General features: G+C 37.2%; 3 protein-coding genes, 1 long non-coding RNA gene and 1 other non-coding gene across 8 annotated transcripts; 4 read left to right on the plus strand and 1 right to left on the minus strand.

The window, feature by feature from the left end:
• Positions 1–19,455: 19,455 nt before the first annotated feature.
• LOC107832703 (uncharacterized) lies at positions 19,456–21,680 on the minus strand. Its single transcript, XR_012695118.1, has 3 exons — positions 21,391–21,680; positions 21,200–21,288; positions 19,456–20,230 (listed from the first exon to the last, which is right to left on the minus strand). It is a non-coding gene; the product is annotated as an uncharacterized LOC107832703 (long non-coding RNA).
• A 4,673-nt stretch (positions 21,681–26,353) lies between these two features.
• Positions 26,354–26,806, plus strand: LOC107832702 (uncharacterized). The gene has a single exon (XM_016660568.2). The coding sequence runs from the start codon at positions 26,354–26,356 to the stop codon at positions 26,804–26,806; it is 453 nt and encodes a 150-aa protein (XP_016516054.1).
• Positions 26,807–27,519: 713 nt separating this feature from the next.
• Positions 27,520–43,299, plus strand: LOC107814067 (uncharacterized). The gene is made up of 9 exons (XM_075221365.1): positions 27,520–27,827; positions 36,853–36,977; positions 37,107–37,144; positions 37,793–37,903; positions 38,010–38,089; positions 38,803–38,839; positions 39,683–39,724; positions 42,768–42,907; positions 43,048–43,299. The coding sequence occupies exons 1-8, from the start codon at positions 27,579–27,581 to the stop codon at positions 42,836–42,838; spliced, it is 753 nt and encodes a 250-aa protein (XP_075077466.1). The 5' UTR covers positions 27,520–27,578; the 3' UTR covers positions 42,839–42,907; positions 43,048–43,299.
• On the plus strand, positions 33,936–34,042 carry LOC142164456 (small nucleolar RNA R71). The gene has a single exon (XR_012695225.1). It is a non-coding gene; the product is annotated as a small nucleolar RNA R71 (small nucleolar RNA).
• Positions 43,300–49,530: 6,231 nt separating the features above from the next.
• Positions 49,531–61,101, plus strand: LOC107814084 (uncharacterized). 4 transcript variants are annotated; one of them, XM_016639422.2, is made up of 14 exons: positions 49,531–49,711; positions 50,433–50,466; positions 50,588–50,803; positions 50,917–51,053; positions 51,193–51,342; positions 52,960–53,061; positions 53,702–53,866; positions 53,954–54,064; positions 55,823–55,920; positions 56,094–56,217; positions 56,388–56,477; positions 57,504–57,548; positions 58,505–58,825; positions 60,727–61,101. In XM_016639422.2, exons 1-14 carry the CDS (start codon positions 49,676–49,678, stop codon positions 60,751–60,753), a joined length of 1,656 nt encoding a protein of 551 aa, XP_016494908.1. In that variant the 5' UTR covers positions 49,531–49,675; the 3' UTR covers positions 60,754–61,101. The 4 variants fall into 4 exon arrangements, with proteins under 4 accessions (XP_016494908.1, XP_016494901.1, XP_075077468.1 ...); XM_016639415.2 differs by having other exon boundaries at positions 49,560–49,711; positions 50,570–50,803; XM_075221367.1 differs by having other exon boundaries at positions 49,591–49,711; positions 50,353–50,466; positions 50,570–50,803.
• The last annotated feature ends 10,988 nt before the right edge of the window (positions 61,102–72,089 follow it).

The following is a 72,089-nucleotide window of genomic DNA, read 5'->3' on the forward strand; positions in this document are numbered from 1 at the left end:
CAGATTTGGTGTGGTCGCATCGTTACCTTGTCTTTTTCTCTCAACCCCACCCTTAATTATTGTTAAATATATTTTATCATTTATCCTATCTTTTTATATAGTAATTTTATCCTATATCATAATTTTTCTTTATAATATTGCAAGTTTATTCTTCATATTGCTGGTGCGTGATATTAGGGAAACGACGGCAAACGATAATCTATCCAAATTTTGTATTAATCAAATGATACAGTACACAATATAATACAATACAATACGATACATTATCAAAAAATACGTAACAACCATCCAAACAAGCTGTTAGCAAAATTGTAGGATTTTTTTTGGGGTCTATTTTGACTACTCTTTATCTTTGGCTAACATAGTTGCTCTGACATTTTATTTTTATGAAATTATAAATCGTTTTAAAAACATATTTTGTTTGTGATCATAACATAATTATAGTATAATTCGCGTTCTGATGAACAACGGTAATTATACATTTTTTATTCTAAATTAAATAAGAGCAACAACATAGCAATAGTGTTTAAGGAGCAATTTGTATCTGATAAGAACTACAAAAATAATATAGTTGAAACGTAACATTTTAGATGTAATCAGCCAAAAACTTGATATTTAAGTAGAGAAATATAGGTCCATTAGGCATTAGCCATCGAGTTTTGAACAGTACGTCATGACCATTAAAAAAATTCCGATTATAAGAAATTAAAAACACTCAGATAAATCAGCCACAATCCTATTTTTGCACTCAAATTTTCCGATTTTTTGGGAACCAGTAGTGAAGTGGTAAGTATTCCTTCATCCTTAATTAGAGATCTCAGGCTTGAGCCCTGAATATGAAGTGATCTTTGTTAGGGGACACTTTACCTCTAATATTGGACTTTCCTTCACGATACGAATTTAGTCGAATCCAATATGAATATCAAACACCACATGAGAAGCCCAAAAAAAAGACCTTTTTGCTGGTGCACTCCTCCTTTCCGCTCAATTTTATTTGATTTTGCTACAGTTCTTAAAAAAATAAAGTTTAATGGTCAGTCTCTTCCAATTTTCTATTTAAATGTTGTTAACATGGAAATGGGATACATAATTAGCTTGAGCTTGTGAGTTATTTGCGAGTCATACACATTTTCTTTAGCTACTTGTGGGAAACTAAAAAAACGTAACGAATCTTTGAGTTCGACAGAATCAATTTTAATTTTAAAACACATGAGAAGACATACGGTATTTCTCGATAAATAAGTAAGAAGGTTTAACTTTTTATATATATATATATATATATATATATATATATATATATATATATATATATATATATATTCCTCCAATCAACAAAGGAGGACCGTTTTCTTAATAATTCAAATAGATAGTATGCTCACATCAATGGAGGTTCTTCATTAACTAAGTAGCTCATTGATTCTTCTTTGACTCTAGTCTCTCGTTTAGCTCGCCACTTCGGCAACTTCAAGTGCGACATCTAGAGTTTTAAACCTTAAATCTGTATTTCGAAGCCTTCAATAGCTTCTTAAGCCTTCCTTGATTTGTGTGCGCAGTTCGGGTATTTTTTTCGAAAGGCTTTTATGTTAAAAATTGATAAAATATGAAATTTTGCCTTAAAAATCCATTTGAGTTGACTTTGGTCAGCGTTTTGAACAAACGGATCCGGATTCATATTTTGACGGTCCCGGTGGGTCCGTATTGTGATTTAGGACTTGAGCATATGCCCATAATCGTATTTGGAGGTCCCTAGCTCGAGTTATCGTATATTGTTGAAAAATTGAAGTTTAAAGGCTTAATGAATCTAAAAGTTTGATCAGTGTTTGACTTTATTGATATCGGGTCCGTATTTGGGTTTCGGAATCTGGTATAGGTCCATTACTATATTTATGAGTTGTCTGTTGAATTTGGTGAAAAACAAAGTTAGTTTGACGTGATTCGAATGCCCGGTTGTTAAGATAGAAGTTCATAAGTTTTCTTGAAAATTTAATTTGATTTGGTTTACCATTTGTAGTTCTAGATGTTATTTCGACAATTTAATCGCGAGAGCAAGTTCATATGATGTTTTTGGTCTTGTGTGCATGTTTGGTTTGGAGCCCCAAGGGTTCGGGTGAATTTCGGAGAGGCTACGGAGCGAGTTTGGACTTAGGAAAAATGTTGGTGTGCTTCAGTTCTGGTGCAGGTCTCTGACCTCGCAATTACGAGGTCAGCGTTCGCAATTGCGAGGAACCCAAGTTCCTGTCTTGGTCGCAATTGCGAAGAAAATCTTCGCAATTGCGAAGATGGCTGGCTCAGCAAGAGATCGCAATTTGCGGGGGACCAGAGCTCGCATTTGCGAACATTTCATTGCAAATGCGATGAAAGCAGAGGTGCGAAGGCTTCGCAATTGCGAGGTATTTTTTGCATTTGCGGGGGTTCGCAAATTGCGACATCTGCAACTGGTCAAAAGCTAAGTTAAAAGGGATTTTGGTTGATTCTTTCAAATTTTCAAACCTACAAACCCTAGAGGCGATTTTTCCAAGAACCTTTCTTTCCCAATTCATTGGTAAGTGATTCTAACCTATTTTCTTTCAATCTTCCATTACATTTCATAAGATTTCAACCTAAAGTCTAGAATTTTGATGGTAGAAATTAGAGGTTTGGGTAGAATTAGGGAGTTTTGTAAAATTGGAATATAGACCTAATATTGAGGTTAAATTTCGAAACAGATTATATAACGGGGCTCAGGAGTGAATGGGTAATCGAGTTTTGGTCCGAATTTCGGGTTTGAACCAAGTGGGCCAGGGAATTGACTTTTGTTGACTTTTTAATAATAACCTAAATTAAATCTTTTACAAGTGTGGGTAGTTCCTAAGGCTTATTTTGAATCGTGTAGTTGATAGTTTGCTAGATTTGGTCGGTTCTGAGGCTTGTTTGAAAGACGCAAAACTATGGTTGAGCTTTGAGTTGATTTTGGAGCGAGGTAAGTGTCTGGTTAATCATGACTTAAGGGATTAGGAATTCTTTGCCTATTTGCTACATGTTTAGATGTTGGGTATAAAGTATATGTGAGGTGACGAGTACTTATGCGTTGTTGTTGGGTTAAAGCATGCAGGTGAGACTTGTTTTCTTGTAATTTATGGCTTTCTTTGATCATGATATCCATGCTTAGACTAGTTTAATTACTAAATTTATCGTTCTTTATGCATTTATAGACTATCTATGATAATTGAGTATTGTTTATGAAGTTGAGGTTGGTTTTGTGGAACCATTGTTGATGTAAAGTTTGTCCTTGTTTAATGCATCTCCCTATTGTTATATGTTCATTGTTATTTAAGGGAGAAAGTTAATGCACGAAGGGTGATGTCGTGTCATATTTGAGAGTTAATACATGAATGGTGATGTCGTGCCATATTTGAGAGTTAATGTACGAAGGGTGATGTCGTGTCGTTTCTATTGATTTATGATGAAAGTGAGAGTAAAAGCACGAATGGTGATGTCGTGCCGTTATTACTATTTCATAGTGAGGTTGAGAGTAAAATCACGAAGAGTGATGCCGTACAGTTTTGTTTATTATGTTTATTCGTGTTACTGGTTGAAGGCTTATTGACTGTTATTGTTATCATTCCCTGATGAAGTTATCGTAGTTTGTACCCTTTTCGCATGTCCCCTCCCAATAGTACATGTTTAGCTTTTATTTGTTGTTAAGTTGTGCAAATATTGATATTTGCATAGGTTTAATTACGTGGGTATCTTGTCATAGCCTCGTCACTACCTCGTCAAGGTTAGACTCGACACTTACAGAGTACATTGGGTCAGTTGTACTCATACTACACTCTGCACTTCTTGTGCAGATTTTGGTATTGGTCCCAGTTGTCCGTGAGGCGTATCAGCTCGGATTTGTTTTTAGAGACTCGAGGTAGATCTGCTGGCATCCGCAGACCTTGAAGTCCCCTTCCACTATTTACTGTTCTTATCATTCGAGACAGTTGTACTTATTTCAAACTCTGTATGTAGAAACTCTAGAAGCTCGTGAACTTGTGACTCCAGATCCGGATTATACTTAGATATAATTGGTTTTTATGTTATTCCGCACTTAGTTTTAGTTTCATTTCGGCTTAATTGATTTTACTTATTGAAATTGATTAAAATTGGCTTAAATATCCTCTAACATTGGCTTGCCTAATAAGTGATACGTTAGCCGCCATTACGGTCCCGACGATAGGAATTCTGGATCATGATAAGTTGGTATCAAAGTACTAGGTTGCCTAGGTCTTACAAGTCATGAGCAGGCTTAGTAGAGTCTGGAGGATTGGTATGGAAACATTTGTGCTTATCTTCCAGAGGCTATGAAGTTTAGGAACAAATTTCCCTTCTATTCTTCTCTGTCATGCGATTTTATTCTCTTATTGATAATTGAACTCTTCTAATCTTGTTCTCTCGTAGATGACGTGAACATGTACTGCATCTTCAGCTGGACAGCAGTTGGAGCCTCCAGTGGTAGCTCCTACTAGGGGTAGAGGTTGAGCCCGAGGTCACGCTAGAGGCCGAGGCAGAAGTAGAGCTTAGCCTAGAGCTCGAGCAGCAGCACCAGCAGTGGAGCCTCAGGTGGATTTTGATGAGGATGTTCCAGCTCAAACTGTACCTATTGGACCAGCTCAGGTCCCAGATGGGTTCATCACCACCCTAGTGCTTCAGGACGCTCTCGTCTGTTTGGCGGGCCTTATAGAGTGTGGCCCAGAACTGTATATTTACAATGGCACCACCCGTCTCTCAAGATGGAGGAGGAGCACAGACTCCTGTTACTCACACCTCGGAGTAGGTGGCTCCCCAGTATTAGACTCCAGCAGCCCCGCCAGTTGGGGTAGTTCAGCCGGTTGTTGCGGCACATGCCGGTGATGAACCCACCTTGTTTTCTGAGGGCTTATTAAGATTGGACAAGTTTACAAAGCTCTTTCCAGTTCACTTCAGTGGTGCACCTTCTGAGGACCCACGGGATTATCTTGATCGTTGCTATGAGGTGCTGCAGAATATGGGTATAGTTGAGACCAATGTGGTCGATTTTGCTGTGTTTTAGATGATGGGATTCCATCAAGAGATGGTGGAAGGATTTTACATCGACCAGACCAGCTGGGTCACCTACATTTACTTGGGACCAGTTCTCTCATCTATTAGAAGTTCCTCTCTATCACGTTGAGAGAGGACTACCGCAGGCAGTTTGAGCATCTCCAGTAGGGCAGTATGACTATTACTCAGTATGAGACCCGTTTTGCGGATCTAGCCCGTGATATTATTCTTCTGGTTCCTACCAAGAGAGAGACGGTGAGGAGGTTTATTGCGGGACTCGCTCATCCTATCAATCTACAAATGGCCAAGGAGACGGGGGTGAGATATCTTTTCAAACAACTGCTAATGTCTCCAGGCAGATCGAGATGGTTCTTGCACAAGAGAGAGAGAGAGAGCAGGGGTCTGATAAGAGGCCTCGTCATTCCGGTGGGTTCAGTGGTGCCTCATTTGGAGGCAGGGGTACTTTTGGTGGAGGCTATATTCCCAGGCAGTTTCATTCAGCGCTCCAGGCATCCCACGTGCTTTAGGTGGTCACGGCCCTCATATGCCTCATTCTAACCAGCTAGCCTACGGTGCACCACCAGCTTCTATCAGTGTACCTCCGCTCCAGAGTTTTCATGGTGGTTACTCAGGTCAACAGGGTCAGTTTCATGGTTAGCAGTCACAACAGCCGAGGTCCTGTTATACTTATGGTGATCCGAGGCATATTGCTAGATTTTTTCCTCAAGCACCGGGCATCTCAAAACATCAGGGTTCTCATGCCATGGTCTCGGCACTGGGTGCTTCATCCCCCCACTCAGCCAGCTAGAGGTAAGGGTTAGAAAGCTAGAGGTAGAGGTCAGGCCATTAGATGTGGAGGTCAAACTGCTAGAGTTAGAGGCTAGCAAGTTAGGGCCCGTCCTAGAGATATAGTTTAGAGTGGTGGGGCCCAGCCCGGATGTTATACTTTCCCAGCCAGGCCTGAGGCTGAGTCATCTGACGCTGTTATCATAAGTATTGTTCCAGTTTGCCATAGTGATGCTTCAGCTCTATTTGATCCGGGCTCTACTTATTCCTACGTGTCATCCTATTTTGCTTCATATGTGGTTATGCTTTGTGATTCTTTGAGTGATCATGTGTATGTGTCCACACCTGTGAGAGATTCTATTGTTGTAGATCATGTTTATCGTTCATGTGTTGTTACCATTGGGAGTCTTGACACTAGCGTAGATCTTCTACTTCTCAATATGGTAGATTTTGATGTTATATTGGATATGGATTGGCTGTCACCTTATCATGCTATATTGGATTGTTACGCCAAGATGGTGACCTTAGACTTACTGGGGTTGCCTCGATTACAATGGAGGGGGACTCTTGGCCATTCTACCGGTAGGGTTATCACTTATGTGAAGGCTCGCCATATGGACGATAAGGGGTGTCTAGCTTATTTGGCTTATGTCTGCGATTCTAGTGCGGAGGTTCCTTCCATGGATTCAATACCAGTTGTTCGTGAGTTTCCAGAGGTGTTTCCTGCAGACCTTCCAGGCATGCTACCTGACATGGATATTGACTTCTGTATTGATTTGGCTCTGGGCACTCAGCCTATTTCTATTCCGTTATACCGAATGAACCCGCCACAATTGAAAGCATTGAATGAGCAGTTGTAAGATTTGCTTGATAAGGACTTCATTAGACCTAGTGTCTCGCCCTGGGATGTACATGTATTGTTCGTGAAGAAGAAGGATGGATCGATGAGGATATGCATAGATTACCGGCAATTGAACAAAGTCACCATCAAGAACAAATTCCATTGCCAAGGACTGATGACTTGTTTGATCAGTTTCAAGGTGCCAAGGTGTTTTCAAAGATTGATTTGAGGTCTAGCTACCATAAGTTGAGAATTAGGGCATCTGATGTCTCTAAGACAGCTTTTCGGACTCGGTATGGGCAATATAAGTTTCTAGTGATGTCATTTGGGCTGACAAATGCCCCAGCAACATTTATGGATTTGATGAACCGGGTGTTCAAGCCTTATTTAGATTCCTTTATGATTGTGTTTATTGATGATATTTTGATCTACTCTCGTAGTTGAGAGGAGCATGAGCAACATCTTCGGATTGTACTACAGACTCTGAGAGACAACCAGTTATATGTTAAGTTTTCAAAGTGCAAGTTTTGGTTGGACTAGATCACTTTCTCGGGGCACGTAGTATCGGTAGAGGGAATTCAGGTGGATCCTAAGAAGATTGAGGCAGTTCAGAACTGCCTAGACCCACTTCAGCTATGGAGATCCGGAGTTTCTTGGGTTTGGCGGGATATTACCGTCGGTTCGTGGAGGGGATTTCGTATATAGAAGCCCCATTGACCAGGTTAACCTAGAAGGGTGCCCCGTTCAGATGGTCAGACGAGTGTGAGGCGAGCTTTCAGAAGCTAAAGACTGCTTTGACTACGACGCCAGTGTTGCTGTTTCCCACAGTTTCAGGATCTTATACGATTTATTGTGATGCATCTTGTATTGGGCTTGGTGCAGTATTGATACAGGATGACAGGGTGATTGCATATGCATCATGGCAGTTCAAGGTTCATGAGAAGAATTACATTGTCATGACATAGAGTTGGCAGCCATTATTCATGCGCTGAAGATTTGGAGGCACTATCTTTATGATGTGTAGTGCGAGGTATTCACAGATCTTCGGAGCTTGGATTATTTGTTCAAACATAAGGATCTCAATTTGAGGTAGATGAGGTGGTTTGAGCTATTGAAAGACTATGATATCACCATCTTGTATCATCTCGGGAAGGCCAATATGGTGGCTGATGCCTTAAGTAGAAAGGCAGTGAGTATGGGCAACCTTGCGTACATTCTAGTCGGTGAGAGACCGCTTGCATCAGATGTTCAGGCTTTGGCCAATCAGTTCGTGAGGTTGGATTTTTCAGAGCCTGGTCATGTTTTAGCTTGTACAGTCACTCGGTCCTCCTTGTTTGTGCGCATCAGGGAGCGGCAGTTTGATGACTCTCATATACTTATCCTTACGGACACAGTGTGGCACGGTGGTGCCAAGCAGGTTACTATTGGAGATGATGGAGTTTTGAGGATGCATGGTCGTATTTATGTGCCTAATATAGATGGACTTCGGGAGTTGATTCTTAAGGAGGCCCACATTTCCCAGTATTCTATTCATCCGGGTGCCGCTAAGATGTATCAGAACTTGTGGCAGCATTATTGGTGGAGGAGGATGAAGAAAGATATAGTTGCATATCTAGCTCGGTGTCTAAACTGTCAGCAAGAAAAGTATGAGCATCAGAGACCTGGTGGTTTGCTTTAAAAGTTAGAGATTTCTGAGTGGAAGTGGGAGCGTATTACTATGGATTTTATTGTTGGACTCCTACAGACCCAGAGGAAGTTCAATGCTGTATTGGGAAAAAACTGAGTTTATATTAAAGATGACGTGGCATGACACGTGGTTTGGTTAAATGGTCAAAGCGCAACAATTGACTAAGAAGCACGGATGGAGACAACCACGGGTAGAGGAATTTAAATAGGCACGAGACAAAGTGCAGATACGAGTCTCGTACCAATTCAAGTCATTTACAGCCAACGGATTAGAAGGTATTAAAGACAAAGATCTGATGACAGAAAGGAGTCCAAATTCATTATTAAATACCTGATACGTTAGAAAATTGGTATTTAATAGGAATGATTGTATAACGGCTTATTTAATATCATTTATTACTCATAATTATATCATTAAAGCTGAGGCTTCATTCCTTTACCTAGAATTACCTATAAAAGGAAGAAGTATCATCATTTTTAAGGACACGGAATACTATTGGGAACTCATTGAAATACAAAACTATTTGCTGTTTTACCATCATTCTCAAAAGTATTTTATTTTCGTCTCCTGATTATCAGTAACCCGAATTTCTTTTTAGCTTTGACCAAAGATTCAGATTTTTGGTTAAACAAATTGGTTCCGTTACCGGAAATCTGATAATCTTTTCTTTTAAGCTATATCTTGTCCATTATCGTCACCATGTCAAACAATAACACCGACAATAACAGTAATAACACATTGGGAAACCATGAGAATCAAATACATCAAAATCAAGATTACGTGGTTCCCTCTCCTCCAGATTCACCACGTCAATCTCGTGAAGGCACACCTGTTACTGAATCCCGTGCTGATCAACAAGAACAATCTGAACACTTTGAAGGAGTTGCAACCGAAGCTTTACAAAAGCTAATTGATGCACAGGTTGGCAAAGCTCTTCAGGCACTTGTTAGTCGATTGCCTGCTGCACCACCCACACCAACTCCTAATAATAACACATTGGAGAATCACCGTTCTGGTCTTGATAATTCTGGAAACTGAGCAACCCCCAGTGAACCACAGGAAGGGGGACCAGGTAATTCAAATAATTCATATTTGCAAAATTTAGTACTAACCTTGCAGAGATTAAGGAACAAAATGAGCGTATTGAACAAATCCCTGGAGTTCCGCCTGTAATAAAAGGAGTAGACATGGACAAATACTCACAACAACCATGGAAGCCAAGTGCTGCTCCCCTTCCAATTCCGAAAAAATTCAAAATGCCTGACATCCCGAAATATGATGGTACTACAGACCCATGTGACCACGTGACTGCATTTACAACAGGCGTGAAAGGCAACGACTTGACCAAACAAGAAATTGAATCAGTACTAGTCAAGAAATTTGGAGAAACACTCACCAAGGGTGCATTAACCTGGTATTCTCTTTTATCTGAAAATTCTATTAATTCTTTTGCTGAGCTTGCAGATTCTTTTATTAAAGCACATTCGGGAGCACAAAAGGTTGAGAAAAGAATGGAAGATATTTTAAAAATCAAACAAGGGGATTCGGAGTTGCTTAGAAACTTTGTTGATAGATTCCAGCGTGAAAGAATGACTCTACCTCGTGTGCCTGACAATTGGGCTACAATAGCCTTTACAAGTAATTTAAATGACAAAAGTTCTGAAGCCACGAGACGACTCAAAGAAAGCCTTCGAGAATTTCCTGCAACCACGTGGAATGATGTTTACAACAGGTATAGTACGAAGCTGCGAATTGAAGAAGATACCGTACCTAAATTTCATCATGAAGAAAGGGGTGGTCCCCGAAGATCAGAAACCGAAAAAAGATCAGGTAAAAACAGGTACGATCCATATATGGGACCTGCAGGAAAAGACCCACGGTCGAAACAAGATAGCCAGCAATATGATCAAAAATCGAGGAACAAGGACTCTGGCTCTTCTTCAAAGTTCAGGAATGATCGGAACAGACAAGAATCACGAGATGATGACAGAAGTTTAAAGGCACGATTCGGCGGATATAATTTTAATGTCTCTACCTCCGAGCTCGTAGTTGTTTTAAGAAGCATGGGAGATAAGGTACGGTGGCCAAAAGAGATGCGGTCAAATCCAAATAGACGCAATCCAGATCATTGGTGCGAATTCCACAATGATCACGGGCACAAAACTTCATAATGTAGATTCTTGCAGAGTGAAGTGGATCATCTATTGAAGCAAGGATACCTCACTGAGTTATTTAGCGAGAAAGGAAAACAAGCTTATATGAAAAACAGGCAAGAGCCACCACAACCTCCTTCACCCAAGAGGACAGTGAATGTCATAAGCGGGGGAGAAGATATTCACGGCATAACCTACACAGCCTCCAACAAGGTTTCTAAGGTAACAATTACACACGGGAAACGGGTGCGGCAGGTCCTAGAAAATGAAAGTATTTCGTTCGATGACGCAGATACCGAAGGAGTGACAACTCCACATAATGACGCACTGGTAATATCTTTACTTGTACATGATACTAATGTAAAACGAGTTTTGATTGATCCAGGGAGTTCTGTAAATATTATATTACTAAGGGTATTACGAGAAATGCAAGCTGAAGACAAAATGATACCCAAGGCACACACCTTGTCAGGCTTCGACAATTTAAGTGTAGTAACAAAAGGAGAGGTAATTCTAACAACTTTTGCTACGGGTGTTGTTAAAGAAACTAAATTTCAGGTAGTTGATATGGAAATGGCCTATAATATGATCATGGGAAGACCATGGATACACGATATGGATGTTGTCCTATCAACTCTACATTAGGTTATTAAATTCCCATCACCATGGGGAATTTGCCAAATTCGTGGGGATCAGCAGATGGCTAGAAGTGTCAACGTTGTAACAAGTACGAGCACCATAAATAAAGAAAAATAGCAATTACAGGAAACAGCTGAAGGTAAAAAAGATCAAACTTCAGCTGAACAAGAAAAGACAGATTTGGACTCAAGGCCTGACACAATTCAGGAACCTGAAGAAAATGAAAGCATCAAAACGACAATTGAAGAGCTTGAGGCAGTGATGTTATTTGAGCAATGCCCTGAACGGAAGGTTTATGTCGGGGCCAATTTAAGCTTAAACATGCGAGGTATGATAATCGAATTTTTAAAAGCTAACTTAGACTGCTTTGCTTGGTCCCACACTAATATGATAGGGATACCACCGGATGTGATGACTCACAAACTCAATGAGGACCCTTCTTTCACACCAATAAAGCAAAAGAAAAGAAAGCAAGGTGCTTTCAAGAACCAGGTGATTCAGGATGAGGTCCAAAAATTATTAAAAATCGGATCGATCCATGAGGTAAAGTATCCTAATTGGTTAGCTAACACGGTGGTCGTACCCAAGAAAAATGGTAAGTGGCGTGTTTGTGTGGATTATACCGATTTAAATAAAGCATGTCCAAAAGATTCCTTTCCCTTACCGCATATAGACCAACTAATTGATGCAACCGCAGGTCATGAACTTTTAAGTTTTTTAGATGCATACTCGGGATATAATCAAATTAAAATGGATCCTGGTGATGAAGAAAAAACTTCTTTCATCACAGACAGGGGGACTTACTGTTATAAAGTAATGCCCTTTGGTCTCAAAAATGCTGGGGCAACCTATCAAAGGTTGGTCACCAAAATGTTCCAAGAACATTTAGGGAAAACAATGGAGGTATATATAGACGATATGCTCGTCAAAACCCAGCGATCTCATGATCATATTTCTCATCTATCTGTTACATTTGAAATTTTGCGAAAATTTAATATGAAACTCAACCCAGAAAAATGTGCATTTGGAGTTGCATCAGGTAAGTTTTTGGGTTTTCTTGTTTCTAACCGTGGTATTGAAGTGAATCCTTCTCAGATCAAAGCAATAGAAGAAATCCTTGATATCCTTACTAATAAAAAGGAAGTACAAAGATTAACGGGAAGAATTGCAGCTTTGGGGAGATTTATTTCCAAATCCTCAGAAAGGTGTTTTAAGTTTTTCTCTGCACTCAAAAAGAAAGATCATTTTGAATGGAATGAAGATTGTCAACAAGCCCTTAGAAATTTGAAAGCTTATTTGTCAAAACCACCGTTGTTGGCAAAACCAAAGGTGGGGGAAAAACTTCTCATCTATCTGGCCGTATCTGAAGTCGCGGTGAGTGCTGTTTTAGTCCGCGAGGACCAAGGTAAACAATCTCCTATTTATTATGTAAGTAAGTCCTTATTGGAAGCTGAGACACGATACCCACAGCTAGAAAAATTAGCATTAGCTTTGATCATGGCATCCAGAAAATTAAGACCTTATTTTCAATATCATCCCATTAATGTAGTTACTGCTTTTCCGCTTCGAAATATTTTGCATAAACACGAACTTTCAGGAAGATTAGCAAAATGGGCTATAGAACTAAGTGAATATAAAGTTGTTTATCAACCCAGGACCGCTATAAAGTCTCAAGTACTAGCTGATTTCGTGACTGATTTTAGCCAGGGGATGCATTTAGAAGCAGAAAAAGAATTACTAGTTTTTAATGGTGCAAACCCGGGGACTTGGGTTTTATTCACTGATGGTTCATCTAATGTAAAAGGGGCAGGCCTGGGGATAGTCCTCGTACCACCTGCGGGTGAGACTATTAGACAGGCTATAAAATGTCATTCTATAACTAACAATGAAGCAGAGTATGAGGCTGTAATTGCAGGTTTAGAATTGGCACGAGAACTCGGCATAACACAGATTATAATCAAGAGTGATTCTCAACTCGTGGTTAATCAAATGCTGGGGACTTATACAGCCAGAGAGACACGAATGCAAGAATACCTCGCAAAGGTACGAGAGTTAATAAAGCAATTCCAAACTTGGAAAGTAGTGCAGATCCCAAGAGATGAGAATGTAGAGGCAGATGCTTTAGCAAATCTCGCATCTGCAGCAGACGTAGCAAATGATATAAATGCTTCAGTCATACATTTATTTCATTCCGTTCTCGAATCTGATAAAAACGAGGTAAATTTTAATCATTTAACATGGGATTGGAGAAACGAAATTATTGCCTTTTTACAGCACGGTACCGTGCCTAATGACAAAGGAAAGGCTCACGCGCTTTGCAAAAAAGCTGCTCGATATTGTTTATATCAAGGAAATCTTTATCAAAAGATGTTCGGTGGACCACTAGCAAGTTGTCTCAGACCCTCTCAAACAGAATATGTGATGAGAGAAGTGCACGAAGGACCTTGTGGGAATCACGCATGGGGACGGTCACTGGTAAGAACATTAATTCGCACAGGATATTATTGGCCTAAGATGGAAGAAGAAGCAACCAGTTTCGTGTCCAAATGTGATAAATGTCAAAGGTACGACAACAATATGCACAGACCAGCTGAGTTACTACATCCTGTTATAGCCCCGTGGCCCTTTATGAAATGGGGAATGGATATCGTAGGTCCACTTTCACAAGCAAAAGGTCAGGTAAAGTTTCTACTTGTACTTACAGATTATTTCACTAAATGGGTAGAAGCAGGGGCATTTAAACAGGTACGAGAGAAGGAAGTTAAAGACTTCATATGGCGAAATATAATATGCCGCTTTGGAGCACCAAAGGAGATCGTGTGTGACAATGGACCACAATTCATTGGAGCTCAAATCACAGAATTTCTTCAAAGTTGGCAAATCAAAAGGATAACGTCTACGCCATACCATCCAGTAGGTAATGGACAAGCAGAATCTACTAACAAAGTCATTATCAACAACTTGAAGAAGAGGTTACAGGATTCAAAAGGTAATTGGCCTGAGGTGTTACCTGGAGTATTATGGGCTTATCGTACAACGACCAAAACAGGCACTGGAGAAACACCATTTTCAATGGTTTATGGTGCGGAAGCCTTAATTCCAGTTGAAATAGGTGAGCCAAGCACACGGTACGATCAGGCAACGGAGGAATCTAATGATGAAGAGATGCGGGTCAACCTTGATTTACTTGAAGGAAGAAGAGAAGCTGCATTGATAAGGATGGCAGCACAAAAGCAAGTAATTGAACGATATTACAATAGGAAAGCACGCCTCAGATTTTTCAAAATTGGGGACTTCGTGCTTAAAAAGGTGTTCCAATCTGCAAAGGCTGCTAACTCAGGAAAGCTAAGTCCAACATGGGAAGGACCGTACAAAATCCGTGACATTGCGGGAAAAGGAGCATACCAGTTGGAGACAATGGACGGTAAAATTTTACCCTTACATTGGAATGTCGTCCACTTAAAAAGATATTACTTTTGAGAAAGTACTTACGGTCAGGTATCACCATGTTAAAATTTCTCTCTTGGATTATTAATATTTTACTAACGATTTTAGATGCTAGGCAAAATACCCTAACTCGTGCCAAATGATGAGTCACAACCTGTAAGGAAAAATGGAGTATTCTTAAATTTCTAGCCCAGGGTTACAATTAATCTGATGGAAATACACACGAGTTAGGCAGTCTTCATCTACAATCGCACCTTCGAGTCCCGTATATCTTTCTGTTTCAGGAAAAGGGCCAAAGTAAAAGAAATAAACAAGTGCTCGAGGCTTCATACTTCACCGCTCAAACACTTAGGGGATTACAATATTGTACACAGATACGTGTAGAAATGCAGATACGAATATCGAACAAAAGTCGGCCACAAAGAGACAAGTGTTGAGTAAAAGTAACGAAGTCTTCAGCATTCATGAGAATAACAGAGTCATCTCTCAAAACTCATAAACAAAGTCACCTCTCAAACCCTTCTTAATATATAAAGATAGGGTCATGACTATGTACTGAAACAGGTTATGAAGAAAAACCTTGTTTATTCTATGTTATGTACAAATCTGTTACAAGAAAAACAGTTACGAGAAAGTTGTAGATGTATTGTAATACATGTAATAGTCAAACACTTGTTAAAGTTTATGAATAAAAACTTGCCAAAGTTGTTTCATACAAAACGTGTGTATTCCTATTTCTTTCATCGTATTATAACACCATTATGAAGTTGAGACGTCTTCTTCATTAAGTGTCGATAAAATAAAAGGGCCCTCTTTTATAAGCCTCATGTTGATAATCTATGAGAAGAATCATAAAGCATTTTAAAAGGATAAAAATGCTAAGTTATTCCATAAGTCCTAGATAAATAGGCAAGAATAGAATATACAGAAGTACCAATAAAACTTCTTAATATAAAAAAAAAACTAAGTACAAACTTAGTCAACAAAATATTTTTTTTTACAAATGCCCCATTATGATAACTGGGGACTTCATCAAAAGATCCCTTACAATAATTTCATTTTCAGCTAGTCATTGAAGGGTTTGGAACATCAGAAGTTTCACCCTCGGGAGCAGGAATTGCAACCCCAATTGTTGCAGTAGCAACTTCTTCATTTAAAAGCTCTTCCGTTCCAGGAGCTTCAAGTACAGGAGAAGGAGTATCAGTAGATTGTTGACTTTTCTCGATGGTATCTATGACTTTGGCCAGTTCAGACTGCAAGTCAAAGCCTTCCTGAGCAGCTTCCATCAAAGCATCACAGCGAGATTTTAGGAAAGCCCAACTCACCTCTATGTTGAAGTTCTCCTCCAGAAGTCCATATTCATTTTCCCACATAGCAAGATCGTTTTTCAAGATTTGGTGCTCAACTAAATGGGAATCAAGAGAAGCTTCAAGAGAGGCATGAGAACTCTTCAAAGCATGAATCTCGTCAGAGGAGGTCTGTAAGTCAGCTTGAGCTTGAGTCAAGCTTTGCACTAACTCTCCTGCATACTCTTCTTTCTTAGCCAAAAGTGTTTTAAGCTCCCTAACTTCTTCACTAGCCTTTGATAATTGTTCTGACAAAGAGCATTCCAAAAGCTCTTTATCTCTTTTAAATTTGCTTGAAGAAGCCTTGGCAGTTGCCAGTTCAGAAGTCAAACCACGGTTTTGCTGCTCCAGGAGGTTTTTATTTTCTTGCAACTCCTCTATGGTCTCTTGAGCATTCTCAAACTGTTCTTTCCAATTGGCTGCTTCAAGCTGGGCTCCCCTGGCTATTTCTTCGGCCTCGTGGACAGTTTTTTCAGACTCACGGGCTTTTCTTTCCAGAAGAGAAATTCTTCCCATTAATTCCGTACCAATGAGATTAGCCTACAGAGACAACTCATAGAAATGAGGGATTGAAGATAAAAAAAAACTTGTTGGTAAGAAGAGGAAAAATACCTTCAAAGTAGAATGAACTATGTCATTCATCAGAGTCAAGCAGCTATGGCTCTCCATCTTCTTCTTCTCAATATCTCCAATTAGGGGCTCGAGCCAAACATCGGCTCTACCAGTCTTTCTCAAGAGGCTATGGTTGGCAGGAACTTCAAGAGTAACACTTCTCATAGTCATACTTCCACTGCTAGAACCTGTCTCTATATGATGAACAAAGGGAAGAGGAGCAATGGAAGGAATGGAAGGAGAAGATGTAGAAACAGGAATGGAAGGAGAAGATGTAGAAACCAACGCAGGAACGGAAGCAGGTGTAGTAGAAACTGCCAAGGGAACGGACATAGGAGCGGTAGAAACTAGCAAAAGAACGGAAGTCGTCAAAACTGGTAAAGAAATACTTACGGTTGGCAGTGGAATGGAGGAAATAGGAACGAATGAGGAAAGAGGAGCTTCATCAAAAACAGGGCCGAGCTCGCCACTCTCGAAACCACTATCAAAAAGATGCTGAATTGACTCATTATTATCTCTTGGTTCGGTGTCCTCGTCAGAATGAATCAAAACAGGCTCGGTGGTTGAGGTTCGAGTAGGAGTGTCTTCAATTTCATCATCAATGATTATTCGCCTCCTGACCCTTGGCCTGGTAATTAGGGAGATACCCTCCTCTTCTTCAGAACTTTCTTTTATAGCTTTCCTTTTTGGCAGCAAGGCTCGAGCCTTATCCAAATCAAGAGCAGCATTAGCAGACATGTGAATGGCCATAGCTACTTCAGCCGTCATTCCTCTAACTCCAAATCCTGATTAAAGGAAGGATATACATGATCAAAATTGAGGAAACAATGCTTAACATGTAAAAAAACACATAAAAAGGGGCATACCATGTGTTTTCACCTTCCAGTCATATAAGGAAGAAATCGATTTCCAAGTTCTTTGCTCCCTAGAAGCAATCTTCAAAAGTGAGTCTACCCAACCACGGAAGTTGGGAATAGGTTCCACATCTCCCATGGTTGCTACAAAAAATCAAGAAGAGACGAGGTTAAACAAATTTCTTTTGAACTTCTCAAAAGTAGGTACGGTAAGTAAAAGGAAACCTACGTTCAAAATTCCACTTCTCAGGGAAGGGAGTATTTGTTTTGCCAATCAAGTCCACTGTACGAACAGCAATGTAACGGATATATCATCCACGATCTTTGTCATCTTCAGGATTTACCAGAACTTTTTTGCTCCTTGCAGTTAAGGTAAAAACCCCATGGCGTATTAAGTTAGGGTGGTATAAATGAATGAGGTGAGAGAAGGTGAAATTGACATTGGCTTTGGAGGATAAGTATCTCAAACAAGCCACTATTCTCCACACTAGGGGACCGATTTGGGCCAAACAAATTGTAAAGAAACGACAAAAATCAAGAATAACTGGGTCAATCGAAGGATTAAAACCTAAAGTGAAGGGGTAAGTATAAACAAAAGAATACCCACTTCTAAAGGAGGAAATTCTCTGATTTGGGGAAGGAATTGACATTCGAAGACTATCCTTCCAGTTACAATCTTTTCTTATGGTGGGGATTGTAAGCTCGGTTACTATTGTAGGGTAAGCATCGGCTTTTTCCAAATTTGCAATTTGCTTTTGAAGAGACGTTTTGTCACTTTCAAAAGACAAATCGATGGGAACTATCTCATCAACTAAGGGTTCTTGAGAAGAATCAAGAATTTCTCTACTTCTAGAAGAGGGGGCCATTGGGATAGAACTCCTTGAAGAAGAACCAGAGGAGCCGCCTCGAGTAGATTCTAACCATGTTCGAAGCCTACCTCCTCCGCCTCTTCTGTGTCTAACAGGGGCGTTGGGGAATTGGTGTAGAATCGGAACTTTTTACGGTTAGGGTTTGAAGATGACATTGTTAGGAAGTATAAGTCGAAAGAAAGTAGAAATAAAGAAGAAAATGTTTGCTGAAGATTTGTGAAGAAGACAAAGGAAGAAAAAGTTATGAATATAATGGGAACCGTCAAACTTAGAAGTGTAATGATGGAAAGCCTATAATAAAGGCAACTATCACTTCGTGAATAGTGAGAATGAAGAAATCTTGAAAAAGGGTGTAAATAGCATAATCAATCAGAAAATGACACATGGGCAGAACATTAAATGGAAAAGACTACTGAGGCGTTAATACTGTCATAAGCATTAATTGTGGCAAAAATTCCTTTTTTATGAAGATCCACTTCCCAATTATTTAATTGATAAATAAATAGAAAGTGGGGGGACTATCTGTATTGGGAAAAAACTGAGTTTATATTAAAGATGACGTGGCATGACACGTGGTTTGGTTAAATGGTCAAAGCGCAACAATTGACTAAGAGGCACGGATGGAGACAGCCACGGGAAGAGGAATTTAAATAGTCACGAGACGAAGTGCAGATACGAGTCTCGTACCAATTCAAGTCATTTACAGCCAACGGATTAGAAGGCATTAAAGACAAAGATCTGATGACAGAAAGGAGTCCAAATTCATTATTAAATACCTGATACGTTAGAAAATTGGTATTTAATAGGAATGATTGTATAACGGCTTATTTAATATCATTTATTACTCATAATTATATCATTAAAGCTGAGGCTTCATTCCTTTACCTAGAATTACCTATAAAAGGAAGAAGTATCATCATTTGTGAGGACACGGAATACTATTGGGAACTCATTGAAATACAAAACTATTTGTTGTTTTACCATCATTCTCAAAAATATTTTATTTTCGTCTCCTGATTATCAGTAACCCGAATTTCTTTTTAGCTTTGACCAAAGATTCAGATTTTTGGTTAAACAAATTGGTTCCGTTACCGGGAATCTGATAATATATTCTTTTAAGCTACGTTCTATCCATTGTTATCATCATGTCCAACATCCGCGAGATCGTTCGTCTTTACGGTGTACCTGTGTCTATCATATCTGATCGAGGTAAGTAGTTTACCTCGCACTTCTGAAGGGTAGTACAACGTGAGTTGGGCATGGAGGTTGAGTTGAGCACAACATTTCATCCTCAGATGGACGGATATTCCGAGCGCACTATTCAAATATTGGAGGATATGCTCCGCTCTTGTGTTGCTCCAGGTTTTACCCATGAAGGGTGTGATAAGGTTCGAAAAGAAGAGCAAGTTGAGCTCTAGGTATATCCCTGTCTCACAAACTAATTCAAACACACTATACAATTAGCACCTCCTTGAAGAGGACCCAGATACATTCATACACCTGACACAAAAAATTCACCTGCAAATTGCTCCAAAAAAAGTATATAAAAACAAGAATAACCCACTACTATTCTCGATTCTTAGGCACACACCAACACCCGTACCTTCACCAATCACCATTACAAACAATCTCCAGGACTCCATCGTATCATCACAAGGATAAATCTCGTATCAATAATTAGGCCTAACATCCTAAGTAAAGGCAGTTCAGCCTACGAGTCAAAGCGGTGACAAAAAAAAATGTCCAGGAACTCACTTTTCTTCAAGCAGCTTTGGAAGAACTGTATCCCTGTAGTAACTGATGGAGGACCAAGCCTTGATCCTGAAGTTGTAAACATTGCTCATATTGTAATCAAATCGTTCCATAATATAATCAGGAATCTTGTCCACCACTCGCACATCATTGGCTAGGGATTTGACAAAAAATTCTTCATCATAGATATCTCCAAACTTGCTGCAGAAAAACAACTGTGGAGCATTTTTATGATTTGCAATTAAAGAAGGTGCAGAAGTAGATGGATGTTAAACTCAAGATTGATCAAGAGAATGGCCATGCTTAAAACAAACTAAAACCCACTATCTCAGAAATAGTTATACGACAATCCACCACCAGATTTTAGTTTGCTTCAACAATACCTCCAAAGGAAATGGCATAAACCTAAGGTATAGATTCCCAGACTAACAAATCTGTTCAAATTCTAGAGGTATTGAAATCTTTTTTGCGGCCATTTGTGATATATTCAACTAGAGGTACAACAAACAACAACAACCCAGTAAAATCCCACAAGTGGGGTTGGGGAGGGTAGTATGTACGCAGACGTTACCCCTACCCTAAAGGAGTAGAGAGGTTGTTTCCGGAAGACCTTTAGCTCAAGATAATAAGAAAAACACAAAAGAGAAAATATTAGTTTCACCACAGAGATCATAAGAAAAATAAGAACATAAATTGCAGAAGGAAAAATGCAAAACAAAAATGATGGCTAGTAAATAGGTAATACATTTCTATTAAAGGGAAGTCAGTTCTAATGAGCAGGTAAAGCATCTCAAGAGCTTCAACACCACCAAAAACAATATACCAGTGTGATTTCACGAGTGGGGCCTGGGAGAGTGAGGTGTACGCAGGCCTTATCCCTACCTTGTGTGAGATAGAGAGGTTGTTTCCGATAGACCCTCGGTTAAAGAAAAGCAATTTCAAAAATACATTTGAAAAATTCAAGGGTAAAAATAGTTTAAAAAAAAAAAAGCAAAGATGGTAAAAGAAAACTAATAAAATTAGTAAAGCATCTCAAGAGCTTGTCAGCACAAAAAGCTAGCCAAGGTAATGAGCAACCGCCAAATTCCTGAGTTTTACAGTATATAAATGTTCGTCTAAGGAAATACTACATTACTCAAACAAACAAAGAAGATGAAAGAGCTGGCCAACCTTGGATCCCTCCAAATGCTATGAAAATGGAAGTGTGGAATGACCAGGGTCGCATTAAGATAACCGGCCACAGAAACAGCATTGCATATCTGGAAGCACAAAAGCAACAATACTGATATTAAACTACTACCATCACCCAAGCAAAACTTCAGCAATTCAAGAACAATTATCTTTGGAACTAAAGGACATACCGATGTCCTTTGCTGATTCAGACCACCATTTGCTTCAATATAAAGGTAACCATTTGATTCAGGCAAACCTGAAGATATTCGACGTAGTCTAGTGTTATCAAAGGCGAAAATCACAAAAAAGTTCTAAGGTCTATTGGAGCTTTAAGCACAATGCGCAAAAGAAAAACGTAAGCTTTAATGAAGAAAGGCGCAAATGGAGAAAAACGACAAATATGTATGTGTATTCCAAGACTAATATCTATAAGCATGACTACCAAATATATGGACAAAGAAATTAAAGAAAATTTATGATAAAGTGAAATATCAATTGTTTAGTGCCGCCTCTTCAAAATAACACTCATTGGCAAAGAAAAGTATGTCTTAGAGCCATGATGATAATACTAAAGCGTCCGCTAAGCAAGGCGAAACGCTCAACATGTTTTGAGCCTCGCTTCAAGGCTTAAGCGCGCTTTTGAAACCTCATCACAAGTATCCTTGACCTACCTTACAGGGTGCTCAGCACGAGTACTTGAAACCTTAGCATTGGTACTCACTATCTACTCGTGATCCGCAAGGATACTTTGGACCTTAGCACAAGTTCTTGGAAACTCAATACGGGTACTTGAAACCTCAGCTCGAGTACTCGGTACCTACCTGAGCTCAATACGGGTTCTTAAAACCTAAGCACGGGTACTTGAAACCTCAGCATAGGTACCTAGAACCTTCACGACCCAAAACACTACTCTTTATAAGACTTCAATCTATTAGAAATAGGCTGAATAGACTAATAAATATCTATACTTACTGATTTGACATCCTAGCCCCTCTACTTCACATAACTTCAAAATGATACTTGTACTTGTTCAATCGTTATGTTTTAAATGCCTCTGACTGTTGACTAAGATTATGAGGCAACTATTTATCTGGGTTGGCACAATTGCGTGATCCCTAAATAAGAGGCTGCATCGTATATTTTTATTTTATTTTATTTTGCTTTTTAAAGAGTTTTCATCCCCAAACTACATTATTGAACGATGGAAGCTTCAAGAGTTGGGGTAAAAATTAGGTTATTTTTTAATTTTCTTCAGTTCTGTTATTGCTGGGTATTAGTTACAAAATTCCTTTGCTACCATTAGTGGATCTGAGGTTGCTAAGGTATCGTTTCCGGCAACTAAAGCTTCCACCGGATAAACCTTTTTTTAATCGTTTAATGATATTGGGTTCGTATTTTAGTTTCAGAACCCGGTATATGTCCATTACTATAACTCGTTATAGGTCCATTACTATATTTATCACTTGTCTACCAAATTTGGTGAAAAAACGGAGTTAGTTTGACGTGATTCGGGCGTCAAGTTGTTAAGATAGAAGTTCATAAGTTTTCTTGAAAATTTCATTTTATTTGGTATCTGATTCGTAGTTCTAGGTGTTATTTTAGCGATTTGATTGCGCGAGCAAGTTTGCATGATATTTTTGGTCTTGTGTGCATGTTTGGTTTGGAGCCCCGAGGACTCAGGTGAGTTTCGGATAGGCTACAGAGTAAGTTTGGGCTTAAGAAAAATGCTGGTGTGCTTCAGTTCTGGTGCAAGTCTCTAACCTCGCAATTTGCGAGGTCACTGTTCGCAATTGTGAGGAACCCAAGTTCCTATCTTGGTTGCAATTACGAAGAAAATCTTCGTAATTGCGAAGATGGGTGGCTTAGCAAGAGATCACAATTGCGATCAAAAGGTCGTATTTGCGGGGGACCAGAGTTCGCATTTGCAAAGATTTCATCGCAAATGCAATGAAAGTAGAGGTGTGAAGGCTTCGCAATTGTGAGGTATTTTTCATATTTGCGGGGGTTTGCAATTGCGAACCCCATGTCGCAATTGCGAGATCTGCAACTAGTCAAAAGCTGAGTTAAACCGGATTTTGGTTCATTCTCTCAATTTTTCAAACCTAAAAACCCTAGAGGCAATTTTTCCAAGAACCTTTCTTCCCCAATTCATTGGTAAGTGATTCCAACCTATTTTCTTTCAATCTTCCATTACATGTCATAAGATTTTAACCTAAAATCTAGGATTTTCTTGGTGGAATTGTGTTTGGGTAGAATTAGGGATTTTTGTAAAATTAGATTTTAGACCTCAAATTGAGGTTAGATTTCAAAACAAATTACATAACCAGGCTCGGGGTGAATGGGTAATCGGGTTTTGATTCGAATTTCGGGTTTGGACCAAGCGGGCCCGGGAGTTGACTTTTGTTGACTTTTTCAATAATGACCTAAATTAAATCTTTTGTAATCGTGGGTAGTTCCTAAGGCTTATTTTGAATCGTTTGGTTGATAATTTGCTGGATTTGGTTGGTTCGGAGGCTTGTTTGAAAGGCAAAGCTGTGGTTGAGCTTTGAGTTGATTTTGGAGCGAGGTAAGTATCGTGGCTAATCTTGACTTGAGGGATTAAGACTTGTTTGCCTATTTGCTACCTGTTTAGATGTTGGGTACAACGTATATGTGAAGTGACGAGTACTTATGCGTTGTTGTTGGGTTAAAGCATGCGGGTGAGACTAGTTTTCTTGTAATTTATGGCTTTCTTTGATCATGATATCCATGCTTAGACTAGTTTAATTATTAAACTGATCGTTCTTTCCGTATTTATGGGTTGTCTATGATAACTGAGTATTGTTTATGAAGTTGAGGTTGATTTTGGGAACCATTAATGACGTGAAGTTTGTCCTTGTTTATTTTATCTCCCGATTGTTATATGTTCACTCTTATATGGTAAGGGAGAGAGTTAATGCATGCAAGGTGATGTCGTGCCATATTTGAGAGTTAATGCACGAAGGGTGATGTCGTGTCGTATCTATTGATTTATGATGAAAGTGAGAGTAAAAGCACGAAGGGTGATGTCGTGCCGTTATTACTGTTTTATAATGAGGTTGAGATTAAATTCACGAAGAGTGACGCCGTGCAGTTTTGTTTATTAAGTTTATTCGTGTTACTGGTTAAAGTCTTATTGACTCTTATTGTTATCATTCCCCGTTGGAGTTATCATAATTTGTACCCCTTTCGCATGTCTCCTCCCAATAGTACATGTTTAGCTTTTATTTGTTGTTATGTTGTACATATATTGATTTCTGCACAGATTTGATTAAATGGGTGTCATGTCATAGCCTCATCACTACCTCGTCGAGGTTAGACTCGACACTTACGGAGTACATTGGGTCGGTTATGCTCATACTATACTCTGCACTTCCTGTGCAGATTTTGGTACTAGTCCTAGCTGTCCGTGAGTTGTATCAGCTCGGATTTACTTTTGGAGACTCGAGGTAGATCTGATGGCGTCCGCAGACCTTGAAGTCCCCTTCCACCTTCCCCTTATTTACTGTTCTTATCATTCGAGACAATTGTACTTATTTCAAATTTTGTATGTAAAAACTCTAGAAGCTCGTGAACTTGTGACGCCAGATCTTGATTGTACTTAGATATTATTGGTTTTTATGTCATTACGCACTCAGTTTTAGTTTCACTTCGACTTAATTGATTTTACTTACTGAAATTGATTAAATTGGCTTAAAGATCCTCTAACGTTGACTTGCCTAGCAAGTGAAATGTTAGGCGTCATCACGGTCCCGAAGCTGGAAATTTCAGGTTGTGACACACACACCTCTACAAGTTTTCGTATTTATATTGTGGAGAATGCTACACATACTAGAGGACAGTTTGTCCATGAATTTATTTATTTTATTATTTTTTTTTCAAAAATGTGTTTATCCATAAAATTTTGCAATTTTTTGAAACTTTTTTGAAAATGAGTTTTTCAAAAACTAAAAATTGGTTTTGACCACCTTTTCAAAATTTTCAATTTTTTTTCTACACTCACAAAACTGCAATATTTTTTCAAGTGAAATACATATCCAAATATGATGTGAAATTCCAGATACTATTTTCAACTTAACTTCAAAAAAAAATTATTTCAAAAAATTATAATTTTTATGTCCAAACGCCTACTTATTGATGATAGTAACGATTTGTCTAGTGAAAATGAAACAATTAATTGCGAAATTAGCCAGTAATAACGCTTAACCACATGCTCACTATCAAATGTTTTTAATTGAAGTCTCTCTTAAATTACCTATAGTTGACTAAGACGGAATCTTTACTAACATGCACTGACAATTCACTTAAACCTATTATAGTTGTAACATGTTATTTATTTTATTTTCAAGGTTACTAATTCATATATAAAAAGAATTTAAGTTATATGTACTGGTGTTACATAACAATTTTGCAATATTTGTTTAACTTAGTCGGCTACCTTAGGTTATTATCCTATTTTTTAAATTATCATATCAAATTTATTATGAAAAGTTATGTTGAAAACCCCATCTTAAAGGTCAAATTAATCGGATAGTATAAAGAATCTATATATTTGTTAATGCACGAAACTTGAACTCTTGCTCTACGTACTCACTAGTAGTTGGTTATAAGGCGATTATTTTTATAATTGTGGTGTCCGGGTCAATTTGTGTGCACCTCGATTAATTTCACGGGATAACTGTCACCTTCAACCAGTAATAAGTACCAAATAATTATGTCCTCCAAGGTTTAGACAGCTAGAAAGAAATCACCTAATATTAAAATAATTTAATATACAAAATTCTTTAAAATATCAGTATCTAAATGTTACACTTAAAAAGAAAAAATAACGCTCATATTCAATCTTCTTACATTTCCATGTCTCTTTTTTAATTTTCATTTCTTTTTTCCGCACTTGGAGGAGGGAATAAACTAATTAATAACATCATCAAATTTAAGAGAAAAGTATTCTTGACATTTAATTGTAAGTTAATTAATTCATCAATAAGCAAACGTTACTCAAAAAGATACATTGAAAGTGAAACAGATAAATAAATCTCATTAATTCACTTAGTATAAATCATGCTTATATAAACACCTTCATATTAAGATCAATAAGCATCAAATCAACAAGTACAAAACATATAAAAAAAAATGGCAAAACTCAATATTCTCTTCTCTTTTGTGGCCATTTTATTAATTTCTAGTGCAATTCCTGCCTTTTGCAAATCTAACCATCACGAAAAACATCCATCACCTCCACAAGAAGAAGATGAACATGATAAATACATCAATAGCTTACCAAAAAATTTCTTAAAATTCGTTGAAAATTGTACCAAGAAATTCCCACTTAAATGTGGCGAAAAAGTCATAAATGCTATAAATGAAAAAGGAAATGTTGACAAAAATTGTTGTCATGATCTTGTTAAAATGGGACTCAAGTGTCACAAAGCATTAATCAAGGTTTATATTGGTTTGCCTGAGGTTAAGGACAAGATTGATCCTAAGGTTGTAAAGCATAATGCTAACAAGGTTTTCAAGAAGTGTGTTGACCTTGATAAGAAGAAGCACCATCATTCTTCCCTTTCACCTCCAATTCTACCTTGAATTTTAAGCGGAGGCGAAGATCGGATTTAGAGTTACTGGTTCAGGATGAACGTGAACTATTATATATATTAATATTTTTAACTTTTTGTTTTGTTTTGCATATGTATAAGTTGAGCTTATTAAACTCGATCTAAGTAAGTTTTTTATTTTAAAGAAATAAGATTTTTTTGTTTATGAGTAATAAATCCGTAATGAGTTAAATAAGACTTGTATTGAAAATACTTGCAAAGTCGTGAATTATGCACATACTAAATTATGTGAAATTCTGATTATATCAGACAATTTTATTTTTGTTGATCATTCATCTTAAACTACGACAAGCTACATGCTATAGCGGAAGCGTCACGTATGTGATGAGTTCAATTAAACCCATCGTATTTAACAATATATAGTATTTGCATATAAAAAATTACTAAAATTTAATCCATTATTTCATAAGCGCAATAAATTCAGTGATAAAAACCTTAAAGTTGAATTCCTAAAATTTAAATTTTGAATTTGCCATGTTAAACCCACATGAATTAAGTTTGTAGAACCCAAAAATTTGATAATTCACCTATATAATTTTTATTTTGTCAAATCATGAAGTTATTTTTTTTTTTCGGAAAACAGATATTATTCTAATATTTGTTTTACCCAAAAGAAAATAAAGAAAAGAAAAGAAAAGGAAGAAGCAAAAGAAAATAATTTTCTTTTGACACCACTCAAACAGCCAACAATCATTTTATTTTTAGACAAAGAGACAATAGAAAGAAAGAAGGAAAAAAAGAAAATGAGCAGAGTGCTGTGTAAATCCACCATTGCACTCATTCCTTCATTAGCTTCTTCTACTTCTCCTCATTTCAGATTCAAACACTTTCGAACTTCTTCTTCATCTTTTCCTAGGGTTTCTCGTATGGCTACCGAAGCTTCTTCTTCTTCGTCTTCGTCTTCGTCTTCGTCTTCGTCTTCGTCTTCGTCGGCTGCATCTCCTTCTCCTTCGTCCGCCATTGATTTTCTATCACTTTGTCACCGACTCAAGGTATTCGCACGCCGCTCTCCATTTTTTTATGATTTTTTTTAATGCATATGAAGTTGTGATATATGTAGGATCATAGAGTGTTGTTTACATAGAGTTGTACCCTGCGCATTATGTGTTGTACGAAGCTTGACTTGAAATTATCTATTTGCTTCATATTTGCATTTGCACTATTTCAGCTATTTTAGTATGCAATCGCAGCTACATATTTTAGTATATGCATTTGCATTTGCACAGTTATTTTAGAGTGTTGTTTACGTATCATTGTACTCTATGCTATACTTGTTGTACTGCGCTGAATGTAATCCATGTCTATTTGCTTTGAAATTGTATTGCGCTAATTGAGTTAGTTTAGTATGTAATGCAGAGGCATTGTACTTTATGTATCACTTATTGTACCGCACGGAATGAATGTGTTTTTATGAATTTTTAATGCATCTGAAGGTAGTATGATATATGAGGATCATAGTGTTGTTTACATAGAATTCTGTTCATCAGGCGTTGTACTACGTTTTACATGGAATTATGTATTTGCTTCATATTTTGCATTTGCAGTCTATTTCGATTATTTTAGTATGTAATCAGCGTTGTACTCTATGCAATATTAGTTGTACCGTGCTGAATGTAATCCATGTATATTTGCTTTGAAATTGTGTTGCAACTAATTTAGTTTGTTTAGTATGTAATGCATAGGCGTTGTACTCTATGTAACATGTTGCTCCCAAACGCACACGCAAGTATACGTGGTCGTATAAGTAATATAATGATAAGTTGAGTGTCGAACCCACAGAGACTTGTGTAAACTACTCACTAATTCGCTAAAATTGTTATTCAATCCAGCTAAAAACAAAGTCCAATAATATGATTATATGATACTACGATTCTAAATAATAACTAAATTATCAAGTAACGAGTTGATTGTTGTGTATTCAGTAGAGACAAATATTCCAGGGTTGTGATCGATTCACCATTCGTATTGTGTTCTAATTAACTCTCCCTTTCATATAATTCACTCATGGTTGCTAATTAATCGATAAATGCTCTCATAGCCTTCTCCCGAAGTACTACTCACCTATTCTCAATAGATTAATGCCTATATTCCTATGAAATCAATCTATTAAGAACGCATTAAGATCACGATATTTAATTAACCACGGTGACTAGGTATATTCCTATCCTAACCACAAATCCGCTCCCTCTAAGGGTTAAGATCATGCTCTCTTCAATTCTTCTCTAATCTAAACACGGCTTTCCCAAGCATAGCATAGATAGTAAATAGAACCTAACTGCTGGCCAGACAATTAAGCAATTAAACACAGAATTGAAGAAACAACCATATATTGGTGAATTATAATCAAGGTCAAGCTAACGTTAAACAACAATATTCATGGCTAAATCACAACCCCAGAACAATGGGTGTTTAGCCACTCATGATGTAATCAAACAATTGCATAAGTGTTGAATCAATTGGAAATGCTAGAAAAAGATGAAGAAAACTGAGAATTCTTCGCTTCCTCACGATCCCGTGTGTATCTCTACTCCAAAGTGGCGTCTCCTTCCTCAAAAATAGGTTTAGTCTTGCTTTTATATCAGTTGGGTAGGTCTAGGGCCGCAATAAACTTGTCCCGGGCAAAATAGGACACATTTCACGTCACCAGCGCCCAGCCCGGCGCCAGGCGCCCTCCACGGCGCCCCATTATTTGTGCATACTGTTTTTGGCGCCACAGGTGGCGCCAGGCACTGCCTGTGGTGCCCAACTGGCCCTTTTTCCCGATTTCGTTCGTGTTGGCTCAAATCTCGCGCGTTTCGCCCTGTTCCGTTTAGAATTTGGAAAAACGTAAAACATGAAAGTTGTAGCCCTTTGAGTTAGGTTTCCAACCATATATTGTGGAGCCAAAATGGAGTTCTGAGAAAAAAGTTGTGTATTTTACTAGACAGTGCGCAATATGCCCTCTCGAGTCTTTGTTTATTCTTAACTATCAAAGTTGACCCCTGACACGATCCCGACTTAATTCCTTGGGCTTTTACTCAGACTTCAAAGCTCCACTTGAATTCATTCCGTAACATCTATATAGCTCGGAATCACTCCTACAAGGCATAAAACACATCGTTAGTGCAAAACATTAGCGATTAAAGCGCAAACTCAACTAAAGTGCAGTAAATTAGAGTGTAATAATCGACTAAAATACGTAATTATAGCCTATCATCAACACCCCACACTTAAACGTTGTTCGTCCTCAGCAATGGGACTATCTAATAAACCCCCCCCAACTATGTACAAGTATCAATTATAGACGATCAATCATAAAGGAGCACCCACACACTATACCCTTGACTACGATCAATACCGGCACACAAGCATGAACACACAAAAATTCACATTCTTCCCGTTTAAGCAAGCCCAAGTATAATATTTCAATTCAATAATTTCCAATAACCTAATTGTCACCACCCAACCTCACAAGCCGACTTGCAACCACTAAGTACCCTCAATTTATGCACTTACCCAACAAGAAAGTTTACAACATTACCAATCATTCATGAGATCATGTGCCCTCACCAACAAACCGAGAGTGAATATAAATTGGTCCACACATTCAAATATGCTTTTGAACATAATTTAAGGACATCACACAATTGAACAAAATTCGCTCACTCTCACAAAGAATTCATATGCATCCCGTGGTCGTTCCATAAGCTTGCCCGTAGTGTATATCTCCACTAATTTAAGCTAGCCAAATCCAGGATCAATTAGGACTTTTAGGTTGTAATGTAGGCTAAGGGACGGATAGGATATATTTAGAAATAGTGACTCACCCTCCTAAGCACTTTAATACACTACATTTACACTTCAAGCACATATTCTTCTCAACCAAATCACTTGCCATATACAACATAGCCCTCTTTTCACTTAAACACTTCTCTATTTTGTCACTAGCACAAATCAATAAGGATTGAAGGTGTGTATTTTTCTACATTATTTGAACTATCATATTTTTTTTCTCTCTTTTCTTGCAATTTTTCTTTTCCTTTCTCTCTCTTTTTTTTCTTCACACTCCATATATTAAAGTTCATCGGCTAGTGACTTTTGATTTTAACTTTAGTGCATCAACGAGCCCTTCCATGTTTCCACTCGAAAACTACTCTCCAATATCTCACCTTACTTCTTTTAGCGACTAAGTGCCTTAGGAGGTAAAGGTTCAATCAATATCAAATTAAGAATAAAATAGGGGTATGGCTTGTATGTGGGTGCCAAAAGAAAGGTCTATAGGCTCAAAGGGGCTAGCAACGGAAAATTTTATTTTTACGTGACAAGCACATCTATGATCAAGCAAGAAAAATGCCTACGTCATCTCCTAGATTAGAACAACTCACCATTTCGCTTCAATTAACACACGGGACAAGTTCTAGACTACATAGGATAGCACAGAAAATCACGAATCCTCACACACACGTTGCACATGACTCAATCAAGACGGTTCTGTTCAACTCTCAAGTCAAGCAAGCACAAATAAATGAGAAATTTAAGCAACAATTGCACTATGCAGCATACAAGTCAGACAACTGAGAAACGGCGTCACAAAATAGGCTATTTACTTTACTTAGGCTTCACAAGTCAAACCAAATACACGGGAAAACAGAATGTATGTCATAGCCTAATGTGCCAGCATCAATCCATGTCAATGAGTATCTCAGAATGACTCAGTTTCTTCCTACACTACTCCTAAAAAGAAATTAAAGTGCCCGGTTCGAGCTACATCCTTGGAAAAGAACCGGTGCCCAAAGAAAAACCAAGGAATACTACCTAGCTATTCTAAGAAAATAAAATGACACATAAAAAAAAACTTTTTGGTGTTTTTAAATCGGACTTTAATCCCTCAAGAAAATTGTCCAAAATATCCATCGTCGGGAACAGTCCGAGCTTTTTCAACTTTTTTTATTTTTTTATTTTTTGAACCTAGACTATGTCTACTACGAGTTATAAAAGAAAGACAATTATACTCCAGAAAGTAGTTTCCCACCCCACACTTATATTATGCATAGTCCTCGATGCATGATCATAGAGAAATATTAAAACAAGGGTGAGAAATACTCCCTGAGACCCTCTCAGGCCTAGCTTGGACATGATCCTCAATATTAAGGGTCGGGACGACCCCACACTTAAGCTCAAACATGCTCCTCAGCTTCAACTTTGGGTACTCAGACTTTCCCTACTCTGCAAAAATAAAATAAAAACACAAAACATAGTAAAAAGAAATAATCAATAGATAAAAGATACATAGGTTGGGTTGCCTCCCAACAAGCGCCTTATTTATAGTCGTGGCACGACTCTGCTACTCTGCTCAGGTTGGGCGCTTTCTCTTCTTCTTTCTCCCATGAATTCTAGCCTTTTTGCGCGCTCTCAGAAGGTCTACTCTTTCATCTCTGGCTCTTTTCTCAATCATCTTTACACGCTCAGCTGGAAACACGACCTCCTTTAACTCAGTTGTCCCATCTGGATCACTATAATTCACATAAAGACTCTGCTTTATCCCCTTCGATTCTACCGCAGTAATCATGCACAAGTCCTCATAATGCTTAGGAAGCTTAAGTGCTTTGTACACATTAAAAGTGACCTCCTCATCGTCAACTCTCATTTTTAACTTCCCTGCTCTCACATCAATAATTGCTCCACCAGTAGCTAAGAATGGTCGCCCCAAAATAATGGGCACTTCCTCATCTGCCTCGTAATCAAGAACAATAAAATCAGCAGGAAGAATAAACTTTCCCACTCGAACTAACACATCCTCAATAATTCCTTCGGGCATGACTAGTGACCTATCTGCTAGCTGTAAAGTGATTGTAGTAGGTCTAAGTGACCCCAGTCCGAGTTGCTTGAACAAAGAGGATGACATCAAATTTGTACTGGCCCCTAAATCACACAAGGCTCTACCAACTTCTTGTTTTCCAAGAGACAAAGGAATTGTGAAACTCCCAGGATCCTTCAACTTAGGAGGAAGTTTACTCTAAACTCTGGCACTGCACTCTTCAGTAAGTGCAACTGTTTCAAACTCTGCATGTCTTCGTTTGTTTGCCACAATATCTCTGAGATACCTTGCATACTTAGGCACTTCCTGCAAAATTTCCACCAAAGGCAGATTCACACTCACTTGGCTCAAAATATCTAGGAATTTCTTGTACTTGGCATCATCTTTTTTGCTTTTGCAGTCTTTGTGGAAACGGAGGCGGTGGCCTAGTCTCAATTACTGGCTCGGGTCCTTCATCATCTTTCGCATTCCCCTCAACTAGCTTGGGAGCTAATTCTCCTTCAGGATGATCTGTATTCTTCTTTTTCTTTGGAATTTCTTCTAGTGCTCTTCCATTTCTCAAGGTAACTGCATTGACTTGAGCTTTAGGATTGGGCTCAGTATCACTTGGAAGAGCTCCAGCTTGTCTAGTGTTTTGAGCACTAGCAAGCTGTCTCATTGGACGCTCCAAATTTCTCACTGTTGTGGCGAGGGCTTGCTGTTCAGCCATCACTTTTTTCAACATGTCTTCAAGGTGACTTGTAGGACTCGCTTGTTGTTCAACTTGAGGTGGTCTATATTGTTGTTGAGGTGCTTGAGGCCTGTATTGATTTTGAGTGCCCTGGTTTCCACCCCAAGAGAAGTTTGGGTGGTTCCTCCAGTTGGATTGTAAGTGTCCCCATACTGATTTGTTTGGCCTCGATTTGCATTACCCACAAAGTATACAGACTCTGGATTTGCTGGGCATAGATTGCTCATGTGACCCTCTCCACATACTTCACAAAATATTTGAATTTGTTGCACTGGTTGGGCTTGTTGCTTGTTGATACTCAAGTTCATCTGGTTGACTTGATTGGTCAGTGTAGAAATCTGCGCTGATAATGCTGAGAAGACATCTAACTCAAGAACCCCTGCAGACTTTTGCACTGTGTGTTTGCCCATCTCTCCTTGCCAATCCGGATTGCTCTTGGAGAATTTGTTCAATAATGCATATATCTCGTCAAAGCTTTTCTCCAACACTTGACCCCCAGCTGCAGCATCTACCACGATCTTTGTTTCAGCATGTAGCCCTTCTATGAAAGTGTGAGCTAACACTTCATTCGTCTGAATGTGATGAGGACAGTCTCTGAGTAGCCCCTTGAACCTTTCCCAAGCTGAGTACAAAGATTCTCCCGCTTTTTGTTTGAAGGCCACTATCTCACTTCTGATCTTTGCAGTTTTGCCTGAAGGAAAGAACCTTGCCAGAAATTTTCTTGCGAAATCATTCCGTGATGTAATGGAATTAGTTGGTTCTGCCTTTAGCCATCGCTTAGCCTCGCCCAACAGAGAGAATGGAAAAAGTGTGAGCCTCACATAATCTGGAGTGACCCCGTTAGTGATATAAGTATCACTAATCTCCAAGAAGTTCAGAATATGCTACTGTGGATCCTCGTGTGGAAGACCCATAAATTGCCCGTTTGCATGAAGTAACTGGATCATGCTCTGTTTCAGCTCAAAGTGCCCAGTGATCCTGGGTTTCACTATACTGGAGGTGACATTAGCAATGCTGGGCATCGCCACCTCCTGAACAGCCATGGGTTGCTCCTCTGCTATGTCCACAGGAAATTGAACAAGTGCTTGAATATTATTCGTGTCCCTTGCTTCCCTCAACCTCCTGTGAAATGTTCTCTCAGGTTCAGGATCAAAGCCTTGAAGTCGGTCCTGGCTTCTGACCCTACGCATTCAGTCAAAGTTCCTGAGATCTGAGCAACAATCAAGTAACGTTAGACTAGACTAAATAAACAATTAAAGCAAAAACTAGCAAGTAGCTAATATTCAAGTCCCCGGCAACGGCGCCAAAAACTTGTTGCTCCCAAACGCACACGCAAGTATACGTGGTCGTACAAGTAATATAATGTAATGATAAGTTGAGTGTTGAACCCACAGAGACTTGTGTAAACTACTCACTAATTCGCTAAAATTGTTATTCAATCCAGCTAAAAACAAAGTCCAATAATATGATTATATGATACTACGATTCTAAATAATAACTAAATTATCAAGTAACGAGTTGATTGTTGTGTATTCAGTAGAGGCAAATATTCCAAGGTTGTGATCGATTCACCATTCGTATTGTGTTCTAATTAACTCTCCCTTTCATATAATTCACTCATGGTTGCTAATTAATCGATAAATGCTCTCATAGCCTTCTCCCGAAGTACTACTCACCTATTCTCAATAGATTAACGTCTATATTCCTATGAAATCAATCTATTAAGAACGCATTAAGATCACGATATTTAATTAACCACGGTGACTAGGTATATTCCTATCCTAACCACAAATCCGCTCCCTCTAAGGGTTAAGATCATGCTCTCTTCAATTCTTCTCTAATCTAAACACGGCTTTCCCAAGCATAGCATAGATAGTAAGTAGAACCTAACTGATGGCCAGACAATTAAGCAATTAAACACAGAATTGAAGAAACAACCATATATTGGTGAATTATAATCAAGGTCAAGCTAACGTTAAACAACAATATTCATGGCTAAATCACAACCCAAGAACAATGGGTGTTTAACCACTCATGATGTAATCAAACAATTGCATAAGTGTTAAATCAATTGGAAATACTAGAAAAAGATGAAGAAAACTGAGAATTCTTCGCTTCCTCACGATCCCGTGTGTATCTCTACTCCAAAGTGGCGTCTCCTTCCTCAAAAATAGGTTTAGTCTTGCTTTTATATCAGTTGGGCAGGTTTAGGGCCGAAATAAACTTGTCCCGGGCAAAATAGGACACATTTCACGTCACCAGCGCCCAGCCCGGCGCCAGGCGCCCTCCACGGCGCCCCATTATTTGTGCATACTGTTTTTGGCGCCACAGGTGGCGCTAGGCACGGCCTGTGGCACCCAACTGGCCCTTTTTCCCGGTTTCGTTCGTGTTGGCTCAAATCTCGCGCGTTTCGCCTTGTTCCGTTTAGAATTCGGAAAAACGTAAAACATGAAAGTTGTAGCCCTTTGAGTTAGGTTTCCAACCATATATTGTGGAGCCAAAATGGAGTTCTGAGAAAAAAGTTATGTGTATTTTACTAGACAGTGCGCAATATGCCCTCTCGAGTCTTCGTTTATTCTTAACTATCAAAGTTGACCCCTGACACGATCCCGACTTAATTCCTTGGGCTTTTACTCAGACTTCAAAGCTCCAAATCACTTGAATTCATTCCATAACATCTATATAGCTCGGAATCACTCCTACAAGGCATAAAACACATCGTTAGTGCAAAACATTAGCGATTAAAGCGCAAACTCAACTAAAGTGCAGTAAATTAGAGTGTAATAATCGACTAAAATACGTAATTATAGCCTATCATCATAACACTCGTTGTATCGCGTTGAATGAATGTGTTTAGGCTCTATGAACTGACGATGTAAAATATATTTAGACTATATGGTTACTTTAAAGGTAATTGCACGTAACTCTATTTAATAATAACATTGTGAAGGTGTAAACTATATTTACACGATCATGTCACCTTAGATGTAATTGCACGTAACTCTATTTAATAGCATTGATTGGTAACCTTGAATAAATGTTAAGTGCTATTATAACAGGTTAAATTATAAGGATGGTGTAGACAAAATTGTTTCACTATCAGTGTGTATAACTAATATCCTAAATTTAATCCTTGTCATGTCTATTAGGGTCTGAAAGATTGCATACCAGTAACTAATCCATTTTATGCTGTCTAGTTTATGCTTTGTTTATATTTTTTAGAATTATGTTAACGCGTAAAGTATACTTTTGCTTACAAGCCAATGTCATTTGTGGTGAAGCTCTTAAGTTATTAAACTGCTTAGTATTTTTTAAAGTAGTGTTATGTATTTCTCTTAAAATATATGACAGCCTTGTGCTATCAGCCTATACTAGCTCTTTTATGTTCATAACTTCATGTAACCATTCTTTTGACGCTGTTATCTTATCTCTTTCCATGTGATCTTTTGTGTATTCTGAGCTAAACTTTCCTGTTTGGAATCGTGATCAGACAACAAAGAGGGAAGGTTGGGTACGTAGAGGGGTTAATGCTCCAGAGTCTATAGCTGATCACATGTACCGTATGGGAGTGATGGCTCTTATTGCTGCTGACCTTCCTGGTGTTGATCGTGACAAGTAAGCAGTTTTAATAATAATCATTTGTTTTATCAGTACATGTACATTCCTGTATTTGTGTTTCCACCAAATGTGTGGATTGTTTTTGAGGATGATGCATGCTTCTTCTTCTTTTTCTTCCAAATTTAGGTGTGTAAAGATGGCAATTGTGCATGACATTGCAGAAGGTGAGGCTCTCATTTATGATTGTTCATTTCTATTTTCTTTTCTTTTATGGCTATTACATGAAATAGGCTGATAGCATCTTCCCATGAAAATTTCTTTTTCTTTTTGGAATTCTTCTCTTATTTAATTGTGACATGTGTCATTAATTATTTCGTGCTATTACGAGCTTTATGATACAAGATTTAATTAAGAGTCGAAGATAGGGTATAAGAAATGGAGGATTACTTATAGACGCATAAGCTTGTCAAATCTTATACTCTGGAACTGGAAGAATATTTCAAGTTTGCCTTTTGGTATTACTTCCTTGGATAATGACATTGACTATTGATCTACAAGCTTTATTAAATGGAAAGAACAGAAAGAAACCATTAGAACATGAACATCGAATTTTGTCTGTATTCGCATCATCAATCGTTTTCACTTAAAATATTTTTCTCGGTGTAAAGCTGTGAAAATGAGGTTAAACTTTCAGAAGACATTGTTCACTTTCATCCAATGATCTTCCTACTAACCAATGTCTTGTATAGACTTGGCAACACAATCGTCTATCTCTTGGGTCTTCTAATCCTATGGGCCTTTGATTTGGAAAATTTGGTAGCTTCTTATTTAACATTCTTTGTCAAATATTTTCTTGTGTTTCTACTGAACAGCAATTGTTGGAGATATTACTCCTGCTGATGGAATTTCAAAAGATGAAAAGAGCAGACGAGAGCGAGCAGCACTAGAAGACATGTGTAAACTTTTAGGTGGAGGACCCCGAGGTATTGCTTCTCTTCTCCATTGAGTTTTTTGCCAACTAGCTCGTGCATCTAAAGATTGAGCTTTCATCTATTCTCTTGTTTATTATTTACCGTTGGGCAATTGCAGCCAAGGAGATCAGTGACTTGTGGATGGAATATGAAGAAAATTCTTCTTTAGAAGCCAAAGTTGTAAAGGACTTTGATAAGGTATTGTATGTTACCCAAGTTTGAATATGTCCCATCTATATGGGTGTTTATGCTGACGTGTTCAGTTTAATTTACATAGGGATAAACATTTAAGTTTACTCATCATTGTATCTTATCTTCCTCTCTTAACGCCTTGTTCGTCACTGCATCTTGTTTTCCAATATGCACAGAAAATGTTCAGGGCAAACTCAATTAGCATCCAAACGTGATTTGGTAGACATATAAGTTAACTCATTGTTGTATCTTGTCTTCTTTTTTAACGCCATGTCTGTCACTACATCTTGTTTGCCAATATGCATAAAAGATGTTCAGGACAAACTCAATTAGCATTCAGGCTTTTTTTTGATTGGTACTCTGTTAGTCTGTTAGCATTGAGACTTGATTGTTTAGTAAGAGTCTTGTTCATGATAAAGAGTTGCTATGCATGGTTGACTGTTTATTGTTTAAACACCTAGAACTCTTCACATTTTTCCTTTCTCAAGTAGCACGCTTCTCCTCTTTAAAAAACTTTATAGTGCCAGACTTTTCTCTAGTATTTCAGCCTCCAAGAAGCTTAAAGCTAGTTTTGGAACACCCATTCTCTTACCTTATTTAAAAAAGAAGAAGAGGATATTCATTCTGTTGCCATGAGGTGATGCTATCTATGGAGAGTGATCACTTTTGTCAGCTTAATGCACTGCTCTCTGCTAGACTGATATGTTGTTTCCTTTCAGGTGGAGATGATACTTCAGGCATTGGAATATGAAAATGGTAACTTCCTGTTTCTCTTTTTTCCCCCTTGGATTTCGGATGTACCCGTGATATATAGTACTCCTTCTGTTTTATTTTATATGAAACTCTTTTTTGGTCTCTCCGAAAGAGAATGACACCTTCATATATTTTGTAACTCTTTTACTTTAAACTCAAAATTTTCCATTTTACCCTAAGTAACATGCTCGTATTGCCATAGAAATGTCATGGAATATATAAGACCGCGAATTTTAGGGTACTTTTGGTATGTGCTAGAAGTCTTCCTTTCTTTCTTAACCTCTGTGTTCAGCCAAACACCACTATACAAAATTAAATGGAGGGAGTAGTATATAACCCCCCCCCCCCCCCCCCACACACACACACACAAAAGAAAAGAAAAAAACAAAAGGTCCCATATTATACAGGTTTTGAGGAAAAATCAATCAATATCGACAGTCACATTTCTCAAAATTCTCCTAGTTTGTGTGTATTTTTGTATTTTCTGAACTTAGTTTTCATACTGCATCCTTCAGCATGAGAAATATACACATCATGGTGATATCCTTGGCATTTAGTGATTGTGCTGTTACATTGTAAAAGCTATCTTGAGAATTAAATCAAAACACACAGATCCTAACATTCAAATAATGTCAATTTATTTTCTAGTTTATATGTACCTGATGCAATTTATACTCTTTAAGATGTGCATTACTAATCTTTCAAAAACAAATTTCAAGGTGTTCACATTGTAATAAATACAGACTGATGTGTGGCTGCATAAGCTGTTTGTCTCTTGACATATGGACTAGTCCCTCTGCCATGAGAAGTTGCCTTCAAACTAATGCTACTTTTTCTGTCATGCAGAGCAGGGGAAGGATTTGGAGGAATTTTTCCAGTCAACTGCAGGTGCCATGTTTAACATTTTTATTATTTAACCGCAGTTCAAGTCTGAGTTTTAAATTCTAGTCATTCTATTTTTTGGGCTGCCTTGCGTGTACTTTAGACCTAGACCCTTTCCCATCATTACCTACTATTGTCTTTCCGTTGTAACCTGATCATGCATCCTGTCTTAGATTGCCAAGTCAGTGGTTAACTATTGAGCTTACAACAACAACAACGACCCAGTAAAATCCCACAAAGTGGGGTCTGGGGAGGGTAGTGTGTACGCAGACCTTACCCCAGTAGAGAGGCTGTTTCCGATGGGGCAGAGAGGTTGTTTCCGATAGACCCTCGGCTTAGGAAGACGGAAATAAAACAAGAAGAGACAATTCATCAGTAACGTCTGTAGAAACCGTAAAAATAGTAACAAAAGCATAAAAACCAAAAAATAGATGACATGCAATAATAGTAACCAGTAATTAAGGCCCGTGGCTATGAAAAACAGAAAGGATAGTGTGGACTCAACATTAACCACAAGTCGTCTAAGATCAACCCTATCCAACCCCGCCTCACCCCCGGTATGAAGTAGGAAAAGATCGACTACCCCCAGCCTACAACCCTAATGCTTGACCTCCAGACCTTCCTATCATGGGCCATGTCCTCGGAAATCTGCGGTCGTGCCATGTCCAGCCCGATCACCTCTCCCCAGTCCCCAGTACTTCTTAGGCTGCACTCTACCTCTTCTCGTACCCACCACAGCCAACCGCTCACACCTCCTCACCGGAGCATCAAGGCTTCTCTTCCACACGTGCCCGAACCATCCGAGCCTCACTTCCCGCATCTTGTCATCCACAGGGGCCACACCCACCTTCTCCCTAATATCTTCATTGTTAATCTTATCTATCCTAGTGTGCCCGCACATTCACCTCAACATCCTCATTTCTGCTACCTTTATCTTCTGGATATGAGAGTTCTTAACCGGCCAACACTCTACCTCATACAACATGGCCGGTCTAACCACAACTTTATAAAACTTACCTTCGAGTATCGGTGACACTTTCTTGTCCCACAAGACTCCAGATGCTAGCCTCCATTTCATCTAGCCCGCCCCTATATGGTGAGTGACGTCCTCATCGATCTCTCTGTCCCCCTGAATAACCGTACCTGGAGTGACGTCATCCCTCTATTGGGAATGACCTGTGATCCAAACCTCACATCCTTCTGCCTACTTCGCTCGACTCAGCGCTAAACTTGCACTCCAGGTACTCTATCTTAGACCTGCTCAACTTGAAACCCTTAGACTCGAGGGCTTGTCTTCAAACTTCCAACCTCTCGCTAACACCGTGTCGCGTCTCATCAATTAGAACTATGTCATCAGCAAATAACATACACCATGGCACATCCCCTTGAATATGGTGTGTCAGTACATCCATCACCAAGGCAAATAAGAACGGGCTAAGCGCAGAGCTTTGATGTAACCCCATAACAACCGGGAAATGCTCCGAGTCGCCTCCCACAATCCTAACCTTAGTCTTAGTCCATCATACATGTCTTTGATCGCTCTGATGTAAGCTACCGGCTCACTCTTTGCCTCAAGACATCTCCAGAGCACCTCCCTAGGGACCTTGTCATACTCTTTCTCCAAGTCAATAAACACCATGTGCAGATCCTTCTTCTTATCCCTGTACTGTTCTACCAACCTCCTAATAAGGTGGATGGATAGCTTCCGTAGTTGAGCGACCTGGCATGAACCCAAACTGGTTGTCTGATATAGACACCGTCTTCCTCACCCTCACCTCCACCACCCTCTTCCAAACTTTCATGGTGTGGCTTAGTAACTTGATACCCCTATAATTGTTACAACACTGGATATCACCTTTGTTCTTGTACAACGGTACCACTATACTCCACCTCCACTCATCCGGCATCATTTTCGTCCTAAAAATTACATTGAACAGCCCAGTCAGACATTCCAAGCCTGCTCTACCCACACACTTCCAAAACTCAACCGGAATTTTGTCTGGCCCGGGCGCTCTACCCCTACTCATCTTACGCAAAGCCCGTACGACCTCTACCTTAATGTGCCTGCAATACCTAAAGTCTCGGAGACTCTCCGAATGCCCCAAATCCCCTAGCACTATATCTCGGTCCCCCTCCTCATTTAGAAGGCCATGAAAGTACGTCTGCCATCTCTGCTTAATCTGGGACTCCCCCATCAATACTCTACCGTCCTCGTGTTTCATGCACCTTACTTGATCCAGGTCCCTCGCCTTCCTCTCCCTCGCCTTAGCCAGTCGAAACAACTTCCTATCCTCGCCTTTTCCCCCTAATTCCTCGTATAGACGACCAAACGCTGCATTCTAGAGCTTGGAATTCAGAATACCATTCAATTGTCTGAACTCTGGACATTTACATCTGAATTTGTTAGATGATTAGTGAATGACATAATATTGCCATTTTATTGGAACATTCAAGTTGTTCGAAGTTGGTATTGAAGTTTTGTGGATAGTCCCCCCTCCTTCCCCTCCTGATCATGAGTATCTTGTAACTAGATTTGAATTCTGTTCTTTGGAGAATTTAAGTTCGTAGAGTTTGCATATGCAGTAGAGTTGTCTGCAGTCTGCACCGGTGGATTTAGGTTCTCTTGGAAAGGATTGTCTGATAACCAAAAGATTGAGGAGACCTATGTAGCATAGATTCTCTTGGAAAGGATTGTCTGATAACCAAAAGACAAAGGGCATGAAAGATATACTCATTATATTCTCTTGTTTTCAGTCTGATGAATTGAGTCACTTGTGCTATGCTAGGGTTTAATCAGGTTACCTTTTGACTGTAACCACATTTAACTTGAGTAGTTACAAGAGAGAAATTTAAATCCAGAAGTTTGGTAGTCGAAAGTCATCGTAATGATGATGTTACTAGTTTAATAAAGTGGAGAATTTCCTTGCTTTGAGACTTGAAGCTGTTATATTCTTCTTATTCTTCTTTTGTATGGATCGATTTTGATAATAGCCCGTGCTTACCTTTGGTAAAAAGATGCAATCTTTGACAACGCATAACATGTCTGCAGGAAAGTTCCAAACGGACGTGGGCAAAGCTTGGGCTGCAGAGGTAGCATCAAGAAGAAAGAAATCCAACTGACAGGTTGGGGTAGTCAACTGGATTACAATTTGCACCAGCTCTATTGCTGATGACCCAAATTCTAACTAGGTAGGTGGAATGATCAGTGCTTAGTTCTTGTCTAAACATCTATTTGATATATCAGTCCAAATTGTTCTTTTCCAACTACAGGATCACTGAATCACTAGGCAGAAACTGACATTGAAATGGTTCTCTTCAATTTGCAACAGGAACACTGAGCCCCATGGTGTATAGGACTGGACATCATCTTACATGCTATAAGAAGAGTTTGCTTATTTGTCCTTTTGCTTAAAAAGGTTCTGAGATAGGGAAATGCTATACTTGGTGATATTTGTTCAATTTTGTTATTTTGAGTTCCTCTTTTTCGATTTCCAGTAAATATGCTAGATGCTAAAACTGAAACATGGAAGATGATTTGATCGTGGACAAGACTTTTTGAATAATTTACAATGAATTTCATCCTAGAAGTAATAACTTTAACAGGATACGCGATGAAAATATAATAATGCTAGGAAAGCTTCAAAATTTTATGCCATATTGTGACAACAATCTATATATCTATATATAATTGTGGGAATGAGAAAGTTGATGTGGTATGTCTCAAATGCTAGGAATCATATTTATCTTTTTCCTCTTTTTTTTTTCTTTTTTTTTTTAGGTTTTCTCCTATTTTAATAGTTAAAAACTAAAAGTCATACCCCTTCATTGAAAATCTTAATTACTTATGCCTTTGTACGGTTACGAAATGAAAAGGCAGGCTCCTTCACTAATAATTAAAAAATTTAAGTATTAATTACAGTTACATGGTAAAAGAAAGATCATGTTTAGAAAAAAATTAATTGCAGTTTCATATTACTAATAATTAAGAAATAGAAATGTGCACTGTTTCAAAATTTTATACCCAAATCTTTTGACTTTTCAACTACCACATTTAAAGATAAAAATTCATCCTTTACAATTTAATTCCTCCTCCACCTGTGAAGAATTCAAGAATAGAAATACGATTCCAATCTTTTCACCCTTTTTTTTTTTTTTTTATCTTTTCTCTAATTCTCTCAAATATGTTTTTTAAATTGTGAGGCTGCTATGCTTTTTTCACCAAAGCTTTTTGATTAATTATAATTAGTTTAGTGAATTTGTTAAGTTTCGTAGGCGATTTTGTTTATTTAGATAATTTTTAGAGCGAATTGTGGTGCATTTAAGATGATGATCAAAGAAATAATACAGTATGCATGTTTGATTTATTGATGTTGAATGTATTTCTCTCATGTGTGACCATGGACAATCTTTTTTCTTTCTCGGAAGAAAAAATATTGAGGAAGTGTTTTCTACGTCCTTACATATTTTATAGTATTGAATAAACTGGGAATAGAATTGTTGATATGTCACATTCCATAGTGCAAAAATACTATATATCTTTTATCTCTATCTTTTTATTATTTTCTTACATTTTTTCATTTCTCTTATTTTAAAAAGTCCACATCCCATATAGCTCATGCCTCTTTATTTAGAGGTTATGGCCTTTAAAAAAATGAATGTTGAGAAAGAATGTGATAGTTAAACCATAAAAATGAGAGCTCATGCAATGATTGTAATTATTTTAAAAATAATAGTAGTAAGAAAAGTAATTTATATCTCATTTCTCCAGTACCACTTACCTCGTCATATACTGCACAAAGAACATATTTAGCAGTGAAGAATTCTTGTGAGCTTGGGTCAAAGCTTCAGCAAAAAGATAATTAAATATTTGTTAATTACTTTCTACTTTTGCTTTATTTTGTCTTCTTGTAGCTATTATAGCTTATGCATTTGGCTAACAGGTAACTATATATGCACTACGATTATTTAGTTTTGATCTTATAATATGTAGTAATATGAAAGTTGATTTATCGACGATCGTGACCCTTCTTTTCATCCCATGATCTACTCCGTCTTTTATCACTGTGTATTTCCTCTATCTCTCATTTATGTAAATGTCATTTAATCTCAATTTGTCATATGACTTTTACAAATATCAAATCAATTTCAAGATATTCCTTCATTCTGACTGAATTTTTTGAGATTATGATTTCTATGAAAATTATTAAATGTGCAGGCGCTGAAATATAAGATATGCATGGAGACGAGGAAAGAAATTAACTTGGTGATATACACTATTCTCAGTTTTATATTTTAATGTTACAAATTGTCTAGGTACTTGCTTGCCATGTTTGGGGTATCATTTTGGGGGAAGAGTTGAGAAAGGCACTTTAACTTTGCTATTAAAAATTTGAGGAAAAAATTTATATTTGTCTTTTACTATTATATGAGTTGTTTGAGTATATAGTTGGAGAGGAATTATATGTTTCATTTTGTCTTTGAGGTAAATCATTGGTCAATTCATTTCTTAACGTAAACATCTCCAACTTTTCATGCAACCAATACCACAACACATGTTAGTAGATTTCTTTTTATATTATATATACATACATACATACATACATACATATATACATATATATATATATATATATATATATATATATATATATATATATATATATATATAACGAAAAATTGCGTTTAATTTTTATTTGCAGTGAAAAACTTCTTGGTAGTTGACAGGGATGATTTTATTAAGGCTTTATCCAATACAAATCCCAGTTAATTAGATTAGTAAGGTACAATGATAATGTTGCGATTGCAGAATATACAAAAGATAAAATTGCTTAAAGAGTATTATTTTCCTGATAATTCATTGAATGCTCTTGAGATACATATATGATATTATTTGATAAAGATATGAGGATGTCGATAAAATTATAGGTAATCAATCTTAAAGACCGCGCGAAGCGCGAACAAATTAACTAGTGTAATAAAACACTATATTATAATCCAGGCAGTTACGATGCATGGTTGAACGTGATGTATTACATTGTAGCACTCGATACTGAAAGGTGAGTCAAATACTATGAGAATCTAGGTCAGTGTACTGTAAATTTAGTTTAAATTAACAAACTTGTTTCCCAAAGGTCAAATGTGACATATTATTTCTCAAAAAATTGGACTGTAATATCAGTATATTAATAAATTATTTCTTATTTAATTAAAGTCAACTGAGAAAGGTGCGCCGAGAAAACTACAGAATTATGTCCAAAACTGGATGGGGTCCAATGCAATTGTACCGTGATTATATGATTGTATCATCGACTATCAGAGAATATGTCAAAAATAATCTTTTATGTTTGACCATTGATTTAAAATAATCTTTTAAATGTATGTTTTTTCAATTTAGTCTTTTATTTTTATGATTGAACACTTTAAACAAATCAGGATAAATCAACATAGGAAAAAGATCCCCTCCCCTCCTTATAAAAGAAGAATTAATTCAAATAGCCGTTTATTTAATGTCTTAAATTGAAAATAGTCGATGAATAAATATGTATAGTCTAAGTATACCGAGAAAAAAAAAATACAAAAAATTCAAGTGATAAAATGCTTCTAAAATTTCCAATTACTAGCACATGTGCAAGGTTTGTAGTTTTTTTTTTCCTCTGCAAGGTTTGTAGTTGGCACTAAGGCTGTATTGTGGTCCGGGCCCGGTCCGGGACCGGCCCAGTACCGCGGGCCAAACAGATCGGTCTCTAGTGGTGCATAAGCTCGTAGCGGGCCGGTCCAACCCAAATAGCCTGTGAGCCCGGGATCGTTAAGTCCGGGCCCGGCAGGCGGGCCTGGGCCGGTTCAACCGGGCCAAACGGTCCCCAACGGCTATTTCTTTTTTTAAAAAAAAAATTAAAAATGACCAACGGTCAGATTTTTAAAATCTAGCCGTTGGCCATCAAAATTCAATCTCTCTCTAATTTTCTTCTATAATTGCTTACTTTATTATTGCAATTTCTTGAAAAATTGTGAAGTTGGTGAATTGCAGTATTCGAGTCTTCAACGATATTCAATTTTCAAGAAGTTGTTCGTCAATTCGGTAAACTCGTTCCAACTCTTAAGTTTCAATATTATAGTTTTGTTAGTTTTATTTAGTATAATTATAATTAATATGACATTCTTTGATTTTTTTTTTTGGTGGTAACGTTAAGGGAAAATCTAAAATTGGTGAATCTAGTAGCCATACTCTTCCCCCGGCTCCCCGACCCAGACCCGTTACCCGTCCTCCTCTACCTGTTATTCTTGATAGTGATAACCCTTGTTTTCAATTTTCCGATAGTCAATTTTGCCATGATGTTGCACCAGGTCAACAATTAAATGAAGAAGTTATGAATGCTCTTTATCCTAATGAAACTATCTTTGAAAATGATGATGAAAATGATGATTTAGATGAAACGCAACCGGATTTAGATGATACACCTACTAGTCCTGTTAATAACCCAAATGATGTCTCGCCTGCCCTTCCTGTAATAACCCCTACTTTTAATAGACAACCTGCTAAACGACCTGAAACATCTCTTGTTTGACACTTTTTTACTCAACTCAGAGAACAAAATAAGGCTAAGTGTAAAACTTGGGTCTCAACTAGTTCATAAATTTACTGGAGACCATAGCGGTACGGGTAGTTTAACTAGACACATATTGAAACACCCTAGAAATAAAGTTAGATTTTTACAAATGAAAGTTGCACAAGAGGGGACAAGTGTAGATACTACGATTAACCCTAGTACAGGTTCAAATCTAGTTCAACCGGGAATTAACACTGTTACCGATGACATTTTATATTATGATCCAAATAAAGATCGTGAAGAATTGGCAAAAATGGTTACTGTTATGTGCTTACCCTATAGTTTTCCTTCTAACCCTCATTTTGTGCATTATATTAGAAGAGTTTTTAATCATACTTATAAAGGATGACCTCGCACAACCGTAAAGAGCGATATTTATAAATATAAACATGAATATGAACAATATTCGCGCTATTTATTTACTCATATAGATTGTCGCATTGCTATTACTACTGATATTGGTAAAAGTGGTAATGACTGTGATTATCTAACTGTTACAAGTCATTGGATAAATGAGGAGTGGATAATGCAAAAGCGCATTATTGCTTATAGAATAATTAATTCACGCCACACATATAAGTTTATTGCTAACACAGTTGCAGATATTTGTAGATATTTTTGCATTAGAGATAAAATTATGTCGGTTTCAATGGATAACGCTTCTAGTAACACTAACGTTATAGGCTTGCTTACAATGGATAAAATTATGTCGGTTTTCCCTATCCCCCCTATTTTTGGTGTTGCTGTATTGTTAAATCCTACAATGAAATTAGGAGGTCCTCACTTTTGGTATTCAGAAATTTATAACGCTTTATCACCTTCAGCTGAGGAATTTGCTACACTTGGAGATGCAAAAGCCTCAATTAAAATAAATGCTCAAACAATTTATAATGCTTATCAACTTGCCTTAGATCAAGCTAGACCAAATGTTTCAACTCCTACTTAGTCTAGTTCGCAAGCATCTAAAAGAACTGTGGGCTTAAAAACCCTTAGTTCTTGGACGAAGTTCAGGGGTTCTCAAGGTGATAATTTTGGTGATAGTTCACAACTACATGAGCTTCAAGTTTATTTGTCGCATGGACTTGAATCAGAGAATCCTGACTGCTCCTTCGATATTTTGGAATGGTGGAAGGACAAACGAAAATACTATCCGGTTCTTTCAAAGATGACTCGAGATATTTTAAGTGTTCAAGCTTCAAAAGTGGCATCGGAGACCACATTCAGTCAAACAAGACTTTAAATCGGTGATCATAGAGCGTCTATGAGGGAGAGCTTGAAAAAATCAGTACTCTTCAGAGATTGGATCCGTTCGGAAAGAAGAAATTTTGGACTTGCAGAATCACAACCGGAGATAGATGAAGCTTATGAAGAAATGCTAGCGGAACTTGCGCAGGATGCTGCTTTGCCGGGAAGCGGTGATGAACAAACTTCTTTTCCACTACCACCAACGGAAATTCCTCCGGACCTTGAAGGATTTATGAGATTTGTTAGAGATAATACATAGACTAACATGTAACTTGTATTTTGGCACATCTTCCTTAGTTTTTTTTCCTTTTAATGATGGTATTGGTACCTTGTTGTGCTCATTCCATTGAGGAGAGGAAGACTAAGAAAGATATTGTCATTCTTTGTTAATGTCGTAATAGTAAAATATATAAGACATTCCCTTGAATATTTCTTTGCAATTTATTTTGTGTTTAAATTTGATATAGTATATATATTATATATCTAATACATATAAACTATATATATATATATATATATATATAGCTATATATATTTATATATTTATAAGGCAATACATACTATATATATTTATATAGCTATATATAAGCAATTTATACTAATATATACATATATAGTTTACAAGAAAGTGTCTTAGATAAATTTTTTTTTTTAAAAAAATAGCCCAGAACGGAAAAAGCCCGTTAGGCTCGTTATCCACTATATATCTAATAGCCTAGAACGAAAAAAGTCCGTTAGGCCCGCAGGCCCGACCCATTTAGCCCGAGACCATGTGACTTAGAACCACCGTAGGCCGGTTCCACATATTGAGAGCCCGTTGGCCCGGCCTGTTTAGGCCTGTTTGGCCCGGGCCCGGACCACAATACAGCCTTAGTTGGCACCAGACTATTCAGCACTACCAGAAAAAAAAAAAAAAAAAAGACGAACCTAGAAAAACGTGATTTTGCTAATTACGTCAACGTGCCCGTGTCCTAAAGTGTACCGTGGTGGCTGCCAGTGGCTAGTACCTTAGAGTACTTACTACTATTCAATTAAAAAATACCATCAAATTTCCCACAATTCATTTTCTCAATTTCCATGGTCTGCTGAAGGCGCCATCTTTCCAATGGCATGCCTTCGCAGGCTCCGTTCTTCCCTTCTTGTAAGCTTTCGTTTACCTCTCTTCTCTATTAATTGTTTCTGGGTTTTGTACACTTCATATTCCTATAATCTTGTTTATGTATATTTTCTTTAATGGCCTCTTTTTTTTTTGGTTCAAAATCAGCATTTCAATCATAGATATGAGTACCCTTTTTTACCCTTGGTTATTCGTGGTAGCAGTTTTATTGCAATGGACGATCTTTATACATGTCTTGTTTATAATTTATGTGGGTTTGTGTGAAAAAATGCTTATTTATAAACATATGCACTTCATAGGACTTCATACCCCCATAATCTTGTGTAACTAGGTTTTCTTTTGTGGTTTAATTTTGCGTAATCAGAGGACAAGAATACCCTTTTGATAGGTATTATTGACGGTAGCATATTTTTCTTTTTTGCTTGGTTATTGATGGTAGCCTCTCTGCCTCTACCCGCCTCTCTGCCCCTCGGGTAGAGGTAAGGTCTGCGTACATATTACCCTCCCCAGACCCCACTTGTGGGATTACACTGGGTTGTTGTTGTTGTTGTTGTTGTTGGTTATTGATGGTAGCAATTTTATATTGTGTCGGTTATGGTGGCAAATTCTGTTGCTGAGTATCTGTCGTACCTATTTGAACTTGTGTATGGCATATGTCTCTGTAGGTGTTTGTGTATTATCATTTGGATCATAGATATGAATATCATTTTGATAGTGTAGCTGATAGTAGCAAATTTTGCTGCAGAGGACAAGTTTTTCTCATTATGGATGTAAAGAAGGTACTTGTTTTCTCCTTTGTTGTGTTCTTGTTTAAAGATCTTTTCCTTTTGTGTTGGATTTTTAAGTAGCTTTGCTGTATCAGAAAACCTAATGAGATTGCAGTTTTTCTTGGAATTGCAGGGGTTGGAGGAGGCAGTTATCGTCAATATAGTAATTTGGCTTCTTCAGAGCATAAAATATTGAAGTTGGAGGACCAAGAAAACTTGTTAGTAAATGCCAACGATCCACTTTCCGAGGAAGAAATTGTGAAAATTAGGGAAGAATATAATGCCGCGAAGGAGAGGTTTCTAAAGATTCCTGATGCGCTGAAACAAATGCCCAAAATGAATCCTAAAGGTTGCCCGTGTTTTCTCCTCTCATTCTGTAGTACATTTAACCTTCTATGTGAACTTCTAGTACTATTTGAGAATTGGATTGAATTTAGGTGGCTGATAATGTTTTACTTTTAGGTGTATACGTCAATAAGAACGTGCGGTTGGATAGCATAGAAGTCTATGGATTCGACTATGATTACACGTTGGCGCATTATTCCTCCAATTTACAGAGCTTGATTTATGATCTTGCAAAACAACATCTAGTTAGTGAGGTTTGTTCTTGTACTCTTTCCTTGTGGTAACTATTTCCAAAGATAAGCTTAGAAATGTACATATTGGATTATGTTTTGTGGAAAAAGTAAACTTACCTGTCTGATGATGGATTACTCTTTTGTTCATTTTGTGCTTCAGTTCAAATATCCCGATACTTGCTTGGAATTCAAGTATGATCCTAGTTTTCCCATCAGAGGGTTATACTATGACAAATCGAAGGGGTGTCTTATGAAGTTGGACTTTTTTGGGTCAATTGAGCTTGATGGATGCTACTATGGCAGGCGCAAGGTGAAGTTCAACAAGCTCCCTATTATGTTGTGATTTTGATTTTTTTCATGGAAAATATTGGGAATACCTTATATTTTGTTATTATTTCATTAAATGGATAAAGGAATTTGTATTCTTTGGGGATAAATATTATTTGGTAGTGAGAGGCTGAAGCGCATAAGTTTTCGGGGATGAAGTAAGTATTTTATTGATGTTGTGGGGAAAAAAGCCCCATGTACAACAGGTATACCAAAAAGCATAGAATCTACATAATATGATTCTCTACAAAAAAACATCCAATCATCTATGTGAATAGGAAAAAAATCTGTAAGAATGGGAATCTTGTGGGTGCTATAAAACTTAATAAAAAATGGAAAATTAATCTGAAGGGCATTTTGACGGGAAGACATTGAATGCAGGGATGGCAGTAAGGAGGGGCATGTCTTAAAATTGTTAATTTTAATATTCCCGTTTAGGCCCCAGGGCTTTGGTCAAGTGGTAAGAGTGTAACTAATGGTGTGTGAATCAGGGGCACGTCACTGTTCGAACCTTGTGCAAACAAAAGTCTGGGGCTTAAATGGAGAAGGATAGAGGGGCGGACTCATTATCCACCGAGTTTCGAACACTGTGTACCACAACCTTCAAGGATTTCTGGGTTATCGCAAAAACAAAGAGAAAAAAATATTCCCATTCATTTCCTTATAACATCCCCAATTTTTCTTCATATATCATAATTGATTAGCATTGGTTTAATTGATTATTTTTTTCCTTCATATGTTAGATTAACATGTGAAGTTAGCAATATATTTTTTGATAACAAAAGGAATAGAAATATTATTGATTATTGATATTACGGAAAGATAATTTCGAAAAAAATACCGAAAAATGATGAACAAAGTGAAAATACCAGGAAAAAAATACATATGACAAAAAAAGCTAAAAGTCTAATATAATGGGAAGGGGTGGCATGATGCAAGGTGGGGTAAGACGGGCAGGCGTAGCTGGAGAGAAATCTATGAGGACATGTATGCTCTTAAAACTGAATAAATTGATTTGATGAGTGCCACCTCTGGGGTTACACCGGGTATGTTGTTGTTGTTGTTGTTGAGCGCCCATGGGTGGGTCTTGCCGTTAGCTCCACAAAGATCGGTTTATCAAGACTATTAGATCTACCACATCAAAATCAAGACTGTTACATATCTCACATCTATATTTCTATGATAGGCAGATAGTTCGCGAAGTGATTAGTAGCTCTGATGTACTCTGTCATCTTGTATTTACAGTGGCTTGGTGCAGTAGTAGTATAACAAATTTGAATTATAAAAACAAAGGAAAAAGAAGAAGAAAAGTAATATAACATTTATGCTGTTGAGAACAGATACTCTTTTTCTAAAAGCCAATCTACACTTGTCCATCCAAAGGCAAAAAAAAAGGCTGCTTGAACTATGGGCCAGGAAGGATTGTAGCAGATCATGCCCCCCCCCCCCCCAAGAGATGTGGATGCCTTCTTCAATATTGGGTTGCTATTGGAAGTTGGATGCCTTGCTAGTTGATTTGTCCTATGTATCAGAAATTTGTTAACACCGGAAACAATCTAATAGTTGATAATCTGACGCTCAATGATGTTAAATTTTGCAGCTCAGCCGGGAGGAAATAGATGAGATGTATGGTACAAGACATATTGGCCGTGATCAAGCGCGGGAACTAGTTTGTTTGATGGATTTCTTCTGTTTTAGTGAGGTTAGTTTGTTAGTTTATTGATCTCTAGTATTTCTTAACATTTGACAGTTTCCCTATAACATTGGCTTTTTGCGCATTGAAGAAATCTTTTGACATTAATAACAAGATTGCACTCACTAGGCATGTTTGTGTAATATGTTCAGCTGCATGGGCCTTTGAATCATGAAGATTTTGGTGGAAAATGTTTAGAAAATTAAGAGAACACCAATCTGCAAGTATGTCAGATATGCATCTAGGAACCTTATTTGCTGTCCTTTTTGTTGGGAAGTGGGGTTTGGGAAGATGGATCAAGGCCCTTCGGGGTGCAGTTTGAAGATGGCTGAAATTAGTGAATTTAGGATAGAGGAAAATGCTTGTATAAGTAATATAGGAAATGCTTGTATATAATGATATTTCTGACGTAAAATCTGGTTACAAGATCCAAGATTAGAGCCATTTATCTTGGACACTTGGGTATTCATACCTTATAGCTTTGTGGTGTAACAAATAAATATTTACAGAGCAATAGAGATGTTTAACGAAACTCTTCTCTTTAAGAATGTTGTCTTCAATAAAGTAGGAGGATGCAATCAGATACATAGTGAAGGTTTTTATTTGTGACTTTCAGACCTCTTGATTCTCTTTATTTTCTTCTTTGCAGGCATGCCTTATTGCTGACATTGTGCAACATTTCGTTGATGCTAAATTGGAATTTGATGCTCGTTATGTATATGAAGATGTGAATCGAGCGATACAGTATGTTCATAATAGCGGGTTAGTTCACAGAGGAATACTTGCTGATCCCCCTAGATACCTTGTAAAGAATGTAAGTATAACCTTAGTTGTTCTGTTCATTCTGCAACCTTTTGAACTTTCAGCTTCTAGACCTAATTTTTGCACTTATCTCTTCCAGGATCAGCTACTACGCTTTCTAAGGATGCTGAAGGATAAAGGAAAGAAACTTTTCTTGTTGACCAACTCTCCCTTTTATTTTGTGGATGGAGGGATGCGCTTTATGTTGCAGGTATTTTCAAGTGGAAAAATAAACTTATAATATTTGATTGGCTTAATATCGATAGGTCATTTTCTTCATGTGTAATGGTATCCTTCCTTGGGTAACTTTTATGTTCAGCTACACTTTTCTTGGAACTTCATTACCATTTTGGTTTACATGTGACATCAACAGACTATGTTCATGAGTTTGTATTTGTCTGTGGAATGTATATAGAGAATACAAGAACACTCCTTGCACTGAAATTTGACCTCAACTAGCTGAAACATGGTTGTCTTTTACTGGCTATTGGTGGTGGAAATTAGTGAGTGCTGGCATCCTCTTTTTTTTTTTTCTTTTTAATAATTACTTGACACCTAGAAGATCCATGGCAGAAAAATCATTTTTTTGTGATCTACTATTTCCTTTTCTTCTCCCCAACTTTCCCTTGAATTCACTATATATATATATATATATATATATATATATATATATATATATATATATATATATGTATGTATGTATGTATGTATGTATGTATGTATGTATGTATGTCTACAGGCACGTGTATATTCTGGTAATGTAATACCCACACATTCTCTGCATGTATAATTTTTGGTCTAGCCCGTCTGGGAAGTGACAGCGTTATTTTTTTTTTATGGCCTTGGGTCAATCTTTCTTTTCATGCTTCATTCAAGTGCTTTAGACTGTATAATCTGTAACTGTTTCTCAATTCCCTTTTTCTGGAGTTACAGACAGTGTTGTCAAAGGCGCGCTTAAAGCGAGCTTAAGCCCTGAAGCGAGGCTCAAAACATGTTGAGTGCTTCGCCTCGCTTTGTGGGCGCTTTAGTGTCGCATCAAGGCTCTAAGGCATACTTTTCTTTACCAATGAGTGTAATCCTGAAAAGGAGACATTATACAATTGATATTTCATTTTATCGTAATTTTTTTTCAACTCCTTTGTCCATATATTTGTTATTCATGCTTATGATTATTAGTCTTGTACTACAAATACATATCTTTACTTTTTCTCCGGTTGCGCCTTTTTTCATTAAAGCCCACGCTTTATTTGTGCTTTGCGCTTAAATCCCCAACAGACCTTAGAGCTTTTTTGCGCTTGTCGCCTTTGATAACACTGGTTACAGATTTAATGAAGCAAGTTGCTTTTGTTTGTGGCACTAATGTATTAGTTTGAAGTATAGTTTAGGTGTGTCAGAATCCCACAACAGTTCTGTTAAGTGTATGAGTTGTAGTCTCTTTTCATCGTCTTGGCCAATTCTCACCATTTCAACTAGTTTTTGAGGTGAGCTTGGCCCAAAAGTCCATTTTATTAACATAGTTATGGAGGCGGATCCATCCTGGTGTTGGGCTAGCCCATGTTGGACCAACCATGTTATGTCACTCCACACTCCAAATGTTCTGTCCTGACTGTGCTATAGGGTGTTAGTTCAGTTAAGTGTATGGATTATAGTCTCCTTATATGGTCTCGAATAATTCTCACCACTAGCTAGCTTTTGATGTCGAGTTAGACCAAGTTTTATTTTCTTAATGAAGTGCATGCTGTATTACCACTTCTTTTAATTTGCAGTTATGGGCATTAACATTATTAGTTGAATCAAGATTTGGTGGTACCGATATGAGCCTATCCTCATTTTCCCCTTGGAACATACAGTTTGATATTTGTGTCTTCTCTTTCCTAGTCTGCTTTGATTGTATTTTCATTCTTATTTTGTTCCATCAGTCTGGATTCTTCGATTTGACACCTTTTCTATTTGGTATGTGTTTCATTAGGATTCATTGGGTCAGCAAGACTCGTGGAGGGAACTTTTTGATGTTGTAATTGCTAAAGCAAACAAGCCAGCGTTTTACAAATCTGACCATCCATTTCGGTTTGGTTCTCTACCATTAAATTTTCTGTCAAATTTTCCTTGCATGTGACATTGGTTCCAACTATGCCATACCCACCCACCATAAAAAGAACTCAATTCATGCTATATAAAACATTCCATAATACTCTCATATACAGTACTGGCCTCATTGTTTTTATTGGATGTTTATGCAGCTGCTATGATGTGGAGAAGGACACATTGGCTTTTACGAAAGTTGATGCTTTCTTTCCCGGTAAAATTTACTACCATGGATGCCTTAAAACATTCTTGCAGATTACAAAGTGGAAAGGTCCAGAGGTACGCTTAACAAAATACAACGGCCTTTTCAATGCAGGGGAACTTTTTATTCTATTACATGCGAGTTTGATAAGACAACTTAGACAGAGAGTCTCATCTCTGTGTCTATATCCATTTCATTTTTCTACCTCTTTATTACATTACTGAGATAAACTCTCATGAAACTTTAGGTGATATATTTTGGGGATCACCTCTTTAGTGATCTCAGAGGGCCTTCAAAAGCAGGATGGCGGACTGCTGCCATCATCCATGAATTGAAGGTATGCTTTCTTTTAGTTTCTGTTCTGTTTATGTTTCACCTATTTCTGTGTTTGTCATAGTCTCCATCTGTACCATTTTACATCATACCATAACTATTTGGTGATGTAAATATAATGATTTTTCTCAATTATTTGCTAAATAGCTTTTAATTGTTAAAAATTGTGACCTGTGGTACTCTTTATATTGCTTTTAAAAATGTAATTTTAATATAAAAAGCTACCTCTACTTAGCTATAAAGATGATTGGTTTTCGACCTAGAAATCTTCATCCCTGCTCGTCCATTGTAAATTGTTTAAGTGCAAACTCTTGATTTGAATATGAAGCATATTTCTGTACGTTATAAGGTATTATTAGTTTAAACCACTTGTATAGTGACTGAAAATCTGGATCATATATGGATTCTACTGGATACCTCTCACCAACATAGCTTTTAATTGTTAAAAATTGTGACCTGTGGTACTCTTTATATAGCTTTTAAAAATGTAATTTTAATATAAAAAGCTACCTCTACTTAGCTATAAAGATGATTGGTTTTCGACCTAGAAATCTTCATCCCTGCTCGTCCATTGTAAATTGTTTAAGTGCAAACTCTTGATTTGAATATGAAGCATATTTCTGTACGTTATAAGATATTATTAGTTTAAACTACTTGTATAGTGACTGAAAATCTGGATCATATATGGATTCTACTGGATACCTCTCACCAACATAGGTACTGAATAACTCTGTCCACTACGTTTAGTCAGATGGGAAGAGATCACCTAGTGTTTTTTATCTTTGAGTGATTTGAATTCTAGAATCCAAGTTTTAAACCCACTTTATTGACTACTACGTCACACCCTTGGATACAAGAAAATGCTTCAGTTGTTGCTATCTTTATCAACTCCTTGTTGCAGAATCTAAGGGTGGGTTGGGTGGGGGGAGGGAGGTCGTGTATGTGCTCATTTTTTTGGTGTCAAATGTCCTATACTCGTCTTATGTTGATCAAAATCTAGTTAATTCTTGTTGTTTTTTGTTGTTTCCAGAATGAGATCATGATTCAGAATGACAATACTTACAGATTTGAACAGGTACAACTTAGTCTTTCATCCTTTATTTGGAACTACATGTTCAGTTATAAAATTATATGATATGTGCGACAAGAAGGGTTCTGATTCTGATTTCATGTTTTATATATGACTTGATTACACTGTGTTTGTTCTTGTTGTTGTATATATGACTTGACTATTTGATTCTACAATTCCCATGTTCATGACTTTGGAAGACCATAGTATGATGCAGTATCTTGTACATTGAATTTTAGAAGTTTTTAAAAAGTACTTTGGCAGATCTATACGAAATATCCTTACCTTCCTAGAGCGTATTCTTATTTCTGTTTCTTCCCTAGTTTGCACTTAGCGTGCATGTTCACATTGGAATGCTTATCAATTTAATTTCTCAATATGTGTGTTTCCTTGGGTTAATGTCTCATTAGAGACATCGCCAACTGATTCCATTGATTGGTCTTGGCAATCTTGCACTCTACTTAAATGAACTACCTATTATCTAAATCAATTAGGACAGTAAGTTTTCTCCGTAAACTGCTTCAAACTAGTTTAACGCAGCATTTTCTCGATGTATTAGCGACTTGCTTTCATTTGGCCTTATGTCTCATCTGAAGGTGTTGCCAGTAAATAGGCTTACATTATCCACACATTATATAAACCGTCCTACTATTTTTTTTTGATGACCGAGAAATCCGTCTGGGGCCGATCCTTTAAACCAACCGCAGCCTTTGAAACTCGGTGGATAATGGGCCTGCCCCTCTACCCTTCTCCACTTAAATACCAGACTTTGCTTTGCATGGTGTGGGGCTTGAACCTGTGACCTAAGACACAAATCCACCACCCTTTGCCACTTGAGTTAGGCCCTGGGGGCATATAAAGTTATAAACCGTCCTACTATTATGGCCAATTGTTTCTTGTAGTTAGCTATTTCAATTTTGGTACTAACCAGCTTTGTTCTCTTTTCGTCCCTCCAAATTCAGGCGAAGTTTCACATAATACAAGAACTTCTTGGTAGGCTTCATGCTACAGTAACTAATAGAGATACAAGTGAAACATACAAGTCTCTCCTTAGGGAGCTTAATGAAGAGAGACAAAAGACTCGCTACAAGATGAAGGGAATGTTCAACAAATCATTTGGTGCTACATTCCTCACTGACACTGGTCAGGAGTCTGCTTTTGCTTACCACATTCATCAATACGCAGATATATATACAAGCAAGCCTGAGAACTTTTTGTACTATCCGCCCGAGGCTTGGCTTCACGTGCCCTTTGATATAAAAATCATGCCGCACCATCTAAAGGTAATTTTCTTTTCCTTAACAAGTTCTGGTCATCGTCTTTTGTTTTACTACTTTAGACAACATGTGCAAAAGTTCATCCGTAACTTTCTTGAAGTATTTATCCCTCCATCTCAATCTTTGTGACTTAGTTTGATTTGTGCGGTTATTAAAATCTATTACAATGCTTGAATATAATTATATTGAGTTTGGTAGATAGTTAATGTTAAAAGAAGTGGTTTGAATTGTGAAAGGATGTTGTATACCTTTACCGATAAAAAAAAGTGAAAAAATGTTGCAATAGGCTTGGAAATAACAAAAATATATTTGCATATTTTCATCTGATTCGGGGGTTTTGGGGTCGGGGGGTGTTTATTTCTTTCCACTTAAGATGTCAGGTTTTTGGGTAGACCAAAAAGGGAAGTAGATCAAGTACCTTCCTGGGTAGGAGGTAGCAGGTAACCTGTGGAAATAGTCGAGGTGCAAGCAAGTTGGCACAAACACCATCATTACGTAAAAAATGAAAATAAAGGGAAGTAGGTTAAGTAGTTTGGGATGGATGGAGTAGAATAGGCAAAATGAGATTATCAAAAGGCTTCTTCATGTTGAAGGGGTCTAAAAGAGTGTCCATCTTCCAAAATTGTGATTTATATTGGCAGTGTTTCAATTTCATTTGAAGTAGTTTTGGTGAGGACCTTGGACTCGGTCATTCAGCTTTTTCAGAACAACGAATCATGAAACTTAGATTCCAAAAGTTTGGGATTTATGCTGTTCAAGATTATGAATTTTGATCAAAATTTTGTACATCTGAGCGTAGGGATGGCAAGCGGGGTGGGGCGGGTGTGGGGCGTGTTTTCTCTTAACCCGCAAAATTTCAACCCACCCCGCATAGCAGTTGCACCCGCATTCACCCGTCCCGCATCCACACACGCGTCCACCCGCCCCGCCCCGCCCCGCATAAGTGATTTTTTTTCATTTTGTTAGTTTCATTTTTTTTTGTTAATCTTTTGCTGTTTTTTTTACACTTTTACTATATGTACTCGTGCTTTTAATTAATTCTAAAGATTACGGAAGACTTCAGTTATGGAAAGAAGAAGATAAGATACCGAAGTGTTCTTTATCATCATTCTGTACGTTTATAGTTGTTTAAAATTCTAAAGATACTATCTTTAACTTGTAAACTGTTCTTTAAGATACCAAACTGTTCTTTATCATCCAATTTAAATTTCTTGAAGTTGAATCAAAACCAGCAAAACATATGCAATCTGAGATTTAGATAATCATCAAAATCATTCGACTTAAGATAAGAATATAGACTGTTCCTATTTAAATTTCTTGAAGTTGAATCAAAACCAACATTACGTATGCAGGACACATGACTAGGTAGTGTACTGTAAACATAAAGCAGTGATGGATTAGTTTAGATTTAGAACATATGTGCGCTTTAACCAAATAAATTTTCTACTTTTGAATTTTTTCCCCCATATTCCTTAGATTATACCATAAGTAAGGATATTCGTGGTATTTCAGAATATAAATAAACATATATGCCAAATAACAATTTGCGATTTTACATTTGAAGAGGCAGAAAGAGTAGTCTGGAGAAGATCTTTTCTATTTTCTCCTTTGGTATAAAGTAAACTAGACAAGTTGAGTATGAGAAGCAATAATTTTCTTCTCGCACCCGCACCCGCATAAATTTTAAATGTTTTTATTTTGACCCGCCCCGCAACCGCATATGTTTAAACCCACACCGCCCCGCATGTATCTAAACCCGCACTGCCCCGCACCTGCACCGCCCCATTGCCATCCCTATCTCAGCGGCTGATCCTTATGTGCCTGCGTGGAATTGATTTCAGTTGCATGAATTGTATGATTTTTGTATCTTTTTCGCGGCTCTCCACTGATAGAAGTTTCCTTTACAGGTTCCATCAAATTTGTTCAGGAATTGATTACAACTATCATATTGCCAATGCTAAAGGATCATAAACCAGTATACTACTAACTTTTATGGAGACATGGATATTCTTGGACAACCCATTTCTGGTAGCAATTTTACTGATATTTTTAGTAGATTCATTAGCATTTTAGTGTTCCTTTAAGGACATTTGATAAAATTGGAACGATACGAAGAAAATTAGCATTCTAGTGATTGTAGCATATGCCCTTGTTCTTTATTGTAATATAGTTGTTTTTATGGAGGGAAAGCAAATCTATATGGGGCAGTATTCTTAGAAAATGTAAAATATTCAATTGTTCTTGCAACTATCAGAATAAAATTTAAGAACCAGTACTTGATACATGTCAAATACATAAAGAAGCTGATTTTAGAATTTTGAATCATCTTGCCGAATCCATTTTGTTCTATTGTCTCTTTTCATCTTTTTGTGCCGAGGGTCTATCGAAAATAACCTCTCTAACCCCTAGTGTAAGGTTGTGAGTTGCGTACACACTATCTTTTCCAAATCTCACTTGTGGGATTATATTTGGTTGCTTGCAGAATCCATTTTGGTATTCACTTGGATTCTCTTTGTTTTTTCTGTTCAGTGTAAGTTGTGATACTTTAAAGAAATGTTTGGAAGTGCAAGATTTTTTTAGTGTAAGATTGACTAAAAGACAACAACAACTTACTGTTTCCAATAGACCCTCGGCATCCTTCCCTCCAAGAACTTCCCACCTTGCTCTTGGCGTGATTCGAACTCACAACCTCTTGGTTGGAAGTGGATCGTGCTTACCATCAGAGCAACCCACCTTGTCTAAGATTGACTAAAAGAATACATCTTTTTTAGCACCCTACTGTATGATCTAGTAGTCAATAAAGTGGATAAAAATCATAAGAGACTAGGTTCAAATTCCAACAGAGGTAATAACCATTAGATAATTTCTTTTAATCTGCCTAAGCTGTGATGATTAAAGTTATCTTATACTTGTGCTGGTAAGAGATAACTAGTACTTGTTTTGACGTGGTTGTTAGAGTTATCTTACACGTGTGCTGGGAAGAGATAGCTAATACCCGGTAAAACAGTTGAGATTCGCACAAACTGATTTGAGCATCAATGTTATGTAACCACAAAAAAAATAAAAATACAAATCTTAGAATTTACTATATTGGAACATCTTGAGGAGAAAGCTATAGAGAATCTTTGTAACAAAAAAAATCAATTTTTTTGGACGTTTCTTTGGTAAACACTTTCTTGAATATTCTTTAAAATAAAAAAAATCATTATCTTCTGACATTATCTTTAGATCTTTCTTTGATCACCATACCCCAAATAACAATCTTCAAGTCATATTTAAATATGCCAGAAATCTTAATTGTTGTTATTTTATGCATTGAGTAGCTAATTGTTTTTACGTAAAAGGGTTCAAAATGCCCCTAGACTATTGGAAAAGGTTTAAAAATACTCTTCATTCACCTATTGGGCTAAAAATACCCCCTCATCTATCTTTTTGTTCACTTTTGCCCTTTAACCGCTAGGTAAATGCTGAATTAAAAATAAGGAAAATTGCTCTAATATACCCCTCTACTTTGATAAATAGTACATTCCTCTCCCTCGTTATACTATCAGGCCATTTAAAGGCCAACCGTTAGGAAAGTAGGAAAAATTACCCTTATTTTTAACCCCCGTCCAACAAAGCAATTAAAATGCCACCTGGAAAGCCACCATGGACAGATCCGACCCGTAACCCGTTCCACCCATTACTTAAATACTTATTTACCCATTTTTAATAAAGAAAATGGTCATTTTATCCGTTTAGCCGAGAGAACGACGGTGAGGCGATTTAGGGTTCCTCCTATATGCATCAATTCTCTTCCAAATTTTCTGTAAAATCCTTCAAAGGTATAGTTTTTTTCTTGATTCTATTAAACTTGGTTGCTGTTATTTCTCCTATTTTTTTTTGTTTTTTCCGATGTTAATCTTCTTTTTACTGAAGGTGATTTAGGGTTTATGTTAACCTTGATAGTTTAGTGTTTGCATGTGTGTTTTTTCAGATGTAGTAAGTCTCTATTATGTGAATTTTGTATGACAAATTGTTTAGTGTAGGGTTTACATGTGGGACTGCATTGTATCTCTTTTTGGGGAGAATGGAGTTTTTGTTTCTGGCAAAGATGATTGTATATGGTCCCCAAGTGGGACATTTTTATGTTGTTCCTTTATTGAATGTTGTAAATTTTTGTTGTTTCTTTAGAATTTGTGGTCCACCAATAGATTTGTTTAATAATATCGAGACTCGTGTGCCTACCCTTTATTATTTTATACTATTTTGTCTGCTTCATATGGGAATGCCCTTTATTATATTCAATGTTTGACATTAAAGTTTGTAATATTATATTATATTAAACTTTGTTAAGTTTATTTTAAATTCTGTCCTTTTTGCTTTGTACTATATTATATTTAATTTTGTTAACCTTTTTCTCTTGTTTATTTTGTAGGTTAAGGTGGTTAATGTGGACTTGTTATTCAATTATGGAGGTGACTGAAAAATAATTCCAAAAATAGTATATACAAGAAAGTTGGTGCACACTTGGAAACAGTATGATTCTGACCTTCTGCCTTTTATAGATTTAGTAAATAAATATACCTCATCTACTATAGAGTATGTTGGTGTCCAACAATTGATAGTTTGTGGTTCTTCCGGTAGATTTTATGAAGTAAAATGGGATGATGGTATTAGGACTTTACAAAACATGGTTTCTGACCATTTCAATGTAATTAATGTATTTGTTGTAGAGGATAGTAAAATGGGGTTACTGTTCCTAATATTTTCGACCATAATGAATCACAAACTGTAGACTATGAGGTTGCAACTGATTGTAATTCAAATGAGAGTGAAGATGAGACTGTTTTTTCAGATTATGACTCCGACTTGTCGTACCAATTGTGCTCGGTTCAATAGTTTGAGGTCTAGAGCAGCTTCATAATATGTGTATCAACTTGTGCGCATGGTTAAATTCAGTTAACAGATGATTCAGAGTCAAATTGGAAGAAGGAAACTAGTTTTGGAAGTTTAAACGGTGAGAATTTGACCAGAGTTGGACTTTTGAGTAAACGGCCGTGGAATGGGTCATGGGTGATCTCAACAGCTTCGTATGGTGATTTTCTACTTAGGCGAGCGTCCGGATTCGGATTTGGAGGTCCATAGGGTAATTTGAGGCGTTTCGACGAAAGTTGGAAAAATTGATGTTTGGAAAATGAAGATGTTTGACCCATAGTTGACTTTTGTGATATCGAGTCCGAATACGATTCCAAGAGTTGGAATAGCTCCGTTATGTCATTTTGGACTAGTATGCAAAATTTGGCATCATTCCGGGTTGATTTGATAGGTTTCGGTACGAGTTTTGGAAATTGGATGGTTTGGAAGTACCTAAGTTCGATTCATGGTGTGATTCGTCATTTCGACGTTGTTTGATGTGATTTGTGACCTCGAGTGAGTCCATGTTAAGTTATATGATTTGTTTGTGTGTTTGGACGGGTTCTCGGGGGCCTCGGGTGTGTTCCAGATGGGCTACGGGTCATTTTTCCCATTGTTTGGACTGTTGAATCTGTCATCTGGTTTCCTTCATTGCGTTCGCATCCTTACCTTTGCGTTCGTGTAGTGTTACTTTAGAAGGTGAGTTATTTCTTCTTCGCATTCGTGTTCAACCTCTCGTGTTCGCGAAGGTCTGCCTTCCCCTTCTTTGTGTCCGCAGCCCCCCCATCGCGTTCGCGTAGTAGAAATTAGGAACTGGAGGCTATTTCTTCTTCGCGTTCGCGTCATTATTCCCGCGTTCGCGTAACTTTTGTTTCTTACTCTTCGCGATCGCGTCCCTTCACTCGCGTTCGCATAGGGACTTTCTGGCAGCCTCATTCTTCTCTTCTTCGCGAACGCGAGCCCTTCTCCGCGTTCGCGATGCTTTAATATCTGGACAGAATATAAGTTTTTCAAATCAAGGGTTAGGCCATTTTTAACATTTTTGGAGTTCTAGAGCTCGGTTTTGGGCGATTCCTTGTGGGGTTTTCAAGAAAAACGATTGGATAAGTGTTCTTTACCTAGAATTTATTATATTCCATGAATTTGTCTTCATTTTTATAATTTAATTTGTGATTTGGGTTGAGTAAAATGTTGGTTTCTGAAGAAATTTCTAAAATAAAAAGTCATGATTTGAGGGGCCAAATAGTATCGGAATTTAATAAATTTTGTATGGTTGAACTCATATTGGAATGGGTATTCGATTTTTATAAAATTTATCGGGTTCCGAGGTGTGGGCCTCGGGGTCGACTTTTGGATCGATTTTTGGATTTTGTTAAAGATTGAGACTTTATGATCCAGAATAGTTTCTTATGTGTTCTATTTGTGCTTTGAAGTTAATTTAGTTAGATTTGAGCCGTCTGGAGGTCTTTTCACCCGAGAAGTGCATTTTCGAGTATCGGTTTGTCGTCTTTGAGGTAAGTATCTTGCCTAACCTTGTGGGGGAGGGGGAACTTCCCCTTAGGATTTGAGTCTTCTATGCTAATTGTAGTCCGTGCATGCGAGGTGACGAGTGTGTGCTCGAACTTATTTTGGAAAAATTTGCTCTAGGGTTCTTAGGTCCTTATGTTCACTACGTGGAAAGTATTCTGTTATGATTGGGTTTAATAATTGCTTAAATTGCCTCTATGTGCTTCATATGATGTTGTTAACTTTCCTATAATTCTTACGTGTTACATTGACCCTTAATTGCCTTAATTAAAGTGATTGTCTTCCTTATGGTTTTGGATACTTCTTGATTGTGAGTTCTTCTATGACTTCGTGCAAATATGTTACATGTCCAATTGTTGTGGTTACCGGTGTAGTTATCACGTGCTTATTATGTCTTGTTGTTTTGTTGAGGTTATTGTGCTTCTTGGTTTTTCCGTGACTCTAGGATGTACTTGTTGATTCCCTTGCCGAGATGTTGTTGCTTATGATATTGTTTCCCTTGCTGGGATGTTGTGGTTATACTATTGTTCCTTGTCGAGATGTTGTTGCTTATGATATTGTTTCCCTTGCTGGGATGTTATTGTTACTATTGTTGATTCCTTTGCGGGGTTGTTGTTGTTTCTACTGTTTGGGTGAGGAAAGAGTAATAAAGCACGAAGGGTGATGCCGTGCACATTTACATTTATATGATTCATGGTGAGGAAGAGTGATAAAGCACGAAGGGTGATGCCGTGCACATTTGCATTATTCATATGGTGAGGAAGAGTGGTAAAACACGAAGGGTGATTCCGTGCACATTTACATTTATACTATTCATATGGTGAGGAAGAGTGATAAAACACGAAGGGTGATGTCGTGCACATTTCTATTATTGATTGCTTGGTGGGGATTGAGAGTTAAAACACGAAGGGTGATGCCATGCACTTTCTGTTTGCTGTGTTTATTCGTTGTTATCAATTCAAGTTTTTTAACTGTTTAAATTCCTTTACTGTTGTGATTCTTTGTGTTGGAATCTACAGTGTTTTCAATACCTCACCGTATTTATAGATATACATTTCAATACTTCAAACTTCAAATAATTGTTACATCTTTAATTCAATTAGTTTCTCAATTATATTCTCTTAAACTGTCTGAGGTTGTATTTTACTTAAAAAGGAATTTCTACTAAGTTCTAAGTTATTAATACCCATGTTAAAGGTAATAATTCATTCGATGTTGTATTTTAATTGAAAGGGGTACTTTCTTTACTCAAATGATTTATAAAAACAACTTTAACTTTTCTCCCTGGTTTTTTCTAATTAGTTTAGAAATTGTAATTTACTTTGTATTATGTAAATGAGACTTCTGAACATCGTGAGTGTATTTGTACATACATTATGTATTGTATAGCATGTGGATTTTGTTGTTAAAAGTGAGATGGAAAAATATGTGGGCACAAGGTGTCATGTGTGCTGAAGGTTTGAAATTGAGATTATGATATGAGAAACCAAGGATTGAGATGGTCGGGATTGGGTATTAGACATGATGTGGTTGATTGAGTTGTCATTGACTTCTTTATTTGAATACATTCTTACTTGTCTCTATTCCTGTTATGTAAATGTTGATTTACTTGGTTATCTAATTTACTTGGTTATCGTTCGTTACTACCCGTGTTCTCCCTTTATTGTCCCTACTGTTTGTATTTTGATTTTTCTTTGCTGTTGATATTACCTCGTTATCTTTATCTCGATATTTTATTACCACATCCTATTCATTTTATTTGACCAGTAGGTGTCTTTACTATTCCTCGTCACTACCCCACCGAGGTTAGTCTTGATACTTACTGGGCACCGTCGTGGTGTGCTCATACTACACTTCTGTACATTTTTGTGTACAGATCCAGGTATTGATCGATAGTAGCTGTGCGGGTCGTCGCGGTGGAGACTCACGATAACCTGTTGCTGCGTTCGCAGGCCTCGGAGTCACCTTCGTTTGTATTTACGTTCCATTGATTCCTTCTCGTTCTGGAATAGTGTTGTATTAATTTTTGTATAACTACTCTTTCTTATGACTTGTACCACCGGTTTTGGAAATTGTGATTTATTCAGAGTATTTAATTTGAAGTTAGTAAATGTCAATGTTAATTCAGTTAATGTTAGGCTTACCTAATTTAGAGACTAGGTGTCATCACGACTCCTTCGGAGGAATTTTGGGTCATGACATGATGATTTAGAAGTAATTGCACTACAAAAAAGAGGGAGATTTCTGATAAGTTGATTGAATACAAAGACCTATACAAAGGAATAACATTCAAAAATATACTTGAGTCTAGAAAAGTGATAAATAATTGTTATGGTTTAAAACAACTCAAGAGTGATAACATTAGACTGAGGTACAGGTGTGAGGTTGACTGCCCCTTTGTATGTCTAATTTCTGAGGATAAGAATGGTAGTGGGGTTAAGATCAAAACTCTTAAGTCAAAACACAAGTGTAACCCTGCATATGACAACCCTAGGATAGACAAAAATACTATAGCAGAATATTTTAAGAACAAGTTGCAAGAGAATCCTATGATCAAAGTTAAGGAGATGAAAATGACCTTAAAAAATACTTTCAACATCAATGTTAGCCATGCAAAAGTGTAAGAGGTCCAAGAGAATGATACTTGAATCCCTTGCTGGTAGTTTTACTGATGAGTATAATAAGATAGAGGCATATGCTAATGAATTGAGGTTGAGTAATCCAGGGAGTGATGTAATAGTTACCTTATCAAAGGATGCACTTGCTGAAGGAAAAAAGAAGATTTTCTAGGATGTATATTTGTTTTCATGCTCAAAAAATGGGGTTAAAGAGTGGGTTGAGACCCTTTATTGGCTTGGATGAAACCTTTTTGAAAGGAAAGGTCAAAGGTCAGCTTTTAGTTGTTGTTGCTCTTGATTCAATGAATCATTTTTTTCCTATTGCTTGGGCTATTGTGGATAAAGAAACAAAGGTCACCTGGACCTGGTTCTTGACATTGTTGAACAATTCATTAGACCTCAAGTTAGGGGAAGGATACACATTCATGTTAGACATGCAGAAGGTACTTATTCTATTTTACTTCAACGTTTATCTTTTAAAATTATTGACTGTTTCCATTTTATTTTTAGATGTTTAGTTTTCTGCATCTTATATATGTAGGGCTTGATTGAGGCAGTTCAGGCAGTAGTTCCTGATACACACCACAGATACTGTGTGAGGCATATAGAGGCTAACTGGTGTAGAAGATGGGGTGATGGGGATTTGAAGAAAAAGTACTTATGGTGGTGTGCATGGAGTAGCTATGAAGAAGACTTCAAGGATCAATTGAAAAACTTGGGAGAAATTGATGAAAAAGATGATGAAGACTTGTTGAGGTATCCTCCACAATCATGGTGTAGAGCATACTTTGACACAATATGCAAGAACCAACAAGTGGCAATAACCTAACAGAATCCTTCAACTCATGAATACTAGGAGCTAGGCATACACCAATTATCAGAATGCTTGAAGACATAAGAGTTATGGTGATGAATATGTTGAGAGAGCATGAAGGCGAAGTGATGACTTGGACTGAAAATATAAGTCTTCATACCATGAAATTATATTATCAATTCCTGAATAGTGCACAAAAATGTACTGTTGATTCTAATGGAAAAAATGGTTATGAGGTGAATGAAGGGACTACTGGAAAACATAGAGTGAATATCAACCTGAAAAAATGCACTTGCAGAACATGGGACCTTACTGGGATCCCATGTCCTCATGCTATTAGTCTGAGATTCATTAGTGGTTCACCAAGGAGGCTTATCTCTCCACTTATGCACATAAGTTAGAACCAATTAGAGGAGATAAGTTTTGGAATATAGAGCCAACTCATGCAATGGATCCACCCCTGCTAGTGAATATGGCTGGTAGGCCTAAAGTGAAGAGGACTAGACAAAAGAATGAGACAATAAATAGGCAAGGGGAGTGGTCTCAATCCAGAAAAGGCAGGGTGATGACTTGTTCCACATGTGAAAAGCGTGTGCATAATGCTAGGGGATGTCAAAAGGTAACCTGACACCCTTATTATATTACTTCACTAAATTAACATACTGTCCTAATTTTGTTACTTTATATCTTTGACAGCAAAGCAAGAGAAAGCATCCACATGTTGGTAAGAAAACAAAAAAGAGGTCAAGGACAATGGTTGATGAAGATCATGAGGACAACATGGCCAGATCTCCAACTGCTACAGGTCTGTCCTTAGAAGAGGAGCTGCAACTAACAGCACCACAAGCCAGTCAGGCCAGTCAAGTTAGCATCAATTCTGGACCTCATTACATGTTTATGCTAACACCATCCCTGTCTAGGAAGCAATCCATCAACAATGTAGAAGCAGATTTTGACTATCCAGAAGCAGATTTTGATAATCCAGAAGTGTTAGAGCCAAAGACTAGACTCCAAAGCAGGGAGCAACTAGGCACAACAACTGGAAACAAGGACTATTAACTTTGTTGGTGATGCCAGTGGTGTGAGTTTGCCAACACAACTTCCTTACTCACCCAAAAAACTTACATGCAGGGGAAAACTGCCATAATAGGAAACTAACCAGAGAGGCAACGACTAGCCAAGTTGAAGTCAAGACAGGGAAATGGCAATTCACAGAACTAGTCAAGTTCTGAACATGTGATAGTTTTTGGTATCTTGGCTGATGTAATTACTGCATGTGACAGTGCTTTTAACTTAACTGTTAGGCACTTTAACTTAAACTTTTCAATGTGGATGTCATTTTATTACTTGAGTGGTATCAGTTTTTGGGGTTATAAAGTGATATCCCTTTTGGGTCCTTTCAACAGAATGGTGTTGAATTATGTTGTCTATGAATGAAGTTATGTAACTGTTATGTTTATGTTGCTGAATGAAGTGAATGCTGATTTTTAATAAAGTTATGTTGACTGTCCAGCTATGTATTATGTTGTTGAAATATGTTGTGTTTGTCACAAATGGATATACATTACAAAGGGAATTATGTTGAAGTTATGTTGTGTTTGTGATAAAGGGAATTATGATACAAGAAAGCTGTATACTTAAACAACATAAACAACCAGTAAAACATAGTTGGAAATATTAACAATACAAAGAAGCTAAGTAGAAATACAACCTAATATTAGACACCCACAAGTTAGACACCTACAAGTTAACTCCCTACTAGAGCTAACATTACAATGAACACATCTCCTAAGCCAATTATTTCTTCATTGAAGCAGCAACGAACCCCAAAAACAGTGCCGATGAAATCAATAGAATGATCCACATCTTTGATACTTTCTCTTCCAATGTTGAAACTTTAACCACTTGAGAATGGTTTTTAGCCTCCATGGCAGCTACTTCTTGCTTCAATTTCTCTATGTCCAACATAATAACATCCACTGACGACCCCAATTCTCTAATTGCATTCATAGGATTAACTGGAAAAACTTCATCTTTCCACAAGAAAAATCGACATGAATAATCCTGTCAATAACAGTAAATTACATTTAGACTAAAACACTTATACATTATACAATTGAAAAGCTTAATTTGTAGTTATACATTATACAATTGCAAAAAAGAAAAAACCAAACTTTACAACAAAACCAACAAACCTTAGGCTTAGGGCATTTATAAAACTTCTTTCCAGGATTAGAAATAGTTTTCGAAGTTAAGTGGCTGGCTATCATACAAAAATGACACTTAATATGAGGATAGACAAGAGTGGATGAGCTTCCTTGAGACATTTCACATTTGAGGAAAGAAGGAGAGAAGATGAGCAGAAATTTTCTCTGATATGAACCCTAGAATTTACGCATATGGTGGTATTGGGAAGAAGAAGGCATCTGACGAGTTATATTAACAGGTTACAAGTCGAATCAATCCAACGTGGCTTTCCAGTTGGCATTTTAATTGCTTTGTTGGACGGGGGTTAAAATAAGGGTAATTTTCCACTTTCCTAACAGTAGGCCTTTAAATGGCTTGATAGTATAACGAGGGAGAGGAATGTACTATTTATTAAAGTAGAGGGGTATATTAGAGTCTTTTCCCTAAACATAATTATTATTCTTTTTGTAAAACTTAAAAAAAATATTTTGCAAAATATTTTCGTTTTTTTAAGCTAATGCGCCAGTAGTCCACTAATTTAGTAAAGTCTTCTTTTTTTTTTCAATTTTTACAAAAAAACAATTCAGTTTTTACAAAAAAAATATTTTTTCCAGTTTTAAAGCATTTTTTTTTATAAAAACTGATTTTTTTTGTAAAATAGAAAAAAATTGTTTTAATAAAATATTTTTATTTTTTAAAAACTGAAAAAAAATATTTTCAACAAAATATTTTCTTTTTGAAAAATATTTTTTTTCATTTTTTTAAAAGTATATAAATTTCACGCGGCAACTTCTTATTGGTCGAAATTAAAACATCTAAATTATTAGAAAGACTAACCCATATCTAACCATTTTTCGGACTAAGCCGCCCCAAACATTAACCCGACCCGAATAAACAGTTCAACTAAAAAAAAGACGTGCCACTTCCATCTAACTTTGGGTTATCTATACCCCTACTGTCATACTTTGGAACAAAAATACTTATATTTTGGATGGAGTGTCATGTTGAAGCACTAGATTAAAACGACTCATTTCATTTTTTTACCCGACCCATTTTTTTTAAAAAACACAACCCGGCCCCTATTTTCATTTTTTAGTTTTTTTTTTTAAATTTCAGTTTTTGAAAAATATATTGTTGAAAATATTTTTTTCAGTTTTTAAAAAACGAAAATATTTTATTAAAAATAATTTATTTTCTGTTTTTACAAAAAAAATGCTTTAAAAACTGA

This window comes from Nicotiana tabacum, chromosome 9 (assembly GCF_000715075.1).
Source record: "Nicotiana tabacum cultivar K326 chromosome 9, ASM71507v2, whole genome shotgun sequence".
Taxonomy (NCBI): Eukaryota; Viridiplantae; Streptophyta; class Magnoliopsida; order Solanales; family Solanaceae; genus Nicotiana; species Nicotiana tabacum.

What these genes read in the sequence shown, in the direction of transcription:
- LOC107832702 (XM_016660568.2), top strand. Translation starts at nt 26,354, where the DNA reads ATGGCAAAACTCAATATTCTCTTCTCTTTTGTGGCCATTTTATTAATT.
- LOC107814067 (XM_075221365.1), top strand. Translation starts at nt 27,579, where the DNA reads ATGAGCAGAGTGCTGTGTAAATCCACCATTGCACTCATTCCTTCATTA. An exon ending in CACTTTGTCACCGACTCAAG is followed by an intron (nt 27,828 to 36,852) that starts GTATTCGCACGC and finishes AATCGTGATCAG; the next exon opens with ACAACAAAGAGGGAAGGTTG. An exon ending in ATTTTTCCAGTCAACTGCAG is followed by an intron (nt 39,725 to 42,767) that starts GTGCCATGTTTA and finishes ACATGTCTGCAG; the next exon opens with GAAAGTTCCAAACGGACGTG.
- LOC107814084 (XM_016639415.2), top strand. Translation starts at nt 49,676, where the DNA reads ATGGCATGCCTTCGCAGGCTCCGTTCTTCCCTTCTT. An exon ending in CTAGATACCTTGTAAAGAAT is followed by an intron (nt 53,867 to 53,953) that starts GTAAGTATAACC and finishes TATCTCTTCCAG; the next exon opens with GATCAGCTACTACGCTTTCT. An exon ending in TCATGCCGCACCATCTAAAG is followed by an intron (nt 58,826 to 60,726) that starts GTAATTTTCTTT and finishes TTTCCTTTACAG; the next exon opens with GTTCCATCAAATTTGTTCAG.